The following is a 57500-nucleotide window of genomic DNA, read 5'->3' as shown; positions in this document are numbered from 1 at the left end:
CGCTAAGATGAGCCCGCTAGCAAGACGTTGTGTTACTCTGCTGTCCTCCCAGCGCCTCGCCGGGGTCCACAGAGCCCAGCTGGACAGATAGCAATGTTAAAAACGGGGCCCCACCATGTTGGCCAAAAACTTTTTCTTAAAAAGTTCACAATTTTGCTTAATTGAAGTGATAGTTGTGATCAGGATTTTTTGCTTATATTGCCTGACTTCTTGTGTAGCTGTAGAAGCACTGGAAAGGGTGGACCCCATAATGGTGGTAGTGTTAGGTGGACCCCGAATAGTAGGAAATGTGTGCATGTGTGTGTGTGCTTGTGTGTGTGTGTGTGTGTGTGTGTGTGTGTGTGTGTGTGTGTGTGTGTGTGTGTGTGTGTGTGTGTGTGTGAGTGTGTGGTCCTTCAGCATGATTCAGTGCGAGTTCCTGAGTTGATTTCCAGATGTGCTGGTCCTCAGTGTGGTCTCTTTAAGCTACGCCTGTCCACTCTGTTGATTGAACTTGTAATATATTACTGTTGATTCTGTATCTTCACAGTCAGGATCGTCAAACCCTCTCCAGACCTGAGAGCTGGTGAGAATACTATGTATGTACATAAATATATGTATATACCTACATAGATACACTGTACATATACAGGTATACAGTCTGTGTGTATGAGGAGGACCATAATGACGTTTTAATAATAATGTATTTCATCATCTTTTTTCTTTCATTTGTTTTTATTTCTGACCTCGTTCATTTTGTGAAGAATGTGAGTGGTCATCTTTTAAACCACACACACACACACACACAGACACACACACACACACACACACACACACACACAGACACACACACACACTACACATCTGGCTCTTTGTCATGTAGCGCTGACATAATAACAGCTTGTGTTTATGGACCAATCGGATCCGGTGTGGTCTCCGTTGTTTACAGACGTTAAAGCTCGCTGATGATGTCGAATGCAGCCGGTATAAAATGCAAAACGCAGCGGTCCTGTTCTCAGGGAAGAGAAGCGTTCTAACACGGCCTGAACAGACCAGAGACCAGCGGACTGCAGGCCAGGCCTCCTTCGTCATTCACCGCCAGGTGGGTTGTAATTCATGCCTCCGCTGACGTCTTTGCTTTTGGAGAGGAATGCTTCTAGCATTCCAGACAAAAGACAAATTCAGACACCCCCACCCTTGCTCCGCCCATCCACCACCCCACCTCCGTCATTATCCCCAGGCCAGGGACTTGGGGGTAGACCTCTGCAAATCCCATCGTTTCTTCTCATAGGAAGGCGTGTCTGCTTATGAGACACCAAGTTTAATCTGACCCCAACAAAATGTAGCCTGCGGCCAGGTAGCAGCAGTCAGCGTTGGCCTGGGACTCAATAGCAGGCAGTGGACTGCCGGCTATGTGATGAACGCTGCTGCCTAAAAGGTCCTCTGTAAAAAGCTTCAGCCAGGTGGACTATATGACTTATCAGGGCTCTACTCTTCTACAGAACAAACTCACCCTTCATTTAAATGTGGCTACAGTGCGGTACAAACGCATGACCTCAGCACAGACCTCAGTCCTCTCTACCCACTTCTCCTTATGTTTTGAGAGGAGAAAAAAATCACAAAGTTTACGCGCTTTAGAGGATGAAGAAGTATTGTTTCTTCAAAAAGAGAAGGTGGCCTACCTCTCGAAAACAGGTTAAGGTCCCATGACATGCCACCAGGTGGTGAGTGTGATTAGCCGTTACAAGCCGTTTTCCACCTAGATGTAGGCTGGATAGATCAGTCTACCAGCCTACCCAGTGGACTGTAGCAAACGTTGTTCATCTAGCCGTCACACATCTAGGTGGACACGCCCACTTATGATGTCAGAAGAGCCAGATTTTCAAAACGGCTTGTAACGGCTAATCACACCACACCTGACGGCATGTCATGGGACCTTTAAGTCAGTGCCCTCGACTTTGTTACCAGTCTTCCTCCATCTCAGGGTACACAGTGATCCTCACCACAGTGGACAGATCTTTGGAAAGCAGTTCATTTTGTGGCTCTCTCCAAACTCCCTGAGCTTTTGAAGCGGCAGCCCTCTTGGTAGTGCATGTGTTCCGTCTCCATGGGATAGACCACAGCTCACCTCCCAGGCTGGGAGGCTTTCGGGTCAAGCCCCAGGAGGAGTTTGTCGTCGGGTTACCGTCCACAGCCCAACGGGCAGGCGGACCTCGGAGCGGCGCTGCCTTGTGTCTCCGCTAGGAGTCCCTCCTCTTGGAGAACCCATTTGGCAGCTCTACAGACAGAGCTACAGGCAGCGCTACAGACAGGCAGCGCTACAGACAGAGCTACAGGCAGCGCTACAGACAGGCAGCGCTACAGACAGAGCTACAGGCAGCGCTACAGACAGCGCTACAGACAGAGCTACAGACAGGCAGCGCTACAGACAGAGCTACAGGCAGCGCTACAGACAGCGCTACAGACAGAGCTACAGACAGCGCTACAGACAGAGCTACAGGCAGCGCTACAGACAGAGCTACAGACAGCGCTACAGACAGAGCTACAGGCAGAGCTACAGACAGGCAGAGCTACAGACAGAGCTACAGACAGCGCTACAGACAGAGCTACAGACAGGCAGTGCTACAGACAGAGCTACAGACAGCGCTACAGGCAGAGCTACAGGCAGAGCTACAGGCAGCGCTACAGGCAGAGCTACAGACAGAGCTACAGACAGAGCTACAGACAGGCAGAGCTACAGGCAGAGCTACAGACAGAGCTACAGACAGAGCTACAGACAGAGCTACAGGCAGGTGGGCAGGCAGGCGGGGCGGTGGACAGGTAGATGGTCGGGGATCCTGAGGCGATGCGTTGAGGGAATGCCTCGCCCGTTGCACATACGTGAAAACACCAAGAGGGGGAGACAGAGCAGAGATTCTGCTGGCTCTGGACAACAGACTGAAGGTTTACCTGGTGAATCAGACCCTGTAGCCGTGGCTTATTTAACCTTCTGCCCATGCCAGTACTACAGACACAACAGAGGATAATAACTACAACTCATTAGAAGGGAAATGGTACATTGACATCACATTTAGGGCGTTTAGCAGATGCTCTTATCCAAAGTGACAGCAACAAGTACATTAGTCAGAAGAAGAGTAGCAGCAGTAGCAGTAGTAGAATAACATATCGCTGTCGGTACAGTAAGGATGTCCCTAGAACCAAGTGCCAAGCACTACAAGTGTTAACCCGTTCCCCGTATAAGACAGCTGGGATAAGATGCTACACAATGCTCTGTAAGAATGTGAAGTGCAAGGACATACACCATACACGCAGTGCATAAGAGGGGTGGGGGGGGGCTGGGGGGAGGTCAACGTGTGCTGAAACACAGACTACTGGAAAAAGTCACAGGTGTCACAAGCGTATTACTGTCACTGCTGTCAGCCTGGCTTCTCGAGGACTTCCCAGAAATGCAGTGGAAAGACTTCAAAGAATGACAAAAAAACACTCAAGCCCCTTCAGTGAGTCTGTGAGGGGAGGGGCGGGGGGGGCTGTAAATCAAGGCCTCTCCATTAGCCACTAGACTCCTTTTGGGCTCACACTTAGAGTTTAGAAGGGAAGGGACGTGGGGGGGGGGAGCTGCTGCCCCCGCCACCCGACCCCGGATGAGAGGATGAGGACGAGGATGAGGTCGAGGAGGACTAAGAATTCATAAGGCATCTTTGAAAACAAAAAAACATGCACACACAAACACCATGCTTGGCTGATGTGTGACTCCTGCTGAAGGTAACTGTACTAACTGTAACTGTAACGTCTAGCCCCACTCCTGCACTGCAGCAGCAGCATCACAGAGCCCAAAGGCACGCGTTCCACATGCTTAAGGTCTGTGATCGCGGTGAATATCAGATGAGTCACAGGTTCCGGGAGGCCCTGGCGGAGGACGCTGCGGTGTTATTAAACAGGCCTATCTGCCCAGCAGGCACGTGGCCCTTGGCTAAAAGGTGAGGCTGGTGCTGCTCAAGACCTCTGGGAGGATACTCTTTAACGGGGGGTGGGGGGGGGGGGGCTCCAGCACAAGGCCGGCGTTTGACGTCAAAACGCTGTCAGGCAGAGATAGAGTCCCTAGCAACAGCTGAAAACACTGGGACACAATGGCCAATCTGGAGGAGGCCAGACACCAGTACTGTCACAAGAATAACACATTCTTGGAGGACTTTGTGAATCGCTGGGCAGTGAGTCATCCACTTCATCTGTGTCTTCCCCCTCTGCTGATCAGTGAAATGGAAGCTTCATGCTGATGTTGAATACATGTATAATGTACCTAATGTATAATGTGCAGATAAAATGTCACCACTTTCCCCGTAAAGTGTTTTTGTTTTATTCTACCAACCCAGAGTGAATCAGTAGTAGATCAACGAATACAGGGCCAGACGGCTCTATGGAAAACACCTGTGGGAATAGAGATCCTTTGAGATGGTCTTGTAACTGTAAACCACTGGGTTTATTTGGGTTAATATTCTTAGTTATATTGCAGACTCTGTTTATTTATCCATTTGTCTTACCTTTTGTGATACTACTTGGCGTGCCACAACTAGCTAATCCCAATCTCTGAATTAAACTCCATCCTCCATTACTCATTATAAACGGATCCAAAACAACATCTATTCTATTCTATTCTATAAACACCCGCAACCTACTACCTACTAATTATTCCGGAGTTACAGTGTAGTATTTTGTACTAACGGTGTACCAGTTCAGTACGTACTTGTAGGTAACAATTCAGGATCTTACAGATAACTTATAAAATACTGTTGTTATATTTTAACTGCTGGGTACCTATTCTATTAGTAGACGGTAGGTTTGACATATTCTGAGGAAAGGCTCTCAGTTAATAGAACAGTTCAACCACCCCCACTAGTGAGTGTAGTGGTTCACCCCAAAAGAATGAACAGAGTTGGGAGGACGTCTGGTGATGAGACAGTGTGGTCAGGGTGATGAGGTGGTGATGAGGTAGTGTTATACTCAGGGTGATGAGGTGGTGATGAGGTGGTGTTATACTCAGGGTGATGAGATGGTGATGAGACAGTGTTATACTCAGGGTGATGAGATGGTGATGAGACAGTGTTATACTCAGGGTGCCGTCCTAATACTAAAGAAGAGCCCTGACTGGTGACCTACGATGAAACAAAGAGAGGCGTGGTTGAAGACCCAGGGGTTGGACAGGTGTGGTCTGGGAACAGGAGAACAGGGATGTGTAGTAATCAGGGAGCCAGGGGAAATGACAGACACACACCCAGAGGGGAACACAGGAGACAGCAGGGGAGGAGAGACACCCTGATGGGAGTCCCGGCCGCTGACTGGGCTCCTCGTTCCTCACATACAGGCCCAAGCGTTGAAGAGAAACCCCTTTTGTTTTTAGTCATTTGAAGAATCGGTTAAAACGCCTAAAATGGACCATGGGTGAACCCATGAACGCTGTGGCTTCATGCATGTTACTGTTGTTTAAAATAACGTACTGTATATGTATAATATGTATGTATAAATGTTACTATCATCCTTTCAGATGTGTTTTTCATGGAGCAGGTTTAACATCTGCCATCAAGAATTAAACCAACAAACATTCCAACCCACTGTCAAACAGCCTCAGCCAACCGCCAGGGGTCAGGGGCCAGGGGCCATCAGCACGGGCCCTCACCACGGCCTTCTCTGTGGGCCCCTTCCTCTCTGGATCCACGAATGTCACGCGTATTTCAAAATATATACAAATAATTGGGCAATAAATTGTACATGTGGATCTGTAGTGGTTTTTAGGGTCTTCACTCATGAACTGTTCGTACCACATAAACACGTTCTAATAATCTGTGATGTGTGTGTGGGTACGGCTGCACAGTTCGAACCCTCACCACACTTCAACACTCCTTTCTCAACATGCTGAAGCCTACAATTACTTTCATGGTCAGTGACGTTGGCTTGGCGTATCATGCTTAAGACTGCGTTAGTATTTTCATGTTTATTGAAGTTTCAGTTTAAAGTGCTCAAAATAATTGTTTTGTCGCAAGGTATTTTATTTATTTGATAGATCATAGGTACTTGTAGGTATAATGCAGATGAATTAATGATATTGATTCATTCATGTTTTACAATGCAATTATGCACCAAGCTAGACGCCTTGAACCATTCTTAAATTAATTAATTATCCTTTAACCGTTGTACTCTCCTTTCCTTTGAAAGAAATCTGTTTTCTCTCATTGTGTTTTCTCTCTTTCCTTTTCTTTTTTGTGACCCTACTTCCCTTTCTTGGGAAAGACGTGAGTACAGCGGTGCCAGTCAGAGCTCCAGCATCAGCAGTCACCCAACGTGATGAACAAAGTTCAGTCCCTCAAACGTTTTATTCAGCCAATTAAAAGTTACTATGAGGGCCCCGATATTAACCTAACCATCTTCCTCCTCTAACCTCCCCCCTCCTCTTCCTCAGCCGCCTCTTCGTTCCTCCGTACGACGTCTGTGGAATGTTCTCTGGAATGAGGGACGTATTTTCCATGTCTGGCTGAAAAGCGCTTGGGGTGGATTGTAACGAGCACTGCTGCTGGATATTAACGAGCAGTAGTGGAAAGATTCAGAGAGTGAGTTCAGTAGTGAGTCCAGCCTTTCAGGAGCAGACCTTTAGTGGTTCCTTTCTGTCTTCACATCCATCTTATTTCTACTTATTTTCCTTTTTCTTAACTTGATTTCCCTTCTTTTTCCCTCTTTTCATCTTTGGTTTTGCAGGTTGTTTACTCAATGGAAATGGATAAATGTCAACTGTGGAAAATGGGATGCAGATGGTGTCGTGGATTCACTTATTTTCTGTCTACATGGACTCAGCTATTGTGTCTTAACTTGTTGCAGGACTTCAGCGTACGTCATTGGGGACATTATTAGAATAACCTCTGATTACTTCCTCTAACGGTGAGTGATGCACAAGGTCTTATGAATGGGGCCAGAACAGGATTTGTGGAATATTCCACTCAACGGTGCTCCTCCATTGATTGGGAATGTATGACATCTGTATTAGTCATGCACTGTGTTTTATTTTTCCTGGCAGCGCATTGCTTGACAGCATCATGGCTAACTCTGTGTGTCTTAAACCCCTCAATGAAAGCACCGCCCATAGCAAGGACCCCCCCCCCCCCCCACTGAAGACCCCCCCCACTGAAGACACCCCCCCACCCACACTGAAGACACCCCCCCACTGAAGACACCCCCCCCCCCACTGAAGACACCCCCCCACTGAAGACACCCCCCCCCCCACTGAAGACACCCCCCCACCCTGAAGAAACCCCCCCACCCACTGAAGACACCCCCCCACTGAAGACACCCACCCCATTCCCCACTGACACACACACAACCTCAGCATTGCACTTCCCACAGCACTTATAATAATATATATATATATATATATATATATATATATATATATATATATATATATATCCCACAGCAATAATAATAGGAGCCCAGATGTTTTGGAGGGCCTTTCTTGGCTGTAGGAGTTTAGTAGTAGAAGAGTGACAGCCTATTGTTGGGCAATGGGTGCAGACAGTGGGTGGACTGGAGGAGGACACAGACAGACAGTCGCTGCTCCTGCTGTCATTCAGAGAGAGACAAAGGGCTAGACCAATCAGAGTACAGGACAATCAATGTGTGTCCCCCTTGTAACACTAGCAGTATCACAAGGTGTGTTTGTCTTGTGACACTAGCAGTGCAACAAGGCGTGTTCCTCTTGTAACACTAGCAGTGTAACAAGGTGTTTGTCTTGTAACACTAGCGGTGTAACAAGGTGTTTGTCTTGTAACAGACACTCTGTAATGAGATCCAGTTAAAAACTGTCAATACAACAAACTGATGTTTATTCTTTTTTCTGTTTTTACAACATATAATGTGCAGGTCCCGTTACTATCTGGGAACTTTCCAACAAAACTCTTGAAACTAACGGCTTGAAATACAGTATTAAAGTCACAAAATACAACATCTGTCTCATAGCAGGTTGCAGTCCAGTAACCTACAGTATAAAGAATATGCAATATAGTACGTTTTGTGTATAACTGCACATCAAGACACTCACAAAGTGAAGACTACCAATCACAACCCTGCATGCCCCAACACACACACACACACACACACACACACACACACACACACACACACACACACACACACACACACACACACACACACACACACACACACACACACACACACACACACCTCCTGTTCACATTTATCAAGAATATCCAAAGATGGCATACTCATTTTAACAGCAACCATAATACAAAACTCACCCAAAAAATATATTTATATATCTATATATAGATATATCTATACATATAGATATATATATATATATATATATCTATATATATATTTATATATCTATATATAGATATATCTATATATATATATATATCTATATATATATATATATATCTATATATATATATAGATATATATATCTATATATATATATATGTACTCGTGAAGAGCTACAGCTTTTTTTCTTAGCAAATTTAAATATGAAGTGGAAAAAATCATCAATCAAATGTACACCAAAAAGGCATGTACTGTATATAATCAAGATATCACAAAACATTGCACAGAAAAAACTTACTACTTACAGAAAATAAAAACCATGCTTGAAGAAGAACAAAAGAAGGTGATGAAGACATCGAGGAATAAGGCCATGACAGAACAAGGACTCGCCCGCGGAGGCAGAAGAACATGCTCTCAAATTCATAGAATCATATGAACATGCAACTTGACGATGGGAGCGGGTGGGAGAGGACCGGCTGTTTGCCAGCTGAGCTTGATTTCACAGATTGATTGGGATCCTTGCCTCTTTTCTTCAGCTTTCCTTAAGTCATTGATTTACACAAAATTACACATTTTTTTAAGCACAAAATATCCTTTTCGACACTTGTCAAATTATTGCACACTAGGTTCACAAAAATACTTTGGGCACTTTTGCTTTTTTTGACAAAGAGCAGCATTTCATAATTAAAGAAACATGTTTGAACACTGCACAAGACAACATTAAAAAAGTTCAGAACATTCAAATGGAGAACAGAAAGAAAATACTTCTTAAAAGTTTGACTGTGCAACTCGACTTGAATAGGTCCATCTTGTAAGGCTAGCCTCGTAAATGCACAATATCAGACAGTGTTAAGGGGCAATTAAAGCACAGACCCTCTGCTAAGTAGCATGGACCTTATACATGATTATCTTTAATTGGTTATGTGCAATTACTGATTGCCGTGGCAACTTCTCCAATGAGGCGAGAGCATTTGGTCCAATATTCGGGGGGGGAGGGGGAGGGATTTGAATTCAGTCACGGGGAGTTGAACCTCCCAAAGAATCAGACAATATAGCACATGATGGGGATCTCTTTTTCATTAAGACAGATGTCCATGCATTTTGTACCAGTGACAGCATTTTCTAAAAGACCTCCACACAGCTCGACTCTGTGTTCATCTTTAAAAGGGTAAACGATCAAGCCTGTGTTTGAAGGGAAAGGAGACAGGAAAAAAACGCGATTATAATCTCTTTGACTGATTGGATGGAATTGTTGAAGACACCTAACTGGGCCCATTAGAACATCAACAGTAAACCAGTATGGACCAGAGATCCTGCGCTTTTGTCGATTCGATTTTCACGTAACCCTTTAAGAGTTACCATTTGTTCTTGAGCTGTGCTCGGGGGGTGGGGCATATTAAAGCATCTCAACGGACCAAAACCAGTAATAAATATCAGTAGCATTCAAATTATGGAATTACCACAGGTATCATTAACTTTACCAGACACAATAATGACCAAGCACAGAATGCCTACTACACCGACTACAAGAGAACAACCAAATGCAACAAAGGGGTTCTCAGATCTCTGACTATCAACAGATGGAATGGAAATACTGCCTCTTTAGCATAAACCCTCCATAGTGATTACACTCACAGTAAACACATTCACACGCATAGCCGTCTCTTTGCTCAGCTATGGTATAAGCTAGGCCTATATTGTTTTCTATGAACAGCTGTCGTAATACGTCTTATAAAACAGTGGTGGTGCAGAGGTCTGCCCCAGACATGGCCACGTGTTTCAATGTTGATCATATCCAACCTCAATCCTTCTGGTGGATTTGGGTGGCAGCCGTAACAGGGATCCATGCACGTCCCAAAACCATTCAGCCGAAAATTGGGTTCGTAAAAACAAAAATGGGTTTAAATGAGACACTTGTTTTTCAACGCTAACCATAGGTGAGTGTGGTGGAAGAACTACCTTACTGCAAGTCGTTCAGCCGTATAGAATCGCCATAGAAAACACTGCTGGTCGTGACTACTGCTGTTCTCCATTTAGATCTGGTTCATCGATTACAAAGTTGAGAAAGTTCAACTTCTGCTCAAGTACGATTTTCTAAAATGTCGGACCATAATATGGACATTTCAGGGTCCAATTCTTTTTTCAGAAGTTGTACAACTCTATTAAAGGCCGTACATGGAGTCAATACATATTTCTATACAAGCATCAATCACATGTTGATCTGAATGAAAAGCTGAAACGTTCCATAGCTCCTCATATTGTCTTTACAAACTAAAATCCACATACATGAAAACACAACCACACACCTTACAACACCCAACAGACATAGCATTCAGATATAAAAAGTACAGTACAAGCTCTTGCAACATTGACAATAAACAGTTTGCCTATAACGATGAGCCTAGAGGTGAAGGTCTCTGTTCATACAAACCAGCACGGGAACTAGAAATGCTCAACCAGTATTTGCCTAAACAGACTTGATTAGTCAGCATTGGCAAGTGAAGACCTCTCTTCTCACGCTCTACAGAACTTCACAGAATCTCAGGCACTTTTTCTTTCTTTTCCAAAAGTAGGGTGGAGGGGGTTGGGGGTTGGGGGGGGGGTGGGGGGTGGGGGTTGGGGGGTGGAGGGGGGTGGCGGGTGGGGGGTGGGGGGTGGAGGGGGTTGGGGGGGTGGGGGGTGGAGGGGCTGGAGGGGGTGGGGGCTGGGGGGTGTAGGGGGTGGGGGGTGGGTGGTGGAGGGGCTGGGGGGTGTAGGGGGTGGGGGGTGGAGGAGTTGGGGGGTGGAGGAGTTGGGGGGTGGAGGGGCTGGGGGCTGGGTGGTGGAGGGGCTGGGGGGTGGAGGGGGTGGGGGGTGGAGGAGTTGGGGGGTGGAGGAGTTGGGGGGTGGAGGGGCTGGGGGCTGGGGGGTGGAGGGGCTGGAGGGGGTTTGGGGGTGGGGGGGCTGGGGGGTGGAGGGGGTGGGGGCTGTGGGGTTTAGGGGGTGGAGGGGGTGTAGGGGGTGGAGGGGGTGGGGGCTGTGGGGTGTAGGGGGTGGGGGGTGGAGGGGGTGTAGGGGGTGTAGGGGGTGGAGGGGTGGGGGGGGTGGGGGCTGGGGGGTGTAGGGGGTGGGGGGGGTGGAGGGGGTGTAGGGGGTGGGGGGGGGTGGGGGCTGGGCGTCCTCACTCCACGCTCATGGAGGCCAGCTCCTGGGCGTGCTGCTGCAGCTCCTCCATGGAGACCCCCCCCCCTCCTCCGTCGGCCTCCCCCCCCCCTCCTCCGTCAGCGCCCCCCCCCGCCGCGGGGCCCTCCACCAGGGCCCCCAGCCCGCCGTCGGCGTCCGTCTCCACGGAGGGGGAGGGGGGCCGCGGCGGCGGCGGGGGGCCGTCGGGCGCGGTGGAGGAGGACACCTGGGAGACGGGCGGCAGCTGGACGGAGCAGGAGGAGGAGGCGGCGGCGGCGGCGGAGGCCGGCGGGGGAGAAGTGCTGTCGCTGGGATAGACGGGGTGGAGGTGGAGGTGGTGGGGGGGGGGGTCCTCACGCTGGTACTGGACCCCCAGCGCCGCCGCCGCCGCCGCCTCCTCCTCCTCCTGCACTTTGCTCAGGTAGTCGGGCACGAGGAAATCACTGCAGGGGGGGGGGGGGGGGGGGGAGAGGGGGAGGGGGAGGAGGGGAGGGGGAGGGGGGAGGGGGGGGAGTGGGAAATGAGGAAAGTGTCACCAGTCTGCAGTTAACAGAGTGAACAGTAAAGTTAACAGTTTAACAGAGTAAACAGTAAAGTTAACAGTTCAACAGAGTAAACAGTAAAGTTAACAGTTTAACAGAGTAAACAGTAAAGTTAACAGTTTAACAGAGTAAACAGTATCAATGAGGTTCATAGCAATTTTTAAATAATAACAAATAAAAAATGAATAGGCAAACAAATAGAAGGTTGGAAAGGGGACTTGTCACAAAGCTGATCACATGTTGGTACTGAAAAGACATCGGTACAGTCAATGCAGTGTCTCTATATGACTCTGAAGAAGAGTGTGTGGATGGACTGAAGAAGCCTTTCCTGAGGTCTGACGTCTGGACCGGCTGCTACCAGCCTCCAGAAGTGACCTGCTGTGAGGCTGGTGATGATTGAGAAGTGGAAAGGTGTGGGAGTAAGGAGCGCCACACTACTCTGGAAAGACCAGCACTGATACAAACCACAACTCAACATCACTACATACGTGTGCAAGTTAGAAAATATATGTGGTCTACATATACAGCTTGACAGTTTCAAACTGGTTTTGACCAGTAGGTTTCCCCTCAAGGTTCACATTTATATTTAGCCTTGTCCTTAAACAGCTTTATTATCCTGTATATGTCTGTCTGAATGGATGGATTATTCCACAACCTTTTTGGAAATGTACTTAAATGCTTAAGTGCTTAAAGGTCCCATGACACGCCACCAGGTGTGGTGTGATAAGGTCTGTTATGACATCACAGGTGGGCGTGTCCCCCTAGATGTGTGACGGACAGATGAGCAGCGTCTGCTACGGTCCACCGGGTCGGCTGGTGGACTGACCTATCAGCACACATCTAGGTGGACACGCCCACCTGTGATGTCATAACAGACAGATTTTCAAAACGGCTTGTAACGGCCAATCACACCACACCTGGTGGCGTGTCATGGGACCTTTAACAAGTCACCTCATCATCCCCAAAAGTGATCAGAAAAGAATGTATTTTATTAGGTCCGACAGACCCAACTCCATACATCTCCATACAGCAGACAGAGCACAGAGGACACCTGGCTTCACTGGGCTAGCAGAGGTTAGCACCTGCCCCAGGTGTGATTGAATAGATGATGTTGTGGGGGGAGGTGGTGGTGGTGGAGGGAGGGATGGAGGGAGGGGGTGTGGGGGTGTGGGGGGGGGGGGGGGTGTCTTGACACCCTCCAGGACTCCTCACCTGCTCTGGAAGTAGTTTGCTAGTTCGGACGCCTCATGGTTCAGACTCCGCAGGTGCACAATTAAATTGCCAGAGTTGGTGAACATGGCGCCGCACGTTTTGCACTCGTAAATCCGCGGCTTGCGGATTATGTGTCGGGAGACCCTCATGTGGTGCTTATATTCGCCGAAGGACGTGAATGTGGCGCTACAAATCTGGCACCGGAAACAGCGTTTACCTTCGTGCTTCAGGCGGTGCATCTTCAGGGAGTAGGCCCGCGTGAACTTTTTCCCACAGCGGTCACACTGGAAGGGCTTAATGCCTGCAGAGGGACACAGTCTCACATGAGCCCCCAGAGTGCACTGCTACTACGGCAACGCTCCAACCTTAGCTCTAGCAGTGTTTGAATCAGGCTCCAACCTTAGCTCTAGCAGTGTTTAAATCAGGCTCCAACCTTAGCTCTAGCAGTGTTTGAATCAGGCTCCAACCTTAGCTCTAGCAGTGTTTAAATCAGGCTCCAACCTTAGCTCTAGCAGTGTTTAAATCAGGCTCCAACCTTAGCTCTAGCAGTGTTTAAATCAGGCTCCAACCTTAGCTCTAGCAGTGTTTAAATCAGGCTCCAACCTTAGCTCTAGCAGTGTTTAAATCAGGCTCCAACCTTAGCTCTAGCAGTGTTTAAATCAGGCTCCAACCTTAGCTCTAGCAGTGTTTAAATCAGGCTCCAACCTTAGCTCTAGCAGTGTTTGAATCAGGCTCCAACCTTAGCTCTAGCAGTGTTTAAATCAGGCTCCAACCTTAGCTCTAGCAGTGTTTGAATCAGGCTCCAACCTTAGCTCTAGCAGTGTTTGAATCAGGCTCCAACCTTAGCTCTAGCAGTGTTTGAATCAGGCTCCAACCTTAGCTCTAGCAGTGTTTGAATCAGGCTCCAACCTTAGCTCTAGCAGTGTTTAAATCAGGCTCCAACCTTAGCTCTAGCAGTGTTTAAATCAGGCTCCAACCTTAGCTCTAGCAGTGTTTGAATCAGGCTCCAACCTTAGCTCTAGCAGTGTTTGAATCAGGCTCCAACCTTAGCTCTAGCAGTGTTTGAATCAGGCTCCAACCTTAGCTCTAGCAGTGTTTGAATCAGGCTCCAACCTTAGCTCTAGCAGTGTTTGAATCAGGCTCCAACCTTAGCTCTAGCAGTGTTTAAATCAGGCTCCAACCTTAGCTCTAGCAGTGTTTAAATCAGGCTCCAACCTTAGCTCTAGCAGTGTTTAAATCAGGCTCCAACCTTAGCTCTAGCAGTGTTTAGAGGCTCTAGCAGTGTTTGGAGGCTCTAGCAGTGTTGGAGGCTGGACCCTGATCGGGGCCACCTTTAACCCAATTGTTTCGGCCTTTCAGTTAGCACTATGTTCACATTTCAATTGATTAGCGCTGTAACTTATTAACAATGATATGATGACCTCTTAGTCACAAGTATAGTTGTTAAAGCCCTCTCAGTTGTCAAAGCTTGACTGTCTAGCAATAACAGAATGCCTGTGATTAATAAAGGTTCCGATGCCAATCAGAGCGTCATAAGGAAGGGGCCAAAACACTCAAACTGTTCACAAAAGTTGGTTGCTTCAAAAAATATTTCCCCATGATTTTTCCGGTGAATGTATCTGAAGCCCAAAGGTCCAGAAGGCCCTACCCGAGTGTATGAGCATGTGCTGCTTCAGGTTCTGAATGCGCGTGAAGCGCACGCCGCAGGTGGGGCACTGGAAGGGCCTGTCGGGGCCGCTGGCGCCCGAGCGCGCCGACGGGCTGATGTACAGGTGGTAGGGGTACTGGATCCCGTCCAGCCTGGGGCCCCGGGCACATGAAGGGCAAAACACAAAATACCATGAATACACTTTATGGCCAACGTCTATCCCAGCACAACCAGCAGGGATCAAATATAATCCAAAGTGACCCAGAGGCAGAGAGTCGAATGGTCGAAGGTCTGATTAAAACCTGTTCATATATTGGACATTTAAAGCAATTCAACATCAAAACATCAAACAAAAATCCTAGTGTAGGATTTGTTTGATGTTATTCTGTATTCAGCTGAATCTAAATAGATCAGGTATATACTGTACAGTATACTGTGTATATATAATCCACCTGTGAGTAATGACTACATTCACAGCATCAATTCAAACACTGCCATGTCCGTCTTGTTTATGTGGATATTCTAATCCATATGCTTCACCTTTTCGATCCGAACTATAAACACTGAAGTTAAGATGTGAAGAGTGATATTTTGATCTGGTTGACTGCTTCACTACTCTGAAGCTGCTGTTTCCACACATCCACAGAAACACCTCACCTTTCATCATCTTCGCCTCTGGAGTTGGACGTGCTCTGCATCGACGGCAAGGCTTCAGAGACGCCCTCGTCCATCGACCCTGTAAGTAGAACGAGAATATGGTGAAGAACACCCAGAGCCTCATTCACGGTGCAGCCGTTTGAGTTAGCGTCAGGTCTACTAGACAGGGTGGGCATGGATCAGACCTAGTTTTAAGGAGATCTAGATTTGTGACTTGTAAACTGTCAGTTGACAATAGGTTTGGAGTTAGTACAAGTACATGTGTACGTGTGCTTGAATGTCATTCACAACTTGTATTACTATGGCATCAGTTAAATAAAGAATTGGTGATTCAAAGTTGGTGACAATCGTCATGAAATCATGGTGCACTTTTAAATACATATTTCAATAGATTAACAGCCAGCATAAGCAATTTGGAGAATCCAGCCAAAGCACACTAGGTTTTATGAGGGAGAGCTAATGAATTCCAATGCAGACATTGTTTATATTGCATTAAAGGGATCATAATATGCATTTGGGAGTACTACTATAATATGTTTACATGCTTTGATGTAATAAATACACCTTATTATCACAATGTTCATTGCTGCGGTATCACTTTCAGCCTTTGTCAGAAACACTCTTCAAGGCTCCACCTCCTATTGGCTGATGGTTCAGATCGCCCACTCTGCTGTGATTGGTCAAATTCTAACACAATTTTATTTGAAACACTAATTTGACAGTGCAACACGTTACTTCCACATGTTTTTCCTGAGTTATTTGCGTTATTATAAAACAGTATTTTTGTAAATCATTGTTATATCCTTATGAGGTTGTGATATGAACCAGCTGTAGTTCATCCCCCAGGCCCAGAGCCTCTGTACCCAGCATTATATTATTATAATAACCACTACTACCACTACTACCAGAGCCTCTGTACCCCTGCACACCGTTATAGAGCGGACTACGGACCTTTGAGGCGGATAACAGAAGAAGAGACACTTTTCATATCATTTAATGAGCCAACAAACTAAAATAAAACAGTGAGGTTTCATTATACCACAGAAACCAAATAATTAATGAAGAAATGAGAAATAAAGGTTTCCTTAGAATAACTTGTTTTTGTCAGCTGGAGCGGCCTAGGGAGGAGTGTCAGGGTGGGGGTCTGTCTGGGGTGGTGCTCTGGACAGGAGTGACAGGGTGGGGGTCTGTCTGGGGTGGTGCTCTGGACAGGAGTGTCAGGGTGGGGGTCTGGGGTGGTGCTCTGGACAGGAGTGTCAGGGTGGGGGTCTGGGGTGGTGCTCTGGACAGGAGTGTCAGGGTGGGCGTCTGGGGTGGTGCTCTGGACAGGAGTGTCAGGGTGGGGGTCTGTCTGGGGTGGTGCTCTGGACAGGAGTGACAGGGTGGGCGTCTGGGGTGGTGCTCTGGACAGGAGTGTCCTGATGTGGACTTCCTTCCTCCACGCCCCTGGACCGAAGCGGGGGACAGCGCGGCCTCCTTGGAGGGTCCCTTACACGGGGATGACAGGTCCTGGGCTGCGGGGCTCAACTTAAGCCACTAAACAAACGGTTGGGTCCTGACAACGACTCATCAGCACCTCGTTACAGACGACGAGCCTCATGAGGCCTCATTATCTGTTAAATATTGCCTTCAAAAATAGTAAAAAAAGAAAGCACATTTCTGAATCACCTTTCATTATACATGTGTAAAGTAATAATTAAAAAAAATTAAAGTAATTTGTACTATTCTTTAAGTTATTATGTTTAATACAAATGTTCAAATGTACAAAATAAAAGTGGGGCTTTTTTTATTGGCTCTGAGTGCATTCACCCTTTTTGGACTTTGGGAAAACAGCCTGGAGGACAGCTTGACCACACATACCCATGTGGACACATGTGAACACACCAACAGCGTTTCTGAACTCTGTAACAACTACACTGTTGGGTATACCGAGAAAGGCCTGCACATAACAGAAGCAGAAGAAGTAAAAGTAACTAAATGAACAGTGGCTCAGACGGTAAAGAACTATTGCGGCTGGATCATAAATCCAACTTCACACATCTTGTGATCGGAAAACCAACACTCTATTTCTACATCTTTGTAGGTTAAATGGGCCTACAGCTGACGGCAAAAACTATTTGAACACAATAACGGTAGGTAGCGGGTTAGCCGAGGCCCACAGTTGACCAAAACATTTGAACACCATAACCTTAGCGTTCCCACAGTGTGTACAGCGCTCAGCTACTGCCACTGCCTCTGCACTTCAACACTCGGAGTAGCTACCTTGTTTGGAAAAACAAGATAAACAAGAAGATGAAAAAACAAGAAGATTACAGGGTGTTCTCCTGAATCTACGGGATGCACAGCAGTGAACTCTGCCTGGCTCAGGAAGCAGACCTCCATTAAACTAAGGAGGCGCTCAAAATGTATTTTAACCACATATTATAAAAAGGGGATAACTCCACCTCTCTCAACAGGTGTGTGCCAGACCAGCCACAAAGCGCCACTCAGGCACTACCGGGATTTCTTAAGTAACGAAATTAAGTAAATCTGACTGCAAACCTGCAGTTCAGGAGAGATGCTTTCTGTGGGAAAGAGTAACCCCGCACTTTGTAGCCAAGCAGACCTTATACATGGAAAAAAAGCAATATACCACAGAGGAAATAGAACCACAGACGCAGAATATGAGCACTTTAATCTTGCCCATTCACAACCCAAATATCAGGTGCATTATTTTGATATTTCAAATCCATAAACATCATCCTCAACCCTCAGGTGCATGACACAGAAGCAGTAATACGGAGCAGCACCCCTCACCTATAGAGGACGACTGCGGGCTGATGAGCAGCTCCTCCTGGACCTGCTCGCTCCCAGGCACCGTCTGCTGGTCGCTGAGCGAGGCGCTGACGGGCTGAGAGGAGCCCTCCTGGGCCTCCTCGTCGCTCAGCCTCTCCACCTTCACCCTCACGTCCTCCTCCTCCACCGCCATCAGCGCCGAGCCCGCCTTCGAGCTCTCGCACGTCAGGAAGTCGCTGAGCCGCCGGCCGGCCGCCTGCGCCTCCGCCGAGGCGGCGCCGGCCGCCACGCCGTGCTCCAGGCCCCGGGGGCTCTCCGGGAGCTTGGCCTTGTCAGAGTGGAACCTGCGGTCCATGCCGAAGGGGAAGGTCCAGGGGAAGGCCAGGGACGACTCCACGGGCTGGGCCGCGCTGTCCGAGAAGGACGGCGAGGGGTTGGGGATCTGAGGCGAGGTGGCCACCAGCTGCGTGGGGCACTTGAGGAGGCTCTCGGGCGAGGCCATGGCCACGCCGTAGCTCTTACGTTTGCGCCGCGACTCGCGGCACACGGGCACGTTGCGCTCCATCAGGCTGCAGTCGGACGACACGGGCGACAGGCTGCCGTCCAGCGGGGTCAGCACGCAGTTCGACGAGGCGCTCTCCGGCGCCGACTCCTGCAGCTTGTCCGACGCCAGATTGTTGTTGCCGTTGTTCCCGGAGCTCCACAGTATGCTGGACTTCATGAACTCCGAGCAGGTGCTCGCCACGGCGAACATCTGCATGTAGCTGGCGGCTGCCAGGACGTCGATGATGTTCTCCGTGCTGATGGAGAGGGTGGAGGTGTAGGCGTACTCCAGGAGGGGGGTGAAGCCGCTGACCGTGACGTGGTGGAGGTCCAGAACAAACTTGTCCTCCTCTTCTGAGCGGCCGACCAGCTTGGTGCGGAAGAAGTCGCTGCAGCAGGCCAGGACCACCTTGTGGGCCAGGAAGAGCTTGTCCTGAACGCGGATGGTGACGTCACAGAGGTGGCCCTCGCTGCGGAGCGCGTTGAGCTTATCCAGCATCTCCTGGCTGTGGGAGGGTGAACTATGGGTGAAGGTTTTGACCCCCATCTTCTCAGTTGTACAGTGCTGTTTGTTGGTTTAATTTGGGGACGATGTCCTTCTGTAGGATGAGGAAACACAATGTTAAAAAAATAATGTGATCACGTCTAATAAAGGCAATCATAGATAATCAAGATAGAAACATTAACATACGGCAAAGTCAAAGGCTTCAGATCTATTTTAATCTTTAAACAAAGAAAAGTTTTGACATCTCACAGAAATGAGCACAAACACAAGCAAAACCTAACTAACCAAACCAAGAGGTAAATAAGGTGTCAAACAACATCATCTCAGCAGTGACCCTGGCCTGCTGCAATGCTAATCAATAATATGGAGGGGGGAAATTAATATCCAACCGTCTAAGACCCGCATCTCTTACAGGAAACAATGATGAGCTGGACTGTAAGTGAGTGAGGGGTGCTTGGTGATCCTGTTCTTGGATGATAAAAAATAAAACAGACAGTAGGCTAGACGGTACCAAAATCCAAACGCCAAGTTACATAACGACAATCAAAGCAGATGCGCAGTGATGGGAGCCAGACCAGGCGGGGGCCAGCGGAGTGCTACGGGACGCTGAGCAGCTGTCTGCAGACATGTGCACTCTCTGAGGCATGAGACTTTCCATCCAACGGCTCCAGCTACGGGGCCTTTCGCAGGGGGAGCCACGGACGCCCAGCCCCGAATAACAGACTGAAGCGCTCCAGAGCGGGGACAGGGCAGAGCAGAACCAGTGCAGAGCAGAACCAGTGCAGAGCAGAACCAGCGCAGAGCCGCTTCACAACTGGTGTAGTAGTGCAGCCTGATTGACAACAAGGAGTAGAAAGCGACGAGGTGATGAACGGCTTCAGTTTGTCAGACAGCCTTTGCTGGTATTTGCCAAACGCTGCCAGGTATCGATCTAACCCATTAGGGGCGTGTTGCCCTAGTTTTTTATACTGTCTTGCAAATCTGGATTCAAAGCATGATAAAGGATCTGTTCTTTTATACGTGTAACCACACACACAAAGTAGCAGGGAGAGCTACGCTGCTGTTAAACCACAATTAGCTGGTAGTGAAAATATGGGGCTACTATTCAAACCAACATCTTGACTTGATAATCTCTAGGGAAACAGCATAGTGATGTTAAACTGAACACCTCGCTGTAACTAGATGTATAGATCTGTATCCATTTCCTCATCATAGGCCCACCATATAAACATGTGCTGTTTCTGTGGGCTTTATGATATTACATCAGGTTGCAACAGGGGCCAACAGCTGGCCGCGGTGATGTTTCCGTGAGCTATATGATGTTACATCAGGTAGCAACAGGAGGAAACAGCTGGCTGTCAGTCGCTTTCCATTGGTGAGCTCCAGACCACTGCCTCCCGTTGTTCTGGTCAACTGTTAATGATCTTTTTTCCCCACAAAAAGCACACATTTCAGACTACAGAAAACATAAGAAAGAAAAAACAGCGGCGCCGACATGAAGAGACCGCTCCAAACAGCCCGACAGACGGGAGCTGCTAACGCTGGAGCCGAAGGGGGCGTGGCCCGTCCTCCAGCGCTCTGTTTACTCCGCCGCGCGCCCGGCGACAACACGTACACACCGTGAGACGTGACACCTGTCAATCACCCCTCGTACCGCACCGCGACGGGGCCGGTCCCCGGTCCGCGACGAGGCCGGTCCCCGGTCCGCACGAGGCGGGCACGAGGCGGGCGGTGACTGCGCCACGAACCGCGGTCCGGCTAGCTCACGCTACTGTGCTAACAAAGTTAGCCGCTAACGCTAGCCTACTCAACACAAAACTACCCGGCCGAGTAACGGGGCGAGAGCGGGGGTCACCCGGGACGTCGACCCCCGGGTCCCCGCGGGGCGGCGGGGCGGTGTTTACCTCGCGGAGCGGGCCTCGGTCCTCGGTCCTCGGCCTCGGGTCGGAGAGACCTCCGGCCGGCTGGGCTGAGGAGCAGCGCGACACTCGGCGACACGTTACCCGCTGCTCCGCCGCTCACTCACATCCCTCCCGCTCCAGCCGGGCTCTCTAACTGGACTCCTGCAGCAACAACAGCAGCTTCATCAATATCAGAGTCGACATTCCACTAACTTACTGCTCAAAGTTCGTAAGGTGCCTCTATCGCTCCTTTGTGCTCCCCGTTCTCCGAAATGCGCTTTATTTATGTCCCAGAATGCAACGCGTCTCCACCGTCTGCTGAAGTCGCAACACAGACCAGGAAACCATGTACTAGTTAAGAGTTAATTAATGAACCTTAACATGGATCAATCACACCATGTACTAGTTAAGAGTTAATTAATGAACCTTAACATGGATCAATCAAACCATGTACTAGTTAAGACTTAATTAATGAACCTTAACATGGATCAATCAAACCATGTACCAGTTAAGACTTAATTAACGAACCTTTCACGTGGATCAATCAAACCATGTACTAGTTAAGACCTAATTAACGAACCTTTCACGTGGATCAATCAAACCATGTACTAGCTAAGACTTAATTAATAAACATGGATCAATCAAAGCATTTTCTAGCTAAGACTTAATTCATGAACCTTTCACGTGGATCTATCAATACATTTCATCAGATCTACCATTAAGGCGGAGTTGCCAAATATTATAAGTATTTGGCAACGCTGCCAAAGATGACACATGTATATTTATATGTATATTTATATACTGTATATATATATATGTATATATATATATATATATATATATATATATATATATATATATATATATATATAGGTTTGTTTGAAATGTTCAATCTCAAGTGCAATGCCAATTTCAACCTCACACATAAAAGTAAATTATTCCTCTTGGCAATATTTGCTAAGTATATGGCTGTTTGTGATGTTTTGCTAAGTAGGCCTATATGACTGTTTGTGGGGGTTTACCCTAACTACTTGTCTTGCTGTTATACTGATATTGATTTGATCTTAAAAAAAAAGAATAAACTGCTGGCATGTTGGCAAAGACAGGTGTTATCTGAAACCTTAGTTCGGATGAGGTGGGCCCCATACATATCTTCGCCTTAGGCCCCCAATTTGCTAAATCTGCTACTGCATTTCATGTTAGCGTGTGCATGCTAATAGCGTTGGTTGCATTTTAAAACCAACCAATAAAAGTTCATAACAAAAGGTACATTTACAAATCCAAATTTGTATCACTGGGACCTGGTGTCCTAGGAGGCATACATACATATATATATTCAGTATGTATATGTATATATGTATGTGTGTATATATATAATGTGTATAATTGTATATTTGTGTGTATATATATATATATATATATATATATATATATATAAGATACACACAATGTAAATAGAAAATATTAAACAACACAAACACTAATTCAATTGTGCAATTATTGGTTTGAATTAGTTTATTTTACTAGAAAAAAAACTCAAATTAAGCAGCATCTGAAATGTAAATTACACATCCAAGGTAAAAACTTTACAAAAATAAATAGCTTGAAAGGAAGCTGTAATATTATGTATGGTCCTTCACTGAAGGGATATAGGCCTGATCCTTTGTCTCTCATGCCTTATAACATACTGTGATTAAGCAAACTGGAATTAAGAATCATCAATAGACAGTGTGCATTTGAATATTTTCACTTACATGTATATTTTTAAAGAAAATCCATATTATTATGATCCTTAAATACAGGAACATAAACTGCTTATGGCTATCCTAACAGTAACACCATATGAATAAAATGTATTATAGTTCACAGAGCACAGACCACAGCTCTACAGATCAGAATAAGGTTTTCTGTGTCTGGTGCGTCTTGCTGACGATGCTTCCCATTCGTTACCTACGCTTAGAATGACTGAACATCTTTAGTTTACACACATCCATCTTTATAGGTCAGTTTATATTAAAAAAAGAACGTCAATGAATATTGACCTGCCATAATACCTTAAATAATAGTCTTCATTAAAGCTTTATATTGGACTGAGTTCTGTGGATTAAGATCGGAGGGATATTGACACCACTGTTTCTGTACAATAGATTATACCAACGGCCTCGACGCAACAACGCAGTGAATTAACGACTCCGTCCAGATAGAAACACGTCCCTTTCTGGAGAGAGACACACAGTACCGTCTTTTAGCGTCGACACACACAACACAAACATCCTGAGGTAGATTTAATGGCAACGTTTCAATAGTGGTTCTAGAATGTCAAGGGGGGCGGACGGTGACCAGGCAGAGGGCTCTAACGACTGGTTACCATGGTCACCACCACCCCTCTGGAGGCGGGCCTCGTTAGCCGCCTTCCGGGGCCACAGACGCTTCACCTCCCAAACGTCCACTCTCGTTCCTCACGCACAGTCCCGGTCGAGGCACTCCCCGGACACCGGCTCGGGCATCTTGCCGGGGTCGCACTTGGCCGGCTCCACGATGTTCCCCGTGTACTCGGTGCAGAAGACGCTGCGCCGCCGCGCCCCCGCACCGCAAGTTCGTGAGCAGGCGGACCAAGGGCCCATCTGCCACATGGGGCAGGGCGCGTCCCCGCACGGGCGCACGTCCACGGGCTTCAGGTCCCGGGTGCACAGCGCGGAGCGGAACCCGGCGCCGTCCAGGCAGTCCACGTTCCTCCGGGACCAGCCCGAGCCGCAGCTCTTGGAGCACTGGGACCACTCCCCCAGCACCCACTGGGGCTGGCCCAGTGGCGGGAGCATGTGCGGGGAGAGGGCGGCGCCCGGCCGCTCCTCGGCCGGCCGGCTGCTGAAGGTCGTGTCCCTGGGGATGAAGAAGGTGTACTTGACCTTGGGAGGGACGGAGTGGCCGCCCAGCACCAGGAGCTGGATGGTGAGGGCCTCCCGCAGCCTCCTGAAGCCCTGGATCCGCTCCAGGGTGGTGGAGGACCCGCTGTACTTGAGAGTGGCGCCCTGAACGGGTATGTCCTGCTCCAGCGTGGACACGGAGAAGTTACCGTTGAGGACGTAGCTGCCCTTGGCCCTCTTGACGGCCAGGTAGTGGCCGTCGTGTCTGACCCCGCGGTGGCTGCGTTGTTTGATGTCGATGTTGGTCGCACCGACTGGAATAGTTACAATGTCGCTGTATCCATATCTGGGGAGAAGACACAGGCATGTATGAATACACCTGTCTCTGATCTCACCTGTCTGATCTCACCTGTCTCTGATCTCACCTGTCTCTGATCTCACCTGTCTCTGATCTCACCTGTCTGATCTCACCTGTCTGATCTCACCTGTCTGATCTCACCTGTCTGATCTCACCTGTCTCTGATCTCACCTGTCTCTGATCTCACCTGTCTGATCTCACCTGTCTGATCTCACCTGTCTCTGATCTCACCTGTCTGATCTCACCTGTCTCTTTGGTCTCATTTACTCCTTCTCTTCTGTATGAATTTCCTGAGGCTGCAGTTTTTATGTGCAAAATGATTCCTATTTTAACTTTGAGCATGGGACACTGACTTTGGTGTATTTTTGGTGTCTTTTTTGGTTAATGGCATCCTACTGTGGTACAGTTACAGCTTTAAGTTGATTCCTCAAAACCATCCTCCTATCATAAATATGCACAAACTCTTGGTATGTAGTGATCAAGTTCATATATTAACATGGCAACCAAGTTAACATACATAAATATGGGTTTTGACACACAGGCTGATGAAGATGCCCATCCTTCCTCTTCACCCCTATATCAGCCACAGTGCTCACCTGGCTTTGCTGTAGGAACCTGTGATCTTCATGCAGGTGAGCTCGTGTGCAGCAGCTTCTCTGCACACGCCGCACTTATCAAACTTCTTGTTGGATCCAATCAGCTGGTCACAACCAGCCTTCACACACTGGCCTTGGACGCACACCGAGGTGGTGTCAGGGCCGCAGGTGGTGCCGTCAATCACCTGTCAGCGTGCCAGACGTGTGGAGACATGGTTCAAAGTGGGCTCTTTTTGTTGAGAAGCAATAATCAAGATAAAACAAATTGCTAACTCTATGGCTCCATAACTGTAGCCATATGGTTCGATTTATAGACACTGTGCTCCCGTTTTTTGCACAAACTCATCTAATCCTGAAGGACAACAATCATCCCGCTTCCATTTTTCCCGCTCTCCCAGCACAAGCAGGGTCGTTGCCATGGCGATAGCTCGCCGGCCCACAGGGCAGGCGTACCTTGGCCTGGAACACCTTGAACTCGCTGCTGTCCCGCGTGACGCAGAAGAGCTTGCAGCGGTCCCGAGGGGACACGCCGGCGTACTTGGGGATCCACTGTTTCATCTGACCGTTGAAGTCCAGGTAGTGGGGGCTGTTGAACTTCTCACACTGCTGCTCTCTGAAGCTCTTTCCTGGGGAGGGGGAACCAGAGAGGAGGAGGAGAGAAAAGCTATGAAATGACACCTTGAATAATGGATAGTCTGATCCCAGATTTATAATGTATGAATTAAAGAAATCAATCTATAAATATATATATATATATATATATCCATACACCAATCTATATTCTATAAGATGAGGCAGCCTGGTCCAACGCGGCCTCTGAGCCAGAGTCACAGCTCCTCTCAGCACTAACTGGTCAGGATAAGAGACGTGAGCTCCTGTCCGCGTGGGACAGAAAGACGTGAGCCGTGATGCTCAGGAAGGCGACTGAAGGTGACTGAAGGTGACTGAAGGGCCCATAACAGATGAGGTTCCCTCTGGGTCATTTATTCCACTTGGAAGGCCTAACTGGCTACTCCATGTGACTTATAACTATGATGGTAACCGATATGTGACTTGATAAATACATATATCGGCTTATATCTTTCAAATGCAAATGACCAACTCATTCAGCACACCACTCGCAGATAAAAATAATCACGTATCAAGGCACACATCCGCTCCACAGGGACGGTCCAGGTCTTACCGTCACTGTCCTCACAGGGCTGCGGGTTACAGGAGCGGTACTGCACCCTTTGGCCCTCGCAGTACCGCCCCCCGTTCTGGGGGACCGGCTCCTGGCATTCTCTGTAGGAGAACTCCACCCCGCCCCCGCAGGTCCTGGAGCACTCCCTCCACGGCCCCCACGGGCCCCAGCCCCCGTCCACCGCCACCTGGGGGAGGAGAGCTGTGGTCAGAGCCGCGGCGGTCGGGGTTAGTACCGCTCAGGGCCGGTCGGGGTTAGTACCGCTCAGGGCCGGTCGGGGTTAGTACCGCTCAGGGCCGGTCGGGGTTAGTACCGCTCAGGGCCGGTCGGGGTTAGTACCGCTCAGGGCCGGTCGGGGTTAGTACCGCTCAGGGCCGGTCGGGGTTAGTACCGCTCAGGGCCGGTCGGGGTTAGTACCGCTCAGGGCCGGTCGGGGTTAGTACCGCTGTGGTCGGGGTTAGTACCGCTCAGGGCCGGTCGGGGTTAGTACCGCTGTGGTCGGGGTTAGTACCGCTGTGGTCGGGGTTAGTACCGCTGTGGTCGGGGTTAGTACCGCTGTGGTCGGGGTTAGTACCGCTCAGGGCCGGTCGGGGTTAGTACCGCTGTGGTCGGGGTTAGTACCGCTGTGGTCGGGGTTAGTACCGCTCAGGGCCGGTCGGGGTTAGTACCGCTCAGGGCCGGTCGGGGTTAGTACCGCTGTGGTCGGGGTTAGTACCGCTGTGGTCGGGGTTAGTACCGCTCAGGGCCGGTCGGGGTTAGTACCGCTCAGGGCCGGTCGGGGTTAGTACCGCTGTGGTCGGGGTTAGTACCGCTCAGGGCCGGTCGGGGTTAGTACCGCTGTGGTCGGGGTTAGTACCGCTCAGGGCCGGTCGGGGTTAGTACCGCTGTGGTCGGGGTTAGTACCGCTCAGGGCCGCTGTCTGACTCCTCATTAACGCCTCGGCCTGGGCGATATCGCTGAACATATCACCATATAACTTGATCATATCGATCGATATCGATAACTATTGATCATTTTAATGACCTAAAAAGACTAGGAATTACCATACTGGTAACACTTAATATGACCTTCCACTGTTCTTCAACTTCATTGATAAATACTCCAATGTCGATACAACAATGAAAAACAAATATTGTAAAGTATGGAACCGTGTTTGTGTATCAAACCCAGCTGCTAGAGTCGGTGGTCCAGTCTCTTATCGATTTATATTGAACATGTTTTATATTGATATTTATCAAAAGTCTGTCACGATACGATCATTTATTGTTTTATTGCCCAGGCTTATTCACGCCCTCTCGCTCTCTCCTTCTCCTTCGCTCTCTGCCTTCATATTGCTGCCCCATGTGCCACCCCACACCGCCCACCTGGTTAAGGGCTTCAATAACCAGAGTACCACCCCACACCACCCACCTGGTTAAGGGCTTCAATAACCAGAGTACCACCCCACCCACCGCCCCTGGTTAAGGGCTTCATTAACAGAGTACGGTCCGTATGCGTAGCATGTCTGGTGTCTATGTCGACATACATTGTGTGTGTGTGTGTGTGTGTGTGTGTGTGTGTGTGGGTTGTTTTTAGAAGTTCCATGAATTTGGAGCAGCTATTCGTCTTACTGCAAGGGCGTCTATAAACAGATGCAGATCATCACACAGAGAATACATAGTGAGATGTCAGAGCTACTGAGCTAAACTAATTAATACAAATGATAAACTTCTAAAAGGTAACAGTGTAAATGAGAGCAGATATGGGAAAGGGGCAGAGAGGATGTGTGAACAAAGAACGAAGGCTACGTTAACGGGGATGTGATTTTAGGTGAGTACTCTTGACTATAGATTTATTTGGGTAGCGACCATGAGTCTGAATGAGTCAGGGTATAGAGTAACACGGGCGTCCAGGACAAGATATTCTCCTGACCGGGCAAGTGTGGATTACGTAACGAATATGGAACAGAGTCCAAAGTACGAAATGAAATGAATGAGAAAAAGAAAAAAGCTATCAACACAAAATAAGAATATAGAATCAGGTGACCAAGCAGATGTGTCTGATTGTACGATGTGTATAATAAACCAGGTGTGATGGTTCTCACCTGTCTGACTGTAGGATGTGTATAATAAACCAGGTGTGATTGATCTCACCTGTCTGACTGTAGGATGTGTATAATAAACCAGGTGTGATTGATCTCACCTGTCTGACTGTACGCTGTGTATAATAAACCAGGTGTGATTGATCTCACCTGTCTGACTGTACGCTGTGTATAATAAACCAGGTGTGATGGATCTCACCTGTCTGACTGTACGCTGTGTATAATAAACCAGGTGTGATGGATCTCACCTGTCTGATTGTACGATGTGTATAATAAACCAGGTGTGATTGATCTCACCTGTCTGACTGTACGCTGTGTATAATAAACCAGGTGTGATGGATCTCACCTGTCTGATTGTAGGATGTGTATAATAAACCAGGTGTGATGGATCTCACCTGTCTGACTGTACGCTGTGTATAATAAACCAGGTGTGATGGTTCTCACCTGTCTGACTGTACGCTGTGTATAATAAACCAGGTGTGATTGATCTCACCTGTCTGACTGTACGCTGTGTATAATAAACCAGGTGTGATTGATCTCACCTGTCTGACTGTACGCTGTGTATAATAAACCAGGTGTGATGGTTCTCACCTGTCTGACTGTACGCTGTGTATAATAAACCAGGTGTGATTGATCTCACCTGTCTGACTGTACGCTGTGTATAATAAACCAGGTGTGATGGTTCTCACCTGTCTGACTGTAGGATGTGTATAATAAACCAGGTGTGATGGATCTCACCTGTCTGACTGTACGCTGTGTATAATAAACCAGGTGTGATGGTTCTCACCTGTCTGACTGTACGCTGTGTATAATAAACCAGGTGTGATGGTTCTCACCTGTCTGACTGTACGCTGTGTATAATAAACCAGGTGTGATGGTTCTCACCTGTCTGACTGTACGCTGTGTATAATAAACCAGGTGTGATGGTTCTCACCTGTCTGACTGTACGCTGTGTATAATAAACCAGGTGTGATGGTTCTCACCTGTCTGACTGTAGGATGTGTATAATAAACCAGGTGTGATGGATCTCACCTGTCTGACTGTACGCTGTGTATAATAAACCAGGTGTGATGGTTCTCACCTGTCTGACTGTACGCTGTGTATAATAAACCAGGTGTGATGGATCTCACCTGTCTGACTGTACGCTGTGTATAATAAACCAGGTGTGATGGTTCTCACCTGTCTGACTGTACGCTGTGTATAATAAACCAGGTGTGATGGATCTCACCTGTCTGACTGTACTCTGTGTATAATAAACCAGGTGTGATGGATCTCACCTGTCTGACTGTACGCTGTGTATAATAAACCAGGTGTGATGGTTCTCACCTGTCTGACTGTAGGATGTGTATAATAAACCAGGTGTGATGGTTCTCACCCGCGGCTGCAGCACCTCGTGGGTGGCCCTGCACGCCCCGTGCAGACAGGTCCCGTTGGGGCAGGCGGTGCCGTCGGCCCAGGGCAGGCTGCCGTTGTTGGTGGTGCAGTGGTGGCCGCCCTCCTCGTGGCACCAGAGCTGGGCGCAGGCCTCGCTGTCCGACGTGTTGGGGCAGCGGAGGAACTCCTCCCCGAAGATCTGCTGGCACTGGCGGTCCAGGCTGAAGGCGCGGCCCGGCAGGCCGCGGGGCAGGGGCATGGCCGTCTCCGGGACGTCCAGCAGGCAGTCTCCTGAGAGGTTATTGATCACTGATTGATTATTGATCAGACAGACTGGGTCCAACACGGTCACACATGGTGTCTTTACTGTTCAGTCAGTAAGTAGTCAGTAAGTAGTCAGTAAAACAGTCGCTGCTTTTGTCTTTTCTTCATGCTGTATTGTTTCTTTGGTTCCTTTAGGACGTTGGATTCTGTTGCAGAATCTCTTTGATATCATGAAAGAAATGTAAAAAAAAGAAAAAGGACACTTTTTCAACTAAAACGTAAAGAGATAGATATTATATTATTATTATATTATTATACTCAATCCTTCATGCAAGTCTAAACACTGTGTTCCTTTTATGTAAGCATTCAAATTGAGTTCAACTCCTTATTTCCTTTCAATATTTCTTGCTTTCATTGTATCCGTTTCCAATGCATGGAATAGGGACGTTGTCCACAGCTCTGTCGCTGACGTATCGCGTTAGGAATGACTCTTCACATTAGTCTTCTATGGAGACATTTTCCAACTGATAAAGAACATATTTTGCTGATGACAGCTGTTGCCTTTGGCACAAGCAGTCTGCAGCAGGAAAAAGTCAGTAGTATGAGTCAGTGGAAAAGAAGGTTCTGGGAGCGTGGTCCCCTAATGCAAAACGCTCCAGACGGCCCACAGTGTGAGCACTGAGAGGAGGAGAGCGGGAGAGGCTGATATTAGAAACCAAAAGAGCAATTCTACTACTCTAAACTACTTCTCCAACCTGTCATTTTGTGGTTGTCAAAACATGTTTTAACAGGAGAGAAATTGTGAATGAGTAGACGAGAGGTGGTGTGAGAAACTACAGCATGCTTTGTTGATCCCTGGAGTGAGTCCTGGCCCAACTTAACACTCCCAAACCACAATCCTACACTTCCTTTTTGAGATGAACTGCTTGTGACATGTGGTGATTCAGACTTCCTCTCAATACTCTGACTGGACATGATTACTCCAGCTCAGTAAATGATTATGATTGGGATAAATCTTTTTTTTTTGCTTTCTTATTTTTTCATCTAAATCTGACTTCAACAGCGGTTGCATCTACTGAGTCTCCTGTAACAGCGAGCCGTCGTCGTCCTGTCCGCCGCTGGCCTCACCCACCGTGTCCGTTGTCGAAGAACTCGGTGACGTAGAGGGCGCTGCAGGGGGACCAGGGGGCCTTCCGGCTGAGGTTCAGGATCACTGGGGCCATGAGGTGCTGTCCCCCCAGGGCCCCAAACAGCCTCTCGCAGGTCTTGGAGTCATCGTGGGGCATACTCAACACGTGGCCTGCACCAGAACATCACCGCTCGTTAACCTTCCATAAACACGCTTTGATGGATGGAGCTGGGAGGCAAACACATGATTTAAATCCACCTTCTGTTGTAGGGACCGGCGCAGCTGTGAGCTTAATGAGGGGAACTAGAAATACTGTGTGTAGGGCTCTCCCCCCCAGTGAGGCTGGGTTCAGACCAGTGAGACTGGGCTCAGACCAGTGAGGCTGGGTTCAGACCAGTGAGACTGGGTTCAGACCAGTGAGACTGGGTTCAGACCAGTGAGGCTGGGTTCAGACCAGTGAGACTGGGTTCAGACCAGTGAGACTGGGCTCAGACCAGTGAGGCTGGGTTCAGACCAGTGAGACTGGGTTCAGACCAGTGAGCCCAAGGGTGACAGCAGCCAAAGCCAGCAGAGCAGTTATTGCTTATGTGTATGTGTCTATATATGGGTATGTGTGTGTATATACGTGTGTATATATGTATGTGTGTGTATAAGTATAAGTACATGTGTGTGTGTGTGTGCATTTCTGCAAATATATAAATTATATAATAATAACATTGAAATGAAATTCGATTGGCAATAGAAAACCACATATTAAACAAATCTGTTCTCCTTTTTGTTGACATTCCGAATAAAGTTATTCGCCAGCTCAAGAATTGTTTGTCTCACAATGAGCCGTAAAATAATAAATACACTTTGTGTTAAGGGTGTATTACAGTGACATTACAGTGATGCCTACTGGGCATGTGCAAGGTGTATTACAGTGATGCCTACTGGGCATGTGCAAGGTGTATTACCGTGATGCCTACTGGGCATGTGCAAGGTGTATTACAGTGATGCCTACTGCTGAGCATCAAACTTTTCTTAAACCAAGGAGGGGCTCACCCAGTTCGTGTGCAACAGTGAACGCCGCTTGCAAGCCGTTGTCCTCCACGACGAAGCAGCTTCTCTTGGGATCACACATTGTGCCTACGTCTGCCACACCCACCGTCTCACAGCTCTGGTATCCACAGATGTCCTAAGACACAAACAAGAATACCAAAAACAAAAGACAGGTCAAGCCCCATGTCTCTCTGGAGAAAACAGAGAAACACCTGTTCCTTGCCTCTGTTAGTATAAACACACGTTCACTAAGTACCCGAGGCATTTCAAAATGATGATGGAAAGGTTTTTTGTTTTGTAAACCTGTGCAATGAGCAAACTTGAGATGTGTTTGGTTGCTGCCTGTGCAGCTTTCTTTTTTCCAAAGCATTTAAAAGCATGTCTAATGTTTCCATCATAAAATGTGAGTGAATAAATCTTCTTGGCCCATGGGCACTTAGAGGGCCATAATGTGGTCAAATGAACAGCATGCATGTATCAGAATTTGGGCTTGTAAATAGGAACCAGCATACAATCTTTCCTCCTCTTTGGATGCAATTCAGCTCTTGTCTGATTGAAATGGATGCATACTGGCCCATGGCCACAAGCTGGCTTTTACAAACCACAAGAAATAGCCCTCCTTGATTTAAAACACATCTGGATTTGTATCTGCAGCTCAGCTTCAGCGTGTGTGCACCTTGTTTTGAGGCTGGACCATCGTTACCATGGGCACAAACACAAACACAGGTATGGCAGATTCATTAAGAATTGCATCCGAGGTTGGGTGCAGAACATAAAGAAAGCACTTGTTAACAGACCGAAACACACACACACAGTAAAATGAAATCCCAAATGACGTGTATCATTGTGTTAATTTCCACCACATTCAAAAGTCTGGTTGAAGTTAAAATTCAAAACAGCAGTCAGCCTGAATAACTTGAGGGTCAAGTCTGGATCCAGTGTGGGTTTAACAGACCCTGGACATTTCAGTCATGTCATCTTGTGAGGTCTGACGACTGCTCGGCGCTAAAGTAAGTCCATGCAGCAGGAGCCATCGGCACTCTCATTCTCACCATTACTGGAATCTAAAGTAATCCATCTGAACAAAACGCTTCCATCCATCCTATTCAGCTCTTGCTATTTACTTGATTTCTACTATTTACTTAGTGCCACCACCATGCAGCTGTACCGCTGAACCTGACATCAGAATCCACTGCAACAGGATTTTAAGCAAATCCTCTTATCTGATGGAACGGGAACTTTAACTTTTTTTCGTTTCATATTTGTTTTTGACCGATCATGTTGCTGGAGGCGGGGAACTGCAACCGTGTGATTGGCACTCACCCAACTTCCTCCAACACATTGTTCAATACTTCATATGCATTTAAATACTTCATTTAAATGCATTCATATACTTAAATTTGAAGTGGTACTGTTCAATATTTCACTTTTGCTTGTTGGCGACACCTATGGCGATGAGCGATACCTGCAGGTGTTTTTCTGGACCACAGATCCAAACGTCGTCGCCTGTGATCCGCGGTCGGCAGCTTGAGTAAACAACGTGAAGAAGCGGCCACCGCTTCACACAACCAGTAGGAGGGGGGTCCCATCACCACCGCTGCTGGGTGGAGTACGCCACTGTGTGTGTGTGTGTGTGTGTGTGACAGACACAGTGGCGGACTGGGATCGGGGGGGGGGGGGGGGGCTGGCGGAGTGAGGTTGCGCGTTAGCAGTACAAGACCGTCAATGCATTACTCATGCACGCGTCAGTGCATGAGTAATTAGACATCCAGTCGCTGCAAGAGATGTTTAGTAAAACCGTAGAAAATGATTGACGCTTGAAGGTGTGGCGAGATGTTACGGGGCGGCCATTTGCCATGAAGGGGCTGTGACAGTCATGCTGCTCTCTGATTGGCCGGCTCAAACGGCCCACCAGAGCCCGCGGCCCCTCTGGCCTTTGCCAGAATGCCAGAGGCCCAGTCCGTCACTGGCTGCTTGTGATTTCTCATAATCATTATAGTGCAAATGAAAGGGCTTCTATCAGTGGGCTCAATCCGCATAGTGTCACCTGATTGGCCAATATAGATAGTGACTTAACAGACATTTATATACTGTACATGAAAATCGTTGAGATTGTTGCTTTCATTTAACCACTACTCCTTTCCCCGACTCATGAAAGATCTTAGACCTTATTCCTAATCCTATGTTGGTACCCTTTGTGGCAGGTACTTCATTGGCCAAAATAAGGATTCCCTTAGTGCACCACTGGATGGAAAAGGGTGTTCCCATCTTTAGTAGTGACGCTAGAACGTCAGAATGCATCCTGGGATTTATCGTTGCCGATACTCAGCCATTTTGAGAGAACTCAAGAGAGTTGCAGTAATGTAAAACCCTAAATAAAAGTAAATATACCGTATCCAAGGCTAACTTTGTTTTGCCTCGCAGGAGAAACACTGGCAGTATCCAACACAACCCTGTCACCCGGTGATGAACAAGACTACCACTAGCACTCCCCTGCTCCTCTGCTCCCCAAATGGAACTGCTGGGCGGTTGACGGCGGCGGTGGAAGGAGGCCTCACCTCTCGGGTGAAGAGCAGAGCCGTGTCGTAGTGCTCCGGGTGCCTGTGGCTGGGAGGGTTGAACTGCTGCTGCCAGGAGCAGAAGTTGAGCAGGCTGAGGCCTCCGTTGCTGGAGACATCGGGCCCCACCTCTTCATCCTCCACCACCAACATCTTCACCACCACCATGTGCACCGAGTTCTTAATGCTGGGATGCTGATACAGCTGCGCTGCCATGGAAACCAGGGTCAGGATGTAGTGCTGGGAGGGGGGAAGAGGAGAGAGGGGAGGAGGATGAAGTGGAGGGAGGGGGGAGAGGAGAAGAGAGGACAGAAGGGGAGAGGGGGGGGAGGAGGAGACACCAGAGGAGAGGGGGGCAGGAGGGGTGAAGTGGGGAGAGGGGGAGAACAGAGATGACAGGAGATATGAGGAGAGGGGAGGAGTGGAGAAGAAAAGAGAGGAGGAGGAGGAGAGAGAGGATTATTATTGTGGACCTGGCAGTGTGGCCTATGAAAAATTAGAATTGCAATGTCGTACTTTAAATGGTCTTTGAACAATGTTGTCCTGGCACTGGATCTCACGTGTGTGCCATTTTATTCTCCAGAAGAACAAACAATGGATGAGTAAGCAGAAACAGATCACCAGTCTTTATTGCACTGTTTAGTTAGTGAAAGTACGGGGAGGTAAATAAAATGAGAAATGGGCTGCAGTCTGAAGCATCGGGGTGGGGTGTTGGAAGGTATTTTATAAACATCCCACGAGTGGGATGGAAATGGAAAAATGCACAATGGTTGTACTTTTCCTCTATTTTTACCAGAGCGTTTGTGTATTAAACAGCCTCTGCTATGGATTGTTCATCATTCAACGTCTTCTTTCGATTCGCTCCACTAGGGGTGGAGGGATATTTGATTGGGTTTGAGGCCAAATTATGACCAAGTCTTAAAGTATGTGGAGCAACATTTTTGGCATTTCGGTACCATTAACTCGATTGTTGCCCTGACATATACGATGCACAACGCATTTTTCTTAGAAAACATGAAGGGATTGCAACTCTTAAATCCTACTCGTAGGCGTATTTTGTCATTTATGTCATCATAATGAATCATCATTATTATTATTTATAGCTGAAAAGGCGAGTGTTGATGAAACACGTGTTGGGCTATGTTATAGCCTACCTTGATTTCATCTCCATAGAACTGGGTCATGGATGCGTCTGCAACCACTAAGGTTTCAATAAATCGTGGCGCGGACACAAAGCGTTTACGACGAGGTTTCCTACGTGCGTCACGCAGTCCGCGCGTAATAAGGTCCTTGTCCCACTCCGTTGGACTTTCTTCAGTGTGCTGACCAGGTGACAGCGGGCCACTATGAGCTGTATTGTTGTGAATTCTTCTTTTGATGACATGCAGCTGTTCGATAGCCCCGAGTCCCAGGCCGAACTGCTTTGGCTCAATCACATATTCCTTTCCCTCGTTAATGAATGACCCGAAGATTCCGTTACACAAGCTGACAGCAACGACTGAGTCCTGATTGTAGTCCACGTTCCCCGAGTAGAAACAGCCTCTGAGTTGGTGTATCGAGTCATGGAGTACATCTTGTCGTTGGGCACCCGGAGCACTTTGTAAAACCTCGACATGTTTGGCTGTGACGCGCTGGATTGTGAACGAAGGCGCGATAAAGCTCGCGTATGGCGTCAGATTTAACGTGAAATCTTCGCCAAAGGCGCTGAGCGTGAATCTCGGCTGTTCTTCGCTCCTTTTCCAGAAGCGCCCTCTGCCTCTTCCATTTATCCTGACCGGTACAATATCCTCTGATTCATAGACCATGGAAAGCACGACGTCGATTACGCACAGGTACAGAAATATACAACGAAGTGTCAACCACATTGTGCAATGGAAACTGCACTCTAGAATAATACACAAATAATGCTCATTGACCAACTCTTCTGTTTTGTTCGCTGGACGCTCTGGTCTAACGGGTCAGAGATGGTCTCTCCAGCCGGAGTGGATCCGTCAAAGGGTTGGCTCGGCTTTGTTCTTTTTCTGCTAGTCTTGAACTTGAGAATCTCTTTCTCTTACCTAGTGTTGGTTCCACCACTCACCTATGGTCCACAGAGGTCTGGTACAGCAGGGGTATTTATACATTCTGCTCTTCTCCCGACACCAGGGGGTTATTTTGGATATCCAGTACATTGCTAGAAATACTCCTCCCACTCCTACTTGATGAGAAACGTTCTCATAAAACAGATCGGATGAAGTGGAGCGACACCCCCCCCTTCTGCAGCAGCTTGACCACCGCGCTCCTGTTATTAACCAGAGGGCCCCTCTGTTATTAACCCAGCGGGGCCCCTCCATCTACAGGAGAGCCTTTCCTCCCCTCACATAATCTATGGCAATCAACAAGGTGTCCAACATTTAATAAAGCTAGTCTGCTTCCCCCACAGCGGCGGAATAAAATAAACGACCAAAGACATAATAAATATACGACATGAATCCACATACATCCAAAAATACGTCGATGAGTAAAAAAGGATAACAAATTAAATATTTCCTATTCCTATGCTTCCTATTCTTAAATAATATGCCTCCACTCTGTAATGAACAGAGTCTCCTGCAGGGGGAGCCATTGGACTGCAGGCACACGTGTGATGAGCGGAGGCTCTACAAATATCAAACCAAACTGAGTATCAAACCAAACTCTACAAATATGCAACCAAACTACGAGTATCAAACCAAACTCTAGGAGTATCAAATCAAACTCTATGACTATCACCGGGTCTGGTGGGAGACGCACAACTTGGGGGTCTTTGGGAGCTTGCGTTGATCTTCACTGCGACGTTGTGTTCCAATCAATGTTAGGTGTTAGAAGAGCATGTCGGTAAATATTTAGTATAAATGATGAATCATGAAAAAAGCTCTTTGGATCATTGTTCGTCTATCTGTGAGGAGCCGCACTTTGGATCTCAAGTCTTCCTCAAGACTTGAGGGGGGGGGGGGGGGGGGCTGAAGAGGCAATACAATACAAACACATGCTGCACCGCAACACTACTATGTGGATGTAAGTGCTGCTGTGGGCTCCAGTAGAAACACAGAGACATGGCCAATGAGCTCGCTATGAGCGCACCGCCTTATTTCGGATAACAATTCTTCTCCCATAGTTTCCTGGTTTCTAATCTCATTAAAGGGCGTTTGAAGAGCAGAGGAGCCGGAGGTGCCACCAGGACGCGCCCCGGGTCAGGAGGACGCAGAAGATGCGGGAGGCAGAGCGCGATCAGCAGGTCCTTTGAGCGCCGCGCGGCCGCGGTCTGTCTGGCAAACTTGGAGCGAAGATGGTTCCACTTCGTAGGTCGTGGATCATTCTGATGGATATTTTAATATATACCAAACTGAACCTTTGCATGGAAGTCGATTTTTGCACACCGGTTGAGCTAGATGACCGACATGCAACGAGGCAACTCCGGGGGCGCACGGATAACATGGGTGGAAAGCATGTTGTGTTTCAACTAAACGCTTTCAGAAAAGTATTTTACCTACATCTTTCCCCCGATTCTAATTTCCTTGGCCCGTTAAGTGGAGAGCTCCGCGCCTCTGCAGGTGGAGCGTCGAGGCAGTGCTTCTACTCCGGGGACGTGAACGCGGACCCGCACTCCTTCGCGGCTCTCAGCCTCTGCAAGGGGCTTCAAGGGATTTTCGCGTATAACGGAACGGAGTATTTTATCAGCCTGTTTGGGGGCGAAGAAAGCCCGGAGGCTGGCAGGACTTTTGACAGGACGCATGTCATCCGACGCCGGACGCGCGCTCACTTTAGTGATGGAAGCGACGACGGTCCCTTGGCCAGCAGGTGCGGAGTGGCGCACACTAATGCCAAGTTCAACCTTTCCTCGGATACTCTGCGAAAGTACGAGTTTATGAAGGAATTCGAGATGGATGGTGCGACTAAAACCGTCATGAGATCGTTGGGGAGGTCGAAACGCTTCGCATCCATTCCGAGGTTTGTGGAGGTGCTGGTGGTCGCGGACAACTCAATGGTCAAATTCCACGGTGACGACCTCAAGCATTACCTTCTGACCTTGATGTCGGTGGCCGCCAGGCTTTACAAACATCCCAGTATTCTGAACTCCATAAATATAGTGGTGGTGGGCTTTATGGCGATACACGAAGAAGACAAGGGGCCTAAAGTGTCCAGCCACGCAGCTCTTACGCTGCGTAATTTCTGCTCCTGGCAGAAGAAGTTGAATAAACACAACGACAAGCATCCCGCCTACTGGGACACAGCCATACTTTTCACCAAGCAGGTAAGAAGACATTGTGTCACTTAAATTGCAATGTCTGTCGAGCATGAAGTACAGCCTGACATCGAGATGGAGAGAGCATGACATCAGAGAAGGAGGTGGAGAACAATAGAGCAGAATTCTTGAGAAAGGTAGAGCATTCGATTTGAGCATGAGATTGAAAAGATGAGAATGACAATAGAAGGGATGGTGATGAGGTTGAGAAGGCTAGAGAGCATGAGGTTGAGAAGGCTAGAGCATAACATTGAGAAGGAAATAGCATGACAACGAGAAGGGTGATAGAGCAAGCCATTAGAGAATGAGGTTGAGAAGAACAGAGCATGAGGGTTTCTGATCTGATCTTCTGCAGTGACGAAATTAGTATTACATTCGATAAAGTATAAAAAACATTCTTCACCTTTAAATCTGTGAGCGATAGAGAGGCTAATGCCAGCATCCCTGATAGCCCACGCTATCCATGGTGCTCACAGTTCCATGGTCATGGATCCAGTGAATGCTGAAGTACAGCTTAGTTGGGCCTGGGTCGCGACGTTCCCTGTTCGGTTCAAACAGACACATGCAGTGATAGGATGGGGACGGCTATGAGGTCATATCCGCTCCGGTTCATCAGGAAGGAAGAACAGAACGGAAAGAGGATCGTGATCATTTTTTCCTGATACACTCATGTGATGTGTAGAAGTCAGAGTATATAGTAGTAATTAGTATTAATATAGCAGAGTATCGATAGGATTTGAACACGGAGCGTTGTGGCAAAATGCTCTTTAAGCATCTTTAATAATAATGTCATTATTATTAAAGATGATAATAATGTCACATCAGGGTAATGTGTGGAGACCACGCCTCTTCATTTATCACACAAAACAACAACACAAAAAAATCAATCACGGATCACAATCATGGGGTACGTAGTAAAAGCACTAATAATACAGCCTCAAACCCCTTGACATCTCTATACAACGTCTAGTGGTGTTGTACAACACTCCCCAGCTCCTATTTACCTGTATGTATAAATAGAGTTGATCACTTTTTGACTGCTGTCTAGTCAGGCTTTAATCTGCTCCAGTCTGCTGTTCTCCTACATTACCCAGAACATCCCTCCCATCAGACCTTCCTCAAAATCCACCCAACCCGTGACCCAACCCGTAGCTCGCCAGCTTCACCATTTGGTCTGCTTGGTGCAGTGTGTTGAGTGCTGAGTCTATCAGGTAGCAGGTAGCTATGTAGGTACAGGCTTATGACCTTATGGCCTACTACAGGCCTGCAGCTGCCTCACAGCGTTGTAGATATTGATTGCTGTTAAGATATTACGCTCATTTCAATTATTAGGTAGTATTAACGACGACATTTATACCACCTAGTTCACAGACAGATCCGATGTGCTCTCCTGTGATCCAGGACCTGTGTGGGGCCAAAACCTGCGACACGCTGGGAATGGCCGACGTGGGGACGATCTGCGACCCCAAGAGGAGCTGCTCTGTTATTGAGGACGACGGGCTACCCTCGGCCTTCACCACGGCTCACGAGCTAGGTGAGTGATACCCCCCCTCTCATTGGTCACACCCCTCTCTCATTGGCCACACCCCTCTCTCAGTGGCCACACCCCTCTCTCAGTGGCCACACCCCTCTCTCAGTGGCCACACCCCTCTCTCAGTGGTCACACCCCTCTCTCATTGGTCACACCCCTCTCTCAGTGGTCACACCCCTCTCTCATTGGTCACACCCCTCTCTCATTGGTCACACCCCTCTCTCATTGGTAACACCCCTCTCATTGGTCACACCCCTCTCTCATTGGCCACACCCCTCTCTCATTGGTCACACCCCTCTCTCATTGGTCACACCCCTCTCTCACTGGCCACACCCCTCTCTCAGTGGTCACACCCCTCTCTCACTGGCCACACCCCTCTCTCATTGGTCACACCCCTCTCTCAGTGGTCACACCCCTCTCTCATTGGTCACACCCCTCTCTCATTGGTAACACTCCTCTCATTGGTAACACCCCTCTCATTGGTCACACCCCCCTCTCATTGGTCACACCCCTCTCTCATTGGTCACACCCCTCTCTCATTGGCCACACCCCTCTCTCATTGGCCACACACCCCTCTCTCATTGGCCACACACCCCTCTCATTGGTCACACCCCTCTCATTGGTCACACCCCTCTCTCATTGGCCACACCCCTCTCTGTGGCCACACCCCTCTCTCATTGGTCACACCCCTCTCTCATCGGTAACACCCCTCTCATTGGCCACACCCCTCTCATTGGCCACACCCCTCTCTCATTGGCCACACCCCTCTCTCATTGGCCACACCCCTCTCTCAGTGGCCACACCCCTCTCTCATTGGTCACACCCCTCTCTCAGTGGTCACACCCCTTTACGATTGGTTAAACATCTCTCTCAGTGGTCTTGACCAGAAAACAAATGTTTTGTGTGCGTTGATGGGGCTTGAGTGATGGATATTATAAGAGGTAATTAACTGATTTGAGAGACTGGTGAGGTTCATTTGTTGAGATATAATAATGACTAGTGACTAACTAGCGTTTCTATCAAGTGTATTTGAATCAACGCTGGTTGGGTGTGATGGGGGGTATGTATGCCTGCCTGAAACCAGATGTGTGAGTATTGCCAGATGTCTCAAGGTCCCAACAGAGGCATTGGTTTACAGGGCCTACTCATATGTAGTCATTGTAGAATTCCCCTTCCAAAGTCAACATCAGATTGTAAAGACGCCCATTGTGAGTGTTACTTCCCTCCTTTGTTTTGTATTAGATGAGTACGGCAGAACAAGGTTTGAATCACTTTTTCCCTTTCAAGCTGATGCCACATGTAATGTTCCCAAGGTCAAATCAGCCAGATCAGATTAGACTGTGATTCAGAATATACATGTTGACAATTTCAATCAAATTGTAATTCATTTTTACTGATCTCTCCCTCTCTCAGGTCACGTCTTCAACATGCCCCATGACAACGTGAAGGCCTGCGAGGTGGTATTTGGGAAGCTGATGGCCAACCAAATGATGTCTCCGACTCTGATTCAGATCGACAGGAGCCGGCCCTGGTCTGTGTGCAGCGCTGCCATCATCACAGAGTTCCTGGACAGGGGTCACGGTGAGCACCGACGCCGTCCACTAAGCAGGGAGGACGGGAACCACCCACGTCTCAACCCTGGGGTGCCCAGCGCTGAACACGCTGGCCTGCACCGTGAGTTGGAGTCACGGTGCAGAGCAGCCTAGTGGAGCATTCCCTACGGCATTCCCAATGAAACCACAGGAGTAGCCTAGTGGAGCATTCCCTACGGCATTCCCAATGAAACCACAGGAGTAGCCTAGTGGAGCATTCCCTACGGCATTCCCAATGAAACCACAGGAGTAGCCTAGTGGAGCATTCCCTACGGCATTCCCAATGAAACCACAGGAGTAGCCTAGTGGAGCATTCCCTACGGCATTCCCAATGAAACCACAGGAGTAGCCTAGTGGAGCATTCCCTACGGCATTCCCAATGAAACCACAGGAGCAGCCTAGTGGAGCATTCCCTACGGCATTCCCAATGAAACCACAGGAGTAGCCTAGTGGAGCATTCCCTACGGCATTCCCAATGAAACCACAGGAGTAGCCTAGTGGAGCATTCCCTACGGCATTCCCAATGAAACCACAGGAGTAGCCTAGTGGAGCATTCCCTACGGCATTCCCAATGAAATCACAAGCATTGTTACTGCCAGCCTCGGGAACCAGCCAGCAAAACAAGCTGTTCTTCCCTGCTCCGCATTCATAGACCAGATCTAGACAGTATATGGAAACCAGGAGCAGAGCGCTCTGTTGTCAGCAGGGCCAGCTGGGCTGGGTCTCAGCCTTTCCCTGAAACTGGTTCTAGTTTAAGGAAGGTACTGAGCATTTCAGCAGCTTTCCTTTAAAGGTAAGATATGTGACATTTCTGCATTCAATTATCTAGAAACTACATGACCTAGGTCATATATTTAGTTGAGTTTTGTACAAAATATTTCCAACAATGTTCAAACCGAGATAAACCCTTAGTCACCTATGATTCAACTTTGATGGGTTCCGTAATGGTTACAAAAGAAAAAAACGAGTCTCATTTACGAGCTGTGCATGTTTACTCTATGTCAACGCTCAGTAATAAATTGATCTTAGGCGGGTTAAGAATGGGACAATCCACGGTCCAAGTCTAGCGCTGATTACTGAAAACTGAAAGGCAGAAACAATGGCGTCGTATATGAAGAGGCACGAAGAGATGGTCCTCGGTCAGTTAGCCCCGCTGGAGCCACGGAGACATGGACCCCTGTCCTCCCTCTCCCCGCTTTAGATGGCTTCCTACAGAGCGCCTATTGTGGACTTGGAGCGCTTTGAGGGCATTAGCATACACAGAGCAACATAAATCACAACAGGCAGGGTTTACATTCACACAACCAATGAATGAGCAGGAGTCACCGTGTGGAGCAGGACGTCAATGAGACCAGCCAGCCTGGCAGCTGCTCACTGATAGACCGTTACCAAACCATCAACACATCTAAACCTACTTTCTTTTCTTTAACACAAAATAATTAATCATAGCATTCAAAAGGCCCACTAACTGGATGGCCTGTGCTGGTATCTGGATTCCTGCAGTGCAGTAGAGTCAGTGTCCACCTGGCTACGGCGGGCAGCTGCTGCCTCTAGGAGAGTGCTCTTCATTCTCTTGATTCCCTGGTCGGTGCTGTGCTCGTTTAAGGGCCGTTATGGCAGGGATCACATCAGCGCTCACTGCCCTGGTCACGTCTTCAAAGGGAGCTAAAGCCTGGACCGTCTTCTCCATCAGGGTCCGCCGGTTGTCCGTCAGCGTAGCTGGAGGGTTGTGCCGGGCTGCATGGACACCGAGAGGCCGCTCTGCAGCATGTAGTGAGCGCCGTTCCAACTTGCACTTGTTGCTGTAGGCGCTTGGCTGGCGTCTTCATATCAATGAGGATATCGTCCAGACGTGCGTAAGCCTGTGGGGAATGCTTAAATGGCCTCCGCTCCTCCTTGCGTTAGCCAGTGTGTCTGTGAGGATGTGCTGAGACAACAGACCCTCCTGTCCAACCGGCTGAAGCGTGTGATGCAGCCACGCTTGGAGCACGTATCATCCATCGCTTTTTCCTATTCCTTGCGTTGAAAGGGGCGGGGCGAACCCATTCCTTGTGTTCAGCATCTCGTCCATGGTCCGTCTCACATGCTCTGCTCCGTGACATGGTAGTTAATGTAACATCAATAAATGTTTGGCACATTAACTGGCCAAAAACATGATTTCTGCCTGAATCACATCAGATCAAGTCTCCAACACCCGTGTCCCCAGGCTACTTTATCTTCATCAAACTACGTCTCAGTGTTCTTTATTTGATTGGGAGACCCCTAGGAACCTCATGTTCCTCATCTTATAGCAATAGTAGTAATACTAGTCATTTTTCCCATTCCTAAATCATAAATGTCAGCAAGTCCCATTGACCATGACAACCTGTATTCAGGTTGTCATGGTCGCACGGCCTTTCAATTTAAAGTGACCGCCACCACATAGTGGCCTCTTCACATAATGCGGTTTCATGGACCTGCTGGTTCTGTCTCTGTTAGGAGAATGTTTGCTGGACCGGCCCCAGAACCAGCTGACTCTCCCAGAGACCCTCCCTGGCTCCAGCTACAGCCTCCACCGCCAGTGTGAGCTGGCCTTCGGCAGCGGCTCAAGGCCCTGCCCCTACATGCATTCCTGCACCAAGCTGTGGTGCACGGGGAAGGCCCGTGGGCAGCTGGTCTGCCAGACCAGACACTTCCCATGGGCAGACGGCACCAGCTGCGGAACCAGCAGAGTCTGCTACAGAGGGGGCTGTGTGGACAAAAACAACACTGTGCACATCAAGGTCAGTGTATGGGAGAATCCTCATGAAGCACAAATACACCAGCAATACATGGTGCCAGCTGGCACCGTGCACTAAGGGAAGTCGTGCTCAGACCCCTTTCGCTGTGTCCACTGTCCACGACCATCTTGAATTGTCCACAACTGATCATGCCACAGCTGACTACAGATGGTCATCATGAAGATATTATCGAGTAGTCATTTATTGTAATGCAGTAGTAAATAGAATTCACATTCACGTCTTTTTGCTTAATCCACAGTCTTAAACCCCTGCCTGACTGTCTTCCCCAGGTGGATGGCAAGTGGGGAAAGTGGGGTACGTTTGGGGCCTGCTCTCGGACCTGCGGTGGGGGGGTCCAACTGGCCAAGAGGGAATGCAACAATCCTGTGCCAGACAATGGCGGCAAATATTGCTACGGCCTCCGCATTAAATACCGCTCCTGCAACTTCAGCACTTGTCCTGAAACAGGTAAATAATAACATAACATAATGATATGAAGCATGAGGCATCATCAAGGCAATGGAGATGTTAATAGAAGAACATATGGTTTATAACCTCTTGTTCTAAGTGCTATTCATGTTGTGCAGGTAAGAGTTACCGCGAGGAGCAGTGCGAGGCGTTCAATGGCTTCAACCTGAACACCAACCGCCTCAGCTCCTCCGTGAGCTGGGTCCCCAAGTACTCCGGGATCTCTCCCAAGGACAAATGTAAACTCATCTGCCGCGCCAACGGAACAGGATACTTCTACGTGCTTGCTCCGAAGGTAAGTATCGTCCAGATCAAAGTGTTTTCAACAAGTGGGCAAAGCACACAGGGATTCAATGTTATACTTTGCAATAAGCCCAACATGGATTAGCTAGTTTGTAAAAGAGATGAGCAGCATCAGCAGCACCTTATTTAACAATGAGGAACTGCAGTCACATCGTTAGGTGTTTCCAGTCCATGTTGCATCAACAGTGAGGCAGGGTGTAGAGCGCTGGCTGGCAGCACCAGGAGCCCTCCTTGTTGTCTGAGAGGGAGAGAGAGAGCGAGGGGAAGCGTGTGAGGACAGCATCACTTCACAGCTTGGGCCTGGGAGCAAGTATTTATGCAAAAGGCAAATAAACACGCATGTGATGGTAACTCAAGCCAAGGCCTGCTGATCCCAGTTCTACTATACACAAGCCATGGCCATCGGTGCTGCCTCTTTCACCACCTTCAGTGTAAACAGACATGACTTGTAAAGCGGGTGTCCTGGTGCATGTCCCTGTTCAGGTGGTGGATGGGACCCCCTGCTCCCCGGACACCTCTGCTGTGTGCGTGCAGGGGAGGTGCATCAAGGCTGGCTGCGACCACAGGCTCAACTCCAACAGCAAGTTTGACAAGTGTGGTGTGTGTGGTGGAGACAACAGGGCCTGCAAAAAGGTGTCGGGACATTTCATGAAACCCATGTAAGTACAGGAATAATTACAATGATTGACTTCCGACCTGAACATTTGCATTATGCTAGAATAACCCATTTGTTGTTCATGCTGCGGTACATTACACCATAACACACTCACTCCACCGATCCACTTCAGACACGGCTACAACCTGGTGCTGACCCTGCCGGTCGGGGCCTCCAACGTGGACATCCGCCAGCGGGGGTACCGGGGCCTGGTGGGCGACGAGAACTACCTGGCGGTGAAGAACCAGCACGGCCGCTACCTCCTGAACGGGGACTACGTGGTGTCGGCGGCGGAGCGCGACCTGCTGGTGAGGGGCAGCCTGCTGCGCTACAGCGGCACCTCCACGGCCGTGGAGACCCTGCTGGCCACCAGACCCCTCCAGGAGCCGCTGACCGTGGAGGTGCTGTCGGTGGGGAGGATGACGCCGCCCAGGGTGCGCTATTCCTTCTACGTCCGCAAGGAGGAGGAGCCCCTGAAGGAGGAGAAGCCCCTGAAGGAGGAGAAGCCCCTGAACAAGGAGGAGAAGCCCCTGAAGGAGGAGGAGCCCCTGAACAAGGAGGAGAAGCCCCTGAAGGAGGAGAAGCCCCTGAACAAGGAGGAGAAGCCCCTGAAGGAGGAGGAGCCCCTGAAGGAGGAGGAGAAGCCCCTGAAGGAGGAGAAGCCCCTGAACAAGGAGGAGAAGCCCCTGAAGGAGGAGAAGCCCCTGAAGGAGGAGGAGAAGCCCCTGAAGGAGGAGAAGCCCCTGAAGGAGGAGAAGCCCCTGAAGGAGGAGGAGAAGCCCCTGAAGGAGGAGAAGCCCCTGAAGGAGGAGGAGAAGCCCCTGAAGGAGGAGGAGAAGCCCCTGAAGGAGGAGAAGCCCCTGAAGGAGGAGGAGAAGCCCCTGAAGGAGGAGAAGCCCCTGAAGGAGGAGGAGAAGCCCCTGAAGGAGGAGAAGCCACCGCGCCAGGAGGAGCCCCGTAACGAGGAGGAGCCCCTGAAAAAGGAGGAGCGTGGGCGGCAGGAGGAGCGGGGGCACCAGGAGGAGCGGGGGCACCAGGAGGAGCGGGGGCGCCAGGAGGAGCGGGGGCGCCAGGAGGAGCGGGGGCGCCAGGAGGAGCGGGGGCAGAACAGCGTGCTGGCTGACAGCAACACGGTGGAGGCGGAGGCGCCGGGCCCCGGCCGCCCCGGCCGCTGGGCGGCGGGCGCGTGGGCCCGCTGCACGGTGACCTGCGGCCACGGCCTCCAGAAGAGGCCGGTGGGGTGCTGGGGGGCGGAGGGACGCCCCGCGGCCGACTGTGACATGAGCGGGCGGCCGGCGGCCATGAGGGTGTGCGGGGCCCCCTGCCCCCTGTGGGACGCGGGGCCCTGGGCCCAGTGCTCCAAGTCCTGCGGGCGCGGCTACAAACGGCGTCCGCTGAGGTGTGTGAGCCACAACGCGCTGACGTTACCCAGGGACCATTGCACTGGGAGGAAGAAGCCTCAGGAACTGGACCTCTGTAATTTGAGGCCGTGTTAAGTAGAGACAGATAAAGACGATGGGACGTATTACCTTGGCAGAGAAAGGACGATTCAAAACGATTGTTAATACTGATCCCTCCTCAATGAAGACATCATTTTATTCAGGGACAAGACTGCCGTCAAACACACTCTGGGTGTGTTAGCTCCACCAGGCTTAATGGAGAACAACGCCAGAGATGCTCCTGTTTCCTCTGAATGGACATGAACAGACTAGAAGTCGTGCCCTCATCTTGTCTATTGTTTGACAGCCTCTGGCGATGCCTTTCAGAGAGTCTACCTAGACCCAGAGAGTCTACAATGCCTCTAACCCTAGTTTAATCTACCAGCTAGCCCCGCTGGTGGCCAATTGCTTGCAGCCATTTGAACTACGCCCGCCTCTTGTGCAGGAGAAAATGACAGCACCCTTACCAGACCAACGTGAGATCTACGATTGGACTTGGTCTGGCAATAGCCAGGCTAGAGAAAGGCCAGTTCAGGAAAATGTAATATTGGTCCTGTAGTGGCCTGTACTGGCCTGTACTGTATAAGGTGGCCTGTACTGGCCTGTGTTGTGTAAGGTGTCCTGTACTGTGTAAGGTGTCCTGTACTGTATAAGGTGTCCTGTACTGTATAAGGTGGCCTGTGTTGTGTAAGGTGTCCTGTACTGTATAAGGTGTCCTGTACTGTATAAGGTGTCCTGTACTGGCCTGTGTTGTGTAAGGTGGCCTGTGTTGTGTAAGGTGGCCTGTGTTGTGTAAGGTGGCCTGTGTTGTGTAAGGTGGCCTGTGTTGTGTAAGGTGGCCTGTACTGTATAAGGTGGCCTGTGTTGCGTAAGGTGAGGTTATGTGATAGATTTCTGAATTGTGTTTAGTTAAGCCTGTCAATAAAGGACTGTAGGTCATAGCTTACAAGTAAAGGTCATTTTACAAGGCAGAGGCAACAGCCTATTTAGGTTCTCAACACACAGTGTTCTCACTGCATCCATAGTGGGAAACTACCATCATATACCTATAATTATCACTATCTGTTAGATGTATTGATCATAGTGGTAAACTACCATCATAGACCTATAATTATTCTATCTGTTAGATGTATTGATCATAGTGGTAAACTAACATCACAGACCTATAATTATCACTATTTGTTCCATGTATTGATCATTCATCTCAATAGGAGCTGGCGCTGAAAGACAATATTTGTGAATATCGGTTGCCTTTCATAATATGACATGAATTCATTTTGGATACCAACTTTCTCTGAAAGAGCGAGAGCCCACTTTAGTTATTGGACAGGGAATACTACCTGGAAACGAACGTTTTCTAAGCATGGATGTATCTCATCCGCAAACTACACTATTTTATCCTACTCGCAGCAGTGGATGTCCACGTCCGAGAGAGGGTAAAGCTTTTAGGTCGTTTGTAGCCCTTGAACATATGCACTGTTAGCTGGACATTCTCCGGATAACACCCGGAGGGGCTGTATGTTTGAATGCAAATGTACAAACCCACCCCTCTGTATTTTACCCAGAGTTTAGCCAGAGTTTAGCCAGAGTTTACTCAGAGTTAAGCCAGAGTTTACCCAGAGTTTGCCCGACATTACCCAAGTTTACCCAGTATTGACCGAGAGTTTACCCAGAGTTTACCCAGAGTTTCACTAGCCAAGCCCCTGGGGTCAAGCCTGGAGAATAGGAAAGCCGGAGAATTCCCAGTGAGCGAGTGGGTGTGTTGCTGAGGTGTTGATGGGGTGAGGATGATGTTTCTATCATGTGACCAAAAACGGGAGCACTAGAGGCGTCGCAAGTGTAGCTGCTTCGTACTTTTCTGTATTATGTGTTCCAACTTCTTTCTGCTTTCCACTCTTGTTGATATTGTGGATACGTCCAAATAAATGCAGTATTAATATCACGGCTAAAAGAGTCAGCATTACGGAGTTGGATCCTCAGCCGAGATCTTTGATGTGTTGTAACAAATCAATGTGACTAACACTGCATACTTTCTGCATCACGTCCTCCACCTTCTCCTCTTTCCACCTCCTCCTCCTCCTACACGTCCTCCTCCTTCTCCACCTCCACCTCCTACTCCTCCTCCTCCCTCCACATCCTCCTTCTACACCTCCTCCTACACCTCCTCCTCCAATATCCTAAACTGTTGAAATCGTTCAGTAATTTAGACCAAAATCGAATTATTCTTTACAATTTATGTATGACCTACAATATCATCTTCTATTTTGAGAGACACACATGCAGATGTGTATTGAGAGCTAAGTAGACACACAACTCAGCTTTCCAGAGACTCACTAAAAGTGGTACTCCTTTGTATGCTCGCCCAGCCCCACCTACAATTAGGTGTTTCTGCTGCGTTGTTTTATGGGATTCAGGTCATTTAAAATAAATGTTTAGTCAAAGAAAAGTAGGGTCCAGCATTTGGTATTCCCCAAGTGAGCTTGCCAGTATCATGTGACCTGAGATGAACCAGGCAACGTTTTGCAGCCCTGCCGTCTTTACATGCGGTCATGGCCTGCATGAGGACAGGGAAATGACCAAAGGCTTCCTCTGTAGGACAGCAATACCAACATGGGAATCAGGAACACAAACGCTGGTCCTCCAAAGCCCACCGGCCGAACCGTTGGCCCATTTGCACCTGAAAGGTGTAAATGTACAGGTGTTAGCAATGTTGGTGATATATATTTTATTGTTTCTTGTTAGCTGTATTTGTATACTATGTATACATCCATCTATCTGTGTAAAAAGACTACATGAATATAAACATTTGTTGGTTTATGACTTGATTGGTGTGTGTTATTTGATATGATACATTATATTCCTGAATAACAAACCACTAAAAAAACAAACTCAGAACCAGCAGGAAGGCAGCAGCGTCACGCCCCCCTGGCCACGCCCCGCTGGCCACGCCCCCCTGGCCACGCCCCACTGGTCACGCCCCGCTGGCCACGCCCCGCTGGTCACGCCCCACTGGCCACGCCCCCTGGCCACGCCCCCCTGGCCACGCCCGCTCTGCATGCAGGGGGAAACTCACTGAGTGACAGGAGGGAGCTCTAGTCCCATGGAGACCACGCACGCACACACACACACACACACACACGCACGCACACACGCACACAGTGTCGGGACACAGCACGAGCCCTAGCTGGTCCTTTGTGAGGGGGGGGGGTGCAGGCCCCCAGGGGGGATATGAGCAGGGAGAGCCGGGACAACGACGGGGTGATCCAGAGAGAGACCGCCTTCAAGATGCAATATCGATTGACTTTCCCTCATTAGGTCATAGCCTTGTTATTCCCCTTTTCTAACCTCTGCCAAAATCAAAGAACAAAATCAAGTGTACCTAACTTCCTCCACAACCAGTATGAGCATGTTCCCCCCCTCACAGAAAGCTTTCAACGGGCCAAAACACAGACGGGTTAACGTCCTCCACTCAGATCAGGTGTCGGACTGGTTAACGTCCTCTTCACTGGTTAACTGGTTAACTTCCACTGGTTAACTGGTTAACTTCCACTGGTTAACGTCCTCTTCACTGGTTAACGTCCTCTTCACTGGTTAACGTCCTCTTCCACCGGTTAACGTCCTCTTCCACTGGTTAACTGGTTAACTTCCACTGGTTAACGTCCTCTTCCACTGGTTAACTGGTTAACTTCCACCGGTTAACGTCCTCTTCACTGGTTAACGTCCTCTTCCACTGGTTAACTGGTTAACTTCCACTGGTTAACGTCCTCTTCACTGGTTAACTGGTTAACTTCCACTGGTTAACGTCCTCTTCCACTGGTTAACGTCCTCTTCCACTGGTTAACTGGTTAACTTCCACTGGTTAACGTCCTCTTCCACTGGTTAACTGGTTAACTTCCACTGGTTAACGTCCTCTTCACTGGTTAACTGGTTAACTTCCACTGGTTAACGTCCTCTTCCACTGGTTAACGTCCTCTTCCACTGGTTAACTGGTTAACTTCCACTGGTTAACGTCCTCTTCCACTGGTTAACTGGTTAACTTCCACTGGTTAACGTCCTCTTCCACTGGTTAACTGGTTAACATCCACTGGTTAACGTCCTCCACTCAGGCCTGGTTTGGCAGACGGGCACTTGGACACTCTTCTCTTGCATTTGTCAAATTCAACCCTTCAAATATTTAAGATTTAATCATGTAAATGTCTTGTTCGGCATTATTATATGAAGCAAAGTTTGTGGAGAGAAGTAACCATCACATTCTTGGAGTGCTTTAGCCGTCATTAAACTAGTGTTGTTCACCCCAAAGTGAGAATGCCTCTACTACATGGTCCGCACTACTGTGTTCATAGACCTTCAGTCCGCCTCCAGAGCCCTGATGGAAGGGCTCTCTACGGGCCTCAGGTCCAGGCCCGTGCCTTTATGTGTGTCCAGGAAATCACCCAGTTGGACTTCTCCCTTTAAAGAGTGTTAGCCCACAGTGAGCCAGCAAGGCTAAGATCCGTGAATGGGAATTCCTGTCCGGAAATCCCATTACATGCTTTAGGGCTACGGAACAACGCACCGGGTTGACACTGGCCTTGGCTGAGAGGAGAATAGACTTTCTGTACTTTTGTCTCCTTAAGTAGAGGCCTACGCCCCCTCCTTCCTACCAGGCTGACGACCACCACGGGTTAACGGGAAGCAGCCAAAGGGATTTAAGATGGCGCTTTGGTTTTCATTGACTGAACCTCAACCTTTGTACTAAATGACAAGGTTGCAGAATGACACACAGAGAAGCATCCACCAGTGGCCTGGCAGGGCGTCCAGGGCGTCCAGGGGAGGTATCCCCCTCCGTGGAGGAACCTTGTGGTTCCTTTGCTGGTGGTTCATCACCTCGTTTCTCATGGAGTCCGACGTGTCACTCCTATGGAACGACACCAGCAGCAGAAGACGTCACGCTACCATTATGGTGACGTTGTGTTTGAACGTTTAGGGTTAGGGTCAGCACTGAAACGTGCTGAAGGGTTCAGACCCTGGAACTAGTAATAAACTATAAAAGATATATCATTCAAAGCTGTGGGGGAGGAAGCTGAGGGGGAGAGCTTTGACAACAGAACTGCAGAATGGAGTGTACCCCATTAGCCAATGGTGGAGATGGGAGGAACTGGAGTAAATCAAAAGACTACAAATGAAGAGAGAGGCAGCAGCTGTGCAGCAGATACAATAAAATGTAGCTTGTGTTGAATACGGCTGGCTTATCAGAACATGCGTAAAAGAAAGAATTTCGCACAATGCAACACTAAGCGCCAAAAAACGGGCATGAAAGCACCTTCTGAGACCACCTGGGGGTCCGGGGTCCTCAGAGAGAAAAGCGCTTTCAGACTTCCAGCTTTCTAGTGCGTTTGTAAGGGTGTCACAAAATAAGAAGCAGACCGTTTGAACAAAAGTATGTATTATAAAAGAAAGCAATACATATCTACACAAATCCATTGACCCGGTGTAGCTTTATTACTGCTCAGCACTGGGAGCCTCTGCTGCCTGACAGCTGGCCAACCACAGCATGTAGCCGTCTCCCCACGCTGCGTTACGAGGAACTCCATCAGCCTATTAGCCTACAGACAACAATTCCGGTTAACCAGTCACGCAGATAAAAGTGGCAGGTCTAAAAATCGGTAGAACTTGTGTGAGAATTGTTGACGCAGTAGAAAAATGATAAGTGTATTCACAGTCCAACACGGCATTATATGCGGTTTCTAATTACAGCATAATTGTATGGCGTACAGGGTCTTATTAGGCTATAACTGTGTTTGTTAACTGTGTGATAAAAAATATTATTATTACATATTACATACATATTATTGCTTTGTCTAATTTGTTACAGATTACAGCGTATTAGGTCTCATTAGTGTACGGTAAAATAAAGTAGGACCATAGTATCATAATGTTCAACAATGCACATTACAGAGTATCAACCGCTGGGCTGTTCTCCAGTCGGGTCAGTTGAATCTTTCATAATCCATTAACTTCTTCCGTCTAACATCCCCTCCCTACATAATGTGGGGGCTTTCCTGCACCTCAATAGGTTGTACCGTTACCACGGCAACCCTGCAAAATAAGGGTAGGGTTGGGTTTACTGTAACCGCTATTACACCCGCTAGTGTTTCATCAAACATCTTGTGAAAAAACGGTTTGAAATAAAGAGAAAACAGGGTAGAGAAGAAGGATGACATGAACAGTTTGTGTTTCCATGGCAGAACCTCAGCTGGACAGTTCGTCTTTCCGAAGTAACTTTGACGTGACTCATGACCTGACTGAAGGTGTGTGGGTGGACACGGGCACTGGTAACACCACATTAAGAGCCCTATTCAGATACACACAAAGTGAAATGACTGACAGCAAGACGTCCACACCGAGCAGAGCAGCAGGAGGAGGAGGACTCCACTGGAAGGCCCCAGCGGTGCAGCGTTCTTCTGGCTAGCGTCCAGGCACTGAACACACAACCATGTGAATTAACTGCATCAACACTGACCCAATGGTCATCCAGCTGTTATCAACAACACTCACACAACATACACACACACTCGTAACAAAACGACGGTGCACAGAGATCGTCCAACCCCCACTCCACGACACTCTATAATGGGGTGTTTGGGGGAATGGGAGGGGGGGGGGGGGCAGTAGTCATTGACCAGCAGCCTGTAGGGCAGAGCCTGGCCTGGAGGTTCACCGCAGCACAGAGTCTTAATGTGGTCCCCTGCATTGGTTAGAGCCCCTAACACCTATCTCTGGAGCCTGGATGGTCCGAACATATGCATTATCGCTTATTTCAAACATATATAGACGCATATATATATGATGGATAATATAGACCAGGTAAGACTTTTAGATGAGTTATATATCGAAACGTAAAGCATATCATTGAGTAAGGCCTGTGACATCCAATGTGCAAATGTGGACTTTTAGATTACTTGCATATGTGTGTGTGTGTGTGTGTGTGTGTGTGTGTGTGTGTGTGTGTGTGTGTGTGTGTGTGTGTGTGTGTGTGTGTGTGTGTGTGTGTGTGTGTGTGAGAGATCTGTGTCAGTGATGTGCCACAGCCATATTCCTTTATAAAACAAAAGAGGGTCAGGTATGGATTTGGACTGAAGCAAGCCTGTGTGGTATCACATAAAGCAGATTTTAAAGTGATTCTCTGTGTGTGTGTGTGTGTGTGTGTGTGTCAGAAGCATCTGCAAAAGCTGAACAACGATGATTCCAAGGTCAGACGTTTTGCAGCAAGGCAGAGTTAGTACACTTCCTGCTAATCTTTTCTTTAATGACGCCTCATTTGATTTATGGCTGCTGGGAGCGTTCCCAAATGCTCTCATTTCTTTAGGAAAACCCTCTAAGACTTCCGGAGTGAGCCCAGCCTCAGGCCCTGGAAACACCGCGGCCTGCTCTGGTGATAGCGTCGTCCCTCCTGAGGCCCCAGGCCCTGGAAACACCGCGGCCTGCTCTGGTGATAGCGTCGTCCCTCCTGAGGCCCCAGGCCCTGGAAACACCGCGGCCTGCTCTGGTGATAGCGTCGTCCCTCCTGAGGCCCCTGGCCCTGGAAACACCGCGGCCTGCTCTGGTGATAGCGTCGTCCCTCCTGAGGCCCCAGGCCCTGGAAACACCGCGGCCTGCTCTGGTGATAGCGTCGTCCCTCCTGAGGCCCCAGGCCCTGGAAACACCGCGGCCTGCTCTGGTGATAGCGTCGTCCCTCCTGAGGCCCCAGGCCCTGGAAACACCGCGGCCTGCTCTGGTGATAGCGTCGTCCCTCCTGAGGCCCCTGGCCCTGGAAACACCGCGGCCTGCTCTGGTGATAGCGTCGTCCCTCCTGAGGCCCCAGGCCCTGGAAACACCGCGGCCTGCTCTGGTGATAGCGTCGTCCCTCCTGAGGCCCCTGGCCCTGGAAACACCGCGGCCTGCTCTGGTGATAGCGTCGTCCCTCCTGAGGCCCCTGGCCCTGGAAACACCGCGGCCTGCTCTGGTGATAGCGTCGTCCCTCCTGAGGCCCCAGGCCCTGGAAACACCGCGGCCTGCTCTGGTGATAGCGTCGTCCCTCCTGAGGCCCCTGGCCCTGGAAACACCGCGGCCTGCTCTGGTGATAGCGTCGTCCCTCCTGAGGCCCCTGGCCCTGGAAACACCGCGGCCTGCTCTGGTGATAGCGCCGTCCCTCCTGAGGCCCCTGGCCCTGGAAACACCGCGGCCTGCTCTGGTGATAGCGTCGTCCCTCCTGAGGCCCCTGGCCCTGGAAACACCGCGGCCTGCTCTGGTGATAGCGTCGTCCCTCCTGAGGCCCCTGGCCCTGGAAACACCGCGGCCTGCTCTGGTGATAGCGTCGTCCCTCCTGAGGCCCCAGGCCCTGGAAACACCGCGGCCTGCTCTGGTGATAGCGCCGTCCCTCCTGAGGCCCCAGGCCCTGGAAACACCGCGGCCTGCTCTGGTGATAGCGTCGTCCCTCCTGAGGCCCCTGGCCCTGGAAACACCGCGGCCTGCTCTGGTGATAGCGTCGTCCCTCCTGAGGCCCCTGGCCCTGGAAACACCGCGGCCTGCTCTGGTGATAGCGTCGTCCCTCCTGAGGCCCCTGGCCCTGGAAACACCGCGGCCTGCTCTGGTGATAGCGTCGTCCCTCCTGAGGCCCCAGGCCCTGGAAACACCGCGGCCTGCTCTGGTGATAGCGTCGTCCCTCCTGAGGCCCCAGGCCCTGGAAACACCGCGGCCTGCTCTGGTGATAGCGTCGTCCCTCCTGAGGCCCCTGGCCCTGGAAACACCGCGGCCTGCTCTGGTGATAGCGTCGTCCCTCCTGAGGCCCCAGGCCCTGGAAACACCGCGGCCTGCTCTGGTGATAGCGTCGTCCCTCCTGAGGCCCCTGGCCCTGGAAACACCGCGGCCTGCTCTGGTGATAGCGTCGTCCCTCCTGAGGCCCCAGGCCCTGGAAACACCGCGGCCTGCTCTGGTGATAGCGTCGTCCCTCCTGAGGCCCCTGGCCCTGGAAACACCGCGGCCTGCTCTGGTGATAGCGTCGTCCCTCCTGAGGCCCCTGGCCCTGGAAACACCGCGGCCTGCTCTGGTGATAGCGCCGTCCCTCCTGAGGCCCCTGGCCCTGGAAACACCGCGGCCTGCTCTGGTGATAGCGTCGTCCCTCCTGAGGCCCCTGGCCCTGGAAACACCGCGGCCTGCTCTGGTGATAGCGTCGTCCCTCCTGAGGCCCCTGGCCCTGGAAACACCGCGGCCTGCTCTGGTGATAGCGTCGTCCCTCCTGAGGCCCCAGGCCCTGGAAACACCGCGGCCTGCTCTGGTGATAGCGCCGTCCCTCCTGAGGCCCCAGGCCCTGGAAACACCGCGGCCTGCTCTGGTGATAGCGTCGTCCCTCCTGAGGCCCCAGGCCCTGGAAACACCGCGGCCTGCTCTGGTGATAGCGTCGTCCCTCCTGAGGCCCCTGGCCCTGGAAACACCGCGGCCTGCTCTGGTGATAGCGTCGTCCCTCCTGAGGCCCCTGGCCCTGGAAACACCGCGGCCTGCTCTGGTGATAGCGTCGTCCCTCCTGAGGCCCCTGGCCCTGGAAACACCGCGGCCTGCTCTGGTGATAGCGTCGTCCCTCCTGAGGCCCTGGCCCTGGAAACACCGCGGCCTGCTCTGGTGATAGCGTCGTCCCTCCTGAGGCCCTGGCCCTGGAAACACCGCGGCCTGCTCTGGTGATAGCGTCGTCCCTCCTGAGGCCCCAGGCCCTGGAAACACCGCGGCCTGCTCTGGTGATAGCGTCGTCCCTCCTGAGGCCCCTGGCCCTGGAAACACC

At 49.4% G+C, this 57500-nt stretch overlaps 4 protein-coding genes across 5 annotated transcripts in view; 1 reads left to right on the top strand and 3 right to left on the bottom strand.

Moving 5' to 3' along the window:
• The window catches only part of LOC311341649 (POU domain class 2-associating factor 2-like), a gene marked incomplete at both ends in the record, with an annotated part of 25636 nt that extends 14118 nt beyond the window's left edge, over positions 1–11518 (bottom strand). Inside the window, 2 exons of the mRNA XM_084466452.1 lie at positions 5134–5185; positions 11469–11518. Of these exons, the coding sequence (XP_084322578.1) occupies positions 5134–5185; positions 11469–11518 (102 nt within the window). The remainder of the gene's footprint in view (positions 1–5133; positions 5186–11468) is intronic.
• A 296-nt stretch (positions 11519–11814) lies between these two features.
• zbtb44 (zinc finger and BTB domain containing 44) lies at positions 11815–21511 on the bottom strand. Of its 2 annotated transcripts, XM_084467390.1 has the most exons (6): positions 21253–21511; positions 18322–19442; positions 15526–15604; positions 14869–15020; positions 13438–13521; positions 11815–11909 (listed from the first exon to the last, which is right to left on the bottom strand). In XM_084467390.1, exons 2-6 carry the CDS (start codon positions 19388–19390, stop codon positions 11884–11886), a joined length of 1410 nt encoding a protein of 469 aa, XP_084323516.1. In that variant the 5' UTR covers positions 19391–19442; positions 21253–21511; the 3' UTR covers positions 11815–11883. The 2 variants fall into 2 exon arrangements, with proteins under 2 accessions (XP_084323516.1, XP_084323515.1); XM_084467389.1 differs by lacking the exon at positions 11815–11909 and having other exon boundaries at positions 13208–13521.
• Positions 21512–23580: 2069 nt separating this feature from the next.
• LOC311341948 (A disintegrin and metalloproteinase with thrombospondin motifs 8-like) lies at positions 23581–37038 on the bottom strand. Its single transcript, XM_084466757.1, has 9 exons — positions 35851–37038; positions 34697–34936; positions 32142–32274; positions 31101–31268; positions 29706–29995; positions 26251–26437; positions 25521–25693; positions 25068–25252; positions 23581–24459 (listed from the first exon to the last, which is right to left on the bottom strand). Exons 1-9 carry the CDS (start codon positions 36559–36561, stop codon positions 23709–23711), a joined length of 2838 nt encoding a protein of 945 aa, XP_084322883.1. The 5' UTR covers positions 36562–37038; the 3' UTR covers positions 23581–23708.
• An 819-nt stretch (positions 37039–37857) lies between these two features.
• On the top strand, positions 37858–48112 carry LOC311341648 (A disintegrin and metalloproteinase with thrombospondin motifs 15-like). The gene is made up of 8 exons (XM_084466451.1): positions 37858–38969; positions 40362–40494; positions 41905–42072; positions 44562–44845; positions 45133–45310; positions 45430–45605; positions 46097–46272; positions 46402–48112. The coding sequence occupies exons 1-8, from the start codon at positions 38004–38006 to the stop codon at positions 47762–47764; spliced, it is 3444 nt and encodes a 1147-aa protein (XP_084322577.1). The 5' UTR covers positions 37858–38003; the 3' UTR covers positions 47765–48112.
• The last annotated feature ends 9388 nt before the right edge of the window (positions 48113–57500 follow it).

This window comes from Micromesistius poutassou (assembly GCF_964030765.1).
Source record: "Micromesistius poutassou genome assembly, chromosome: 4".
NCBI classification, from domain to species: domain Eukaryota; kingdom Metazoa; phylum Chordata; class Actinopteri; order Gadiformes; family Gadidae; genus Micromesistius; species Micromesistius poutassou.
Note: the sequence above shows the minus strand (reverse complement) of the source record. Positions and strands in the feature narration are given on the sequence as shown.

Excerpts from the sequence above, each read along its gene's own strand:
- zbtb44 (XM_084467389.1), bottom strand. The coding sequence starts at position 19,390 with ATGGGGGTCAAAACCTTCACCCATAGTTCACCCTCCCACAGCCAGGAG. Across the intron at positions 15,605-18,321 it reads CCCGCAGTCGTCCTCTATAG|GGTCGATGGACGAGGGCGTC; the intron begins GTGAGGGGTGCT and ends TTCTACTTACAG. Across the intron at positions 13,522-14,868 it reads GCACATGCTCATACACTCGG|GCATTAAGCCCTTCCAGTGT; the intron begins GTAGGGCCTTCT and ends GTCCCTCTGCAG.
- LOC311341948 (XM_084466757.1), bottom strand. The coding sequence starts at position 36,561 with ATGTGGTTGACACTTCGTTGTATATTTCTGTACCTGTGCGTAATCGAC. Across the intron at positions 32,275-34,696 it reads CTCTGCTCTTCACCCGAGAG|GACATCTGTGGATACCAGAG; the intron begins GTGAGGCCTCCT and ends TTTGTGTCTTAG. Across the intron at positions 31,269-32,141 it reads CACTGTTGCACACGAACTGG|GCCACGTGTTGAGTATGCCC; the intron begins GTGAGCCCCTCC and ends GTTCTGGTGCAG.
- LOC311341648 (XM_084466451.1), top strand. The coding sequence starts at position 38,004 with ATGGTTCCACTTCGTAGGTCGTGGATCATTCTGATGGATATTTTAATA. Across the intron at positions 40,495-41,904 it reads CACCACGGCTCACGAGCTAG|GTCACGTCTTCAACATGCCC; the intron begins GTGAGTGATACC and ends TCCCTCTCTCAG. Across the intron at positions 46,273-46,401 it reads GGACATTTCATGAAACCCAT|ACACGGCTACAACCTGGTGC; the intron begins GTAAGTACAGGA and ends GATCCACTTCAG.